A 72,089-nucleotide genomic window follows, 5' to 3' on the forward strand; every position below is an offset into this window, starting at 1 on the left:
GTCCTTTTTGGTGGTGCTTTGCCTAAAGTATTGTGATTTCATGAATGGTTATTATAGGCTTGGTTTCTTCATAGATTTCCTATCTCATGCTGCCATTGTGGGCTTCATGGCTGGAGCTACCATTACTACTGTACTGCAACAGCTTAAAGGTCTGCTTGGCATAAAAGACTTTATCACAAAAACTGATATTATTTCTGTAATGCATTCGGTTTGGAGTAATGAGCACCATGGAATAAATCTTTTCATCTTGCTTTATATTTTTATATGTTTTAGTATATTTAGATGATGAACAAGCTCATAAATAATAATTGTATATATATTAATACTTGTCCCTATAAGTTTGTTATTCTTAGTAAAAAAAGGTGAATGGAGATTCAACATAGATTATAGTGCATTAAAATAAGTTAGCAGTGACTAAAAATTCCGGTAATTATAGATTTTGTGTTGATACTTGCTAGATGAATCAAGCTGCTATTGCTATTGTATTATCTAATTTGGATCTTTAATAGGATCATTATTAAATTTGTTATTACTTGTGATATTTTAGCCATTTTTAGTCTGCTCTTATTTTTATGTTCGTCTATATGTAGAAGTAATATAATTGAGTAGTTTTATGAAGCCAACATTTTTTTTAATATAAATGTGAAAATTGTGGGGTTATAAACCTTTGCAATATACATTTTTTTTAAAATTGCCTTCAAAATTGCAGCGGTTTACAAATCACTGCAATTTTTTAAAAAACCTGTCAGCCAAATTGCGGTGGTTTTAATCCTATTTTGCAGAAGTTGTGCCTAGGGAGAATTGGTGTTTGTAATCAAGAATGATTATAGTGAAATTTCATCATCATTGTGATGGAGACTGGATGTAGGCTGCACCGCACTTAGCAGCTGAACCAAGATATATCTGGGTGTGATTTACTCTCTCTTCTACTCCATTTCTATTTCTGCTGCACAGGAGATAAAACTGAAAAATATCTCGTGTCGGGTCACGAGATAAAAAGAAAAAGTTTCGTGGCTGGGAACGAGACAAAAATCAAAAAGTCTCCAGAAGTTGTTTCAAAGACTAGCAAGTGTTATCAAGTAAAAAAGGGGCTACGATTCAACCCCCTTCTCTTAGCCACCGAAAATGATCAAATATATATCAAATTAACAACTATAATTAAAAAAACTAATACTACATGGCCAGCAAATATTATTATTTTTAACTTATAAATACTGAATTAATACAATTTGTACCTACGTTTTTTAGAATTTACACAATTAAAAAGATAATAATTTAGTGTTTGTGTTGGTTAAATAATAACCAAAAATACTAAAAATTGTTAACCTTCAAGAGTTTCTCTAATTTAAATTTAGTTGTTCGGTGTGATTTATAAAAATTACCTGATTAACGGCCATAATTTATGAAAATTATAAGTACAATAATATTAATAATAAAGAATAAAAAATAATTGAATGAATCATATATATATATATATATATATATATAAAGAAATAATTATAATAAAAAATAATTAATATATACGTATTTACGTATAATTAATATATAGTATACATAAATAAAAAATATTTAAAATTATATGAATAAAATAATATATCATGAGAATATAGAAATTATTAATTACACAATAAATATATACATATACATAAAAAATTATAATTAATTTTTTATTTTACAAATCAATCACATGAAATTAGAATAATTTGTTCTGAAAATAGATAATTACAAACTCAGATGTGAGGAATTGGATGGAGCAATTTGCATGGCATCTAATGAAGGGTGGTTACTTCTATTCAATAAGGGGTCCATGTTTTTCTTCTGTCCTTTCTCTAGAACAAGAATCAATCTTCCAAACTATCCTTTAATTTATTGGAGCTATCGGAATCATACGTGACAACTTTTTCTTCGGCTCCTACTCGCCACGATTGCGTTGTGGCTGTAGCCACCAAGAACAATGCTAAAAGTAGCAGCAAATTGGAGGTACGGTTGGAGTATAAACGTGAAGAGTGTTCTGGGTGAACCTGATATGGCTATTTATCACAATGGGATTTTTCATATTTTTCATAATTCATCTAAATTACTCGCATTTATTTTGATTGATAAACAGGTAACATGGAAATTATATCATTTGTTGATTGTTTCTAAGAGTACGAAATCTAAATCAATCATGTGTTAAATAAGTAATACATTCACAGTTCACTTAATTATGTCTCAAATAATTTATTATTGTTATTATATTAAAATATTAATATAATAAGATCTTTGACTAAATTTAGAGATTTATCATTATGATAGTGATCATAATACTAAGAGATGATTCTTTTATAATTTAATCTAAATTATTTTTGGTCATAGAATTATTAAAAATGACATTATAATCCGAAAAGATCAATATATTTGTCAATAAGATATTTTTAAAGTGAGTCAGTTCAATAGTCATATCTCTATATGCACCATCTATTTATATAATTTAATAAATAAAATCTATTATTAATGGATAATTTAAATATACATAGAAATATATCAAATATTTTCTATTTTAAAAGCATAATTTACGATCCTAACAAATTAGAATGCATAATTTTCTATCCTAATAAAGATATACATGAGAGTACTCTTGGAGTACCGTATATATACTTAAATTATAGAAATATTATTAATATAATATTTATATGTTTATCTAAATTATCTATTAATATTCATCCAATGAAGATCATTATATATATATTGATTTTTTCGGATATAATGTCTTTTAATAATCCTATGACCAAGAATAATTTAGATTAAATTATAAAAGATTCATCTCTTAATATTATGATCACTATCACAGTGATAAATCTCTAAATTTAATCGAAGATTCTATTATATTAACATTTTAATATAATTAGTGTATGTTCTCGTACCCTGTACGGGATAATACATAAAATTATATAAAAAATTCATTAAAGAATTATATAAAATATATAGTAATTATTATTATAAATATTTACAAAGTTGTAATTAAAATCAAACTCTCAGAATTTTTAATATTAAAAATAATTAGTATTTGTCTTAATCAATTTGAGTTTGTTGAGTGGTCATTTTACTCATCCGCTTAAACAACTATTAGGAGTTAGAATCTCGTCTTATGATAGCAATCTATTGGTTAGTGATAAACTCTTAATAAATGGAACATTAATATGTGGTTAGACTTGGCAGGAGTACCCAAATACGCGGATACCCGACCCGTCCATACCAAGGGAAATGGATCCTCTCAATTTTTTTAACAATTGAGAAAGTAAAATGTAATCTCTCACCATTAATTGTTATAAGTGGGACCAAGAGAAAACATGAGAGAGAGAGTGTATTGAAGAGTTATAAATCACACTTTACTCCCTCAATTTTTTTCAACAATTTAGAGAATTCATTCCCCATATCCAATTGGGAAGGATAATAACTTGACCCAAGTCGGGGCAGATTTTGCTCAACATGGTCGAATTTAGGGTGTATCTGCCCCGGATACATATAAACACTTTTTAGAAATTAAGATTTGCCTTACATCATGGATTTAGTTATTCATAGCTTCAGTCCACAGTTTATATAGCCATGCCAGAGAAACCTAGCCATCTTCACCTAGAATCTTCTTCTTCTCGCCTTTTTCATAAAAAACCTCATAGTTCCCGTTGACGTTGTTGTTGATCCCAAGTTCTTCTCTTCTTTTTCCACAAATCCATCACTTAGTCACCATCAGTCCGGGCATTGCCGTTACAGATTCATGTGAGTTTGTTACCGCATAAAATAGAATTTTTATTCAAGTTGGGCCAGTTGAAAATAGGCATGCATGAGATCATTTTTGCATATAATTTTTGAATTTTCTCGTCTAAATTTGATCTATGTGGTTGAGTATTTTAGTATGGTGATCATTGTGGTTTCGTTGCGACACTAATGTGATAAAAGTTGCGGTAATTTCATAACTAATATGAGACAGACCAGATTATTAAAGTAATAAGGGAAATAACATTCAGATGTGCGCATAAAGATTATAAGATGTGATTATTTCAGAAAAATATATATGTATAGCCCAAGTGAAAGGTTGTTAGGAAATTATTATTTCTTAATATATTTATGGACAATATATATATATATATATATATATATATATATATATATATATCAATTATAATTGAAAATTAAGTAATTTCACATTAAATGACTTATATAACAGTGATATCATTTATTGTCATAAATGTTAAATTAAATAAGTCATTATTAATTTTGATTTGGGTAAATGAGATTAAAATAAGAGATACTATTTTATTTAAGTTTTAGGATTTAATGAGTGTCACACTCAAATATAAGTAATGACTTCAGAATTTTTGTCCCCACACATCAAATCTGCCTCTGTAGCTCTTTTTCCACACTGGAGTTGCAATTCAACCCTATTAAGGATATAAAAGATTTTGGTTGACGAAGATCAAAGAACCATAAGAGCCAAGCCCTCTGATCTCAATCATGCTATCGAATGAAGGGATGCTTTCACGCTCTCAGTTATATTTCTTAATGATTTAACATGGATGATCTTGAGGTTAATAAATTCTAAATTTTTTAGATAAAATACAATTTTTAGGTAATCAAATTATGATAAATAAATTTATTGATTTAAATTATATTAATGTGATCATTGGATGATAAAGAATGTTAAAAAAATAAATAAATAATATTTTAAGAGTATAGAAATATTAAAACGTCATTTCAATTTACTTTTTAATCAACGACAATAAATATCTTGAATGAATTAAATTTTAAAAAAAATATTTACCTAAAATTATTTCATTTATTCAAAAATCTTTTGAACATACAATGATTCAATTAGAGGTTGACTATTGAAAATTGAATATAATCTTTTTAAACTCGTATTTTTAATAAAAAGATATACTTAGTTTTATCCATCCTAAATAATTCTATATTCACTGTTACTTATCCATCTAAATAATTCTAACATTGATATAATATTGTTTTTAGATGCAAAAAATTTAAAATATATTTATTCTATTTCAAAAATTAATATTCATATTTAACTTAGAATTTCAACAAATATGACAAAAAATATTTAACCTAAGATTTCAATAAATATGACAAAAAATAAGAACCAATAAAATATTAAAGAAAAGAAATATAAATAGAAGAAAAAAATTATTAGACAAAAGAGAAATAAATTAATAAATTTTATGTGTATATAAAAGAGGAATAAAAATAAGATATACATTACTTTATTTAATTCAGAAAGATTTATGAAAATAGAAACATAGAATAAGAAATAATAATAAAAAGAAACTAAATATCTGAATTAATATCAAAAATAAAAAGTAATAAAATAATGATAATCCATCATAATCTTAATCTTTTAATATAATTAATTAATAATAATATAATTAATCTACCATAATCTTAATCTAATCTTTTAATATAATTAATTTTAATTAAATAATTCAATAAATTAAGTATAAATATGTTTAATCTAATATAAAGAAATAGTAAATTTTCAATAACTAGACATATTATATATATATATATATATATATATATATATATATATATATATATATATATATATTAGGGATAAAAAGTTATTTTAAAATGAGATTATTATTAATAACATAAAAATATTAAAATTGTATTAATGTATTAATAAAAATATATTACTAGAATAAAAAATTACAAAAATTAAAATAACTAAAATTTATTAACTTTAATTGATTAAATTAGCATAAAATAAGAAAGAGATGATTAATCAGGTTAAATAAATTAGAAAATATTATTGAGCAAAGAAAATGTCACAATAACTATATTATATTACTAAATGAAAACAATCAATTCAAATTTTTATTTAAAAGAGATAATTAAAGACCACCAATGAATAAAAATAAATAGAATATAATAAAGAATAATTTGGTAGTATAAATAATTAAATTAAAGTATTATATACAATTTTTATTTTTTACTTTATTATAAGTTAAGTTAAAATTAATGATAAAAAAATTAATTTTAAATAGCTCGAATTTGTATTTTACAACATAATTAAAGCACAATTCATAAGTTTTATATTTTGTAATTAACCAACATTTTAAAATTGTTTGGTTAAGTCTTCTGTATTTTATGATTGACAAATTTTTTTTACAAAACACAAATTTGTGATAAATTATTACAATCATAATTAATTAAGAAAATTATGAAAAAAATCAAATAAAAGATAAAAAGTAGAGTAAAAATTTGTCAATTGTGATAAAAATTCTAAACATTTATATCTTATTATATAATCATTTTTTTTACTCACTTCAACTTTATTATCCCTTTGTATCCAAAAAAGTATATATATATATAATGTCGTACTTATTTCAAAAAAAAATATTCAAATACACGGTATAATGTATAATTTAAGAAAAATAAAATAAAGGTTTAATTACTCTGTTGGTCTCTATAGTTTCGCAAAATTTTTAGTTAGGTCCCTATACTTTTTTCCTTTTAATTGAGTCCTTGCACCAAATTTTTTTTTAATTGAGTCCCTACACTTTTTTCCTTTTATTTGAGCATCTGCACCAATTTTTTTTTTAGTTGGGTCCCTATACAATTAAGCCAATTACAACCAAGAGGGACCTAATTGAAAAAAAATTTGGTGCAAGGACCCAATTAAAAGAAAAAAGTATAGGAACCTAATTGAAAATTTGCAAAACTATAGGGACTAATAGAGTAATTAAACCTAAAATAAAAAATATCTAGAATTTTATTATAATATTTAAAATTTTCAATGATGATAATACAAAGAGTTTAAATCTACCCAATAAATTCTAGATCTCAATTCAATAGTTATCCTTTGCGCATCTTATTTAAATTTAAATTTTAAAATTTAATTTGTATCTTCTTTTTTCTTAATATATATTATTTTTGACAAAAAATAGAAAAAAAATCTATTAGTCCAAAACAATATTCTACCAAAGAATTATTATAAAGAGATTTATAGTTAGAGAAGAAAATAATAAAAACATTAATAATAATAAAGAATAAGAAATGAAGCTCAAATTAAAGAATGTTAGAAAAGAAATAATAAAGTTCATATTAATAATAATAATATTGAGGAAAGATGTTGCTGCTTTAGGCTTCTAACCTCTGTCTTTGGCTATCGTTTTTTTTTTCATTTTTTGCTTTTTTTTTTAATTATTAAGTCGTAAAAAAATAAAGAATAATTCAAGAAAACGAAAATAGCAAGATCAATAGTAATTATACAAATAAAAATACATAGAAAAAAATAGACTATTATATGATAGAATAAACAGGATATTTTGTTATTAAATAAACAAAGTTAAAGCAAAATAAAATTACACGTAAAGAGAAAAAGAAACAAAGAAAAAAGAGTTAAAATATCCAAAGTGATAAAAAAAATTATTTTTACAATTTTATTCTGTTAATATATATATAAAGACTATAAAACAATGAACTTCTAAATAAATTAATTTGTATTTATTATATTTAATTAATTGATATACATAATATTAAATTGTGTGATACTTAAATATCAAATCAAATTAATTAAATGATATAATTAAATCATTGTAATAAACTGTATTCAATGAGTTAAAATAATTAAATTAGGAAACACTCTCCGGAACATGCCATGTTAGCTTTGTAACACCCTACTACACAGAGTTTTACGCTTAAGTCATAAAATAGAGGTAATGTGGTGTTACGGACTTCTAAACAGTAAAATAAATACATAATAGAGAAGATGATAATATACTAGGAGCCTTGAAACAAAATGGGGAAACGAAAATTGCAAAATGAAAAGTGCAACCTCAAGGAAAGGATTATTTGCGTGCTAAGAAACCTAATTGGAAATGATAAAGATCAGCAGAAGAGTAAAGGAAAGCCAAGGAAATAGCATAACTAGCCCCTGACTCAGCCTGCGAAGCTAAGGCTGGCCGGAGGATATATATATACATATAAACATACATAAGTATCCCCAAAATACATCAAAATACCATAATAAACTCCTATCTCTCCCTCAACCTTGCTCTAAGAGGAGCGGCATACAGAAGTTACTTGGAGAGTAAGCTAAATACATATATACATATATACAAACAGAAATCCAAAATACACCCAAGAACTACTTCGCTTCAAGATCCAGACGCCTAGCTAGGAGCCTTTCAACCTGCATCTGAAAAATAGCAACACAGTATGGAATGAGAACCGGAAGTTCTCAACATGGTAAAAGTGCCACGCGTATAATAAATAAGGTCCTGAGAATATCATAGGCAATCCTAGAACTCTGTTATTCAATTATCCAACTTAATTACTAAACAGAAGCCATAAACAGGGGTGGGTATTCTAAATCTGCCTAACTTACTCAATTTCAAACCTAATCTAACACCAAACCATTTCACCTTTTCCTCCATCCCTCCATCATCCATAATGCCGCAAAGACAAGCAACCAACCAAGTTCACGCACAAATAATGAGCAGATAGTACAAGTAGTAAATATAACAGGTAGCAGGTGATATATATCAATTAGGCAAACCCAGAAAATGCATAGCAATCAAAACAAAAAAATGCATATAATGTATGCATGTCCTATGGCTGATGGGGCCCACTTATCGGTTATCCAGCCAACCCAACAAGTCCGAAAATCTTAGACTTTCCCCCGTCGCGCATCCCCAAGAGTCTATGCATAGAGTTCACATTCAATCATCATATAAATCACTCAATGGGGGCTATCCATACTCGGGAATTTATACGTGCCCAGTCACCCTTACGATGTAGAGTCAACAGAGTATCGAGATTCAACCTGGAACACGTGGTGGCAAGCCACGATTTTTACCCAAGGAAACTCGTATCTCAGATATCATTATTCATAAGCCATGGAAATTTCATTATCAATACATCATCACGTATCAATCCTTAGCGTTAAACTTCGTTAACATACTCTTTTCTTTCATAAAAGCCACCATTTACAACTTTCTTTACCCTCAAGATATCTTATTTTCATAGCTTCTCTTATTCACTGGACCTAAAATCATACTTTAAACCTTAAAGGAAGAAAATGGGGGTTTAGAAGTGAAAAATTGGTTTAAAAACAGTCAAAACCGAATTTTGCAGCATGCAGCATCCACGTGTACGCATAGAGCGTACATTGAGTCACGCGTACGCATGCTTCTCGTGCATGCGTCGCCAAAATTCCACGCCACGCATACGCGTGGATGGGCATTTTTTCAAAAATGGGCAGAATGCCCAGAAATCATACTGCAACCAGTTTTTGCCATTCCTACAACACAGCTTAACGCACCAAACTTGCAACATCCATAACTTTCTCTATAAAATTCTATTTTTTACAAAATTGGTATCAATCAAAAGCTCTTAAAACCATCTTTTATTTGCAACAAATCACAACTCAATCCAAAATTTGAGGAGAAAATTATGGACCTTCAAAGTTCTCCTAAAAATTACTTTTTACCAAAACACTTTCAAACTCCATTTTCACCACATTCATAAATCGTTACCTTTAAAACCTACATATTGCTAACATAACCAATCACAACTCATCAACAACCATTTCAAGCTACCATTGACCAATCTAATTAGCCATATCCATAACTTTATATTAACATATGTCATATATACATATATAAGCAACCCTTCACATAAACCATTCCATTAATGCATTTTATCAATCCTTCACACACATAATTCTACTGATACATTTATTAACTCTTCATACATTAATCCATCAACTCATATAACAATTCTTTATTAACAAACACCAACCATAATCCATCATAAATAAATACAAGAGCATACCATTAATAACTTCCACACCTCATAATTTCAATACATATCTACCAACAAATCTATTCCAATAATATTACAAGACTAATCATTAAATACAACAACCCATTTCAACTTATCCTATGGATCCTCTAACCTAAGTTTTCACAACATCTTAAATATTAAACGTGCGAAATTTAAACCATACCTTGGCTGATCACTTAGTTTCACCCAAGGCAGCCTCACAACACAAAATACAGCCCCTCCAAGCTCAATTAAAACAACCACAAACCAAGCTTTGATCACCAATAAGCCTCTGAATATTCCCAATTCAATTCCAAAGCATATATACCCACTTAATCTACACCTAATACATATACATGTTCTAATTTCAATTTTCCCATTATAAATACAAAATTGAGCTAGGGTTAGGGTGTCCTTACCATACCCATATGCTCAATAGCTTGAGCCCATAAATTCTGGAAGCTAACTTGAGCCTAAAACACAAAATTGGACAAGATTTCACTATAGGATTTCAATTTCACCAAAGAAAGGGGGTAGAGATTCTGAAATGAAAATGAAACTTACCGATAAAATTGATTCGACAGAAATGTAGAGCTCGACGCGCTGGACGCGTGGCCGCAAACGGTGCAACGATCGGAGCTCAAAGAGAAAGTTATGATGGTGAGAAGAAAATATGAGGGTTAGGGAAGCTCCTCCTCTTTCCCTTTCTGTTTCCTGTGTGGTGTATGAAGTGAGGAAGAAGAAGTTGATGCTTCTTTTATATTATGGGTCCGGTTGGATCCACAGGCTCGGTTTGGATTTCGGTTCAACCGGTTCAGCTCTTTCGGTCCGATTTTAGGCCAAATTTTCGAAATTGGTATCAAAATTCTTGTTTTGACGAGTTCTACCCTATTTTGATATTAGTTTTGCATTTTTAGCTTTCCTAATTAAAATGTAATTTATTAACTAATTATTTACCGATTTTAGCAGAGTTTACAAGTTTCATCATTAAATGCAGAAATCCGATTTTTATATAATAGAAGAGAATTGTAACTAACCAACATTTTTAAATTTTTTGGTTAAGTCTTTTGTATTTTATGATTGACAAATTTTCTCTACAAAACACAAATTTATGATGAATTATTACAATCATAATTAATTAAGAAAATAAAAAAATTATTAAAAAAATCAAATAAAAGATAAAAAGTACAGTAAAAATTTGTCAATTGTGATAAAAATTCTAAACATTTGTATCTTATTATATAATCAATTTTTTTACTCACTTTAACTTCATTATCTCTTTGTATCCAAAAAAGTATATAATGTCATACTTATTTCAAAAAAAAACTATTCAAATATACGGTATAATGTATAATTTAAGAAAAATAAAATAAAGGTTTAATTACTCTGTTGGTCCCTATAATTTCGCAAAATTTTTAGTTAGGTCCATATACTTTTTTTCCTTTTAATTGAGTCGTTGCACCAAATTTTTTTTAATTGAGTCCCTACACTTTTTTTTCCTTTTACTTGAGCCTTTGCACCAATTTTTTTTTTAGTTGGGTCCCTATACAATTAAGCTAATTACAACCAAGAGGGACGACCTAATTGAAAAAAAAATTGGTGCAAGGACCCAATTAAAAGAAAAAAAGTATAGGAACCTAATTGAAAATTTTGCGAAACTATAGAGACCAACAGACTAATTAAACCTAAAATAAAAAATATCTAGAATTTTATTATAGTATTTAAAATTTTCAATGACGATAATACAAAGAGTTTAAATCTACCAAATGAATTCTAGATCTCAATTCAATAGTTGTCCTTTGCACATCTTATTTAAATTTAAATTTTAAAATTTAATTTGTATCTTCTTTTTTCTTTTAATATATATTATTTTTGACAAAAAATAGAAAAAAATCTATTAAACCAAAATAATATTCTACTAAAGAATTATTATAAAGAGATTTATAGTTAAAGAAGAAAATAATAAACACATTAATAATAATAAAGAATAAGAAATGAATCTCATATTAAAAAATATTAGAAAAGAAATAATAAAGTTTATATTAATAATAATAATATTGAAGAATGATGTTGCTGCTTTAGGTTTCTAGCCTCTGTCTTTGGCCATAGATTTTTTTCATTCTTTGCACTTTTTTTTTTTAAATTATTAAGTCATAAAAAAATAAAGAATAATTTAAGAAACCGAAAATAGCAAGATCAATAGTAATTATACAAATCAAAATACATAGAAAAAAATAGACTATTATATGATAGAATTAATATGAGTATATTTTGTTATTAAATAAACAAAGTTAAAGCAAAACAAAATTACACGTAAAGAGAAAAAAAAAACAAAGAAAAAAGAGGTTAGTAACGCCTCACTTTGGTACGATCATGACGTGCTAAAAGTTAGGATGTTACATTATAGTATCAGAGCAGTTCGTTCCTGTTAGAGCCTTGAGAATGGACTGACTATACTTCACTACATACTCTGAGTGTCTGTCATGCAGTAGGACTTGTCCTAATGACAAGAGTTTCAGTTTTAGATGCATGACTGTCTATTGATTAATGCTGTTAGTCGACTGTTGCATTTCTCTTGGTATTAGGTCTGGCCAACTTAATACTGATGATTTGTATATACGAAAATGCTAATGGATTATCATAGACGAAATAGAAATAATAAGTTATGAGAATTACGGGGTTTGGGAGCATTATCAGTTATGGGGTTAATTTCGATTTGAAGTAATCGTACCACGCGAACTCGTGCCATCTCTTCTTTTGTTGTCTTTATTGAAATTTTTTGCTTTGGATTCTCTCCTTGAAATACGATTTGGTTACTTCTTCCAACAGACCTTATCGTTTAGGCATATCTTTGCCTGATTGTGAACCTATCTGTTCACTTAAGTCCTTTTGAATATTCATTTTTTACGCTGCTTGTATTATTCTTCGTGAATTCTATTTTCTTTTAATCGAGTCTGAACTTAGTTTATTATTATATCAATTTTCGAGGATAAAAATTTTTATAAATGGAATAAGATGTAAGACTCCAAATTTTTAAAATTTAAATAATTAGCTATTTATGAGCTAATATATTATATTGAGATGTAATTGTTAAGAAAACTATTTTTAACAAAAATAATTAAATAGAATTTTATGATTATTGAAGTTTAATTTAATTATTATTTATTCTATTAAATTTAAATTATTTATCCAAAATAATTTAATAAAACAAAAATTAAATTTATTATTATTATTATTATTATTATTATTATTATTATTATTATTATTATTATTATTATTATTATTATTATTATTAAAGAAAAAAAAAAGGGAAAGTGGCCGAATGGCTTAAGGAAATAAAGAAAGAAAGCTAAGGCTTGAATTCATAAACGTATATTATCACAACATGACACCTACCTTCCCTTTTTGCATTCATTAATGACACTAATTATTATCATTCAAAAAGAGAACCGTGGATCATAGAAAAAATGACACTTAAACTCGTCTAACGTGTAATATTTTTCCTAAAGCATGATCATTAGCTCCTAACCGGCTTTGCATGCTTCATTTTTGAATAAAGTAAGAAAGAACGAACCAAGAGGGAGAAACCGTGAACCTCCTTGAGCTTCCGACTTTGATTTTTTGAGATCTGTAATTCAATTCCAATAAAAAATCTAATCCAGTAAAAATATTCGTATCTTTTTCTTTTATATGTTGGCATCACTTTTATCCGGTAGAAGTTAATGGTGACATAACTTTTCTTTTTTTTGAGTTTGGTCAATCAGAGTTCTAGAAGGCACAGACGATTTCTAACACTTTTCTTTTTAGTAACTCGGTTAAAAATCTTCTCCAGAGCTTTCATTGATTTTGACTTTATACAGAGGTAGAAATTTTATTTTAAAATTAATCGTTTAAATTTATGAATGACATTGAAGTCTAGTGAGTAATTGTAAATAATTTATAAATGTCTTGCGTGATTAATTGATGAATTGGTTGAATTGTGGCTGTGAAAGGTGATTAAATTAGTGTTACTTGTTAAGTTGAAAGATGATGAGTTAGTTATTGAAGAAATTGTTGTATTGATAATTGTTGAATGGAGTTGGATTTGAGTTTGGTTTGGGAAGTTAGGAATCTGAGAGATCCCGCATGGGTGATAAAGTCCAATTTTAAGAAAAAATGTTGTCCCAATTTTTGTAAAAAATATACAAAAAAATGTTTTTGTTTTGAAAACCTGATTTAAGTATGTATTTACATTCAGAAGCAAACCTTATATTAAAAATCTTATTTATAGGCTTATTTTGAGAAATGATTTTGAAATTGAACCTAATTAGCCTTCAGATTTATAAAATGATTTGGCATTGGATTTGGATTGTCGGATTTATCAGGAATGATCTTTGAGGATCAAAAATGATTTGGTTAGGACCTTTAAAGGGTGGCAAAGCCCAAATTTTAGAGGAAATGCTACAGAAATTTTTATAAAACTGCGAGGCTTTGCTTAAAGCGTTAATCAAAAGAGAATTTGATTTAAAACTCATGCTATTTGGCTTTCAATTTATCAGAAAAAGAGTTATGTTTTAAGTTTATTCTATTGAGAAAAGTTTCTTGTTCAAGTAATAACTTGAGTCCGATTTATTAAGGAAAGGAATATTTATTAAACGTTAAAGACGTTTGGCTACCTAGAAACTAATGTTTTGAGGTATGATAAGTGAAGGAATATGTGGTGATACAGAGGTATGAATAATAATAAGGTGATGCGGAGGTATGTATAATTAAGCGGTGATGTGGAGGTATGAGTATGTAATTGGTGATGTAGAGGAATAATGAAAAGTCATGAATGAAATAAATAACTGAAGTAGATTATGATTCATGAAAATGAAATGTGAATGGGCTTTGTGCCAAATCGCTAATGCGAAAGGGCCCGCTGATAAACCACCATTTTATGGTTTATATTGTGTTTTATTGAGTGGTTTTATCAAGCTTTTCACCCATTTATTCATATGATTTGCATGTATTTACAATTCCTTCCTAAAAATATCCTATGATTAATAACTTGCTTCCTAAGAACCTTTTTGTTGTATATTTTTATCTTCCTTTGTACCATTCGATGTTGTGATCTGTATGTTAAGTGTTTCTGACTTCATAGGGCAGGAATGGCGTAAGGAATGAAAAGGAAGCATGCAAAAATGGAAGGAACACAAGAAAATTGAAGAGATGACCAGCGAGAAGTCACGCGGTCGCATGGCTCACCCGACCGCGCGAAATGGAAGAAATCAGAGTGACGCATTCGCGTGCCTGACGTGACCGCGCGGATTGGAAGCTGCACGAACGACGCGAATGTGTGGACGACGCGCACGCGTGATACGAAAAACGCTAAGTGACGCGATCGCGTGGACGACGCGGACGCGTGACGTGCGCGATCTGCAGAATTACAAAAGTTGCTGACAGAGATTCTGGGCCGCATTTTCAACCCAATTTTCGGCCCAGAAACACAGATTAAAGTCATGGAACATGCAGAGACTCAACATGCTTTCATAATTCACAATTATAGTTTAGATGTAGTTTTTAGTGAGGGAGGTTCTCTCCTCTCTCTTAGGTATTAGGATTAGGATTTTTAGAAATTAGGAATATTTTCATCTTCTTCAATTACAAGTTCAATGTTCCTTTTATTTGTTTTCTCAATTTAGTTTATGGATTTCTATGTTCAACTCAACTTCTTTATTTGGCTATAACTGCCCATGTTACATTTGATATCCTTATCAATTCATGATTTTGAGGTATTTCAGTTTATTATTACTCTCTTTTATTTATGTTACTGTTGCTCCCAATCCGAAGACATTTTTATTCCAGTAGATTTACTTTTCCCCTTTTGGTCTTGGTTAAGAAATCAGTAACTCAGGAGTTATTAGACTCAACGTGATCGATAATCGCTATCTTTGCCAATTAGCTTGAACTTCTATAATCCCAATCTTTTTCTAGGAATTAACTAGGATTGAAGATCAAACTAATTAGTCACTTGACCTTCCCTTGCACTAGCAAAGGTTAACTAAGTGGAATTAAGATTCAATTTTCATCATCATTGATAAGGATAACTAGGATAGGACTTCCAATTTCTCATACCTTGCCAAAAGTTTATTTTACAGTTATTTATTTATTTTACAGTCTTTTATTTATTTTAATTGCAATTTAAATGACTTGTTCCTCATCTTTTAAATCCCGATTTATAATCTTCATAACCAATAATAAGAACATACCTCCCTGCAATTCCTTGAGAAGACGACCGGAGGTTTAAATACTTCGGTTATCAATTTATTTAGGGATTTGTTACTTGTGACAACCAAAACGTTTGTACGAAGGGATTTTCTGTTGGTTTAGAATCTATACTCACAACGCGATTATATTTTTATAAAATTCTTTACTAGCAAAAATCCTAACGTCACCCGCCTAACGAATAGCCTGAGATTGCTAATGCGAGAATGTTCACCTAATTGATAGCACTGTTTCTTACTGTGATACACATTAAAATATTATTATAATGAGGCCTAATTGACACGGGTAACCGTGATACCAAGGTGTCTAATTGACACAGTAAAGGGGCCATATTCGGGGTTCACTCCGAGTAACGTCGGGTTGCGGGTAGACAACCGACGCATGAGCTCATGGCCTGCTTAGGACAGACATGCATCATGTTGATTGGGAATTTGTATTTGGTCTTGTTTTGCTTGTTATATTTTCTCTGTGATTGTGCTGCTTGACTTGTTTGTCTTATTACAATTTGTTTGTGTATTGATCTGTTTCTTGTGCTATTAGTTGGTGTATTAAGATGACTGAGAGCTAAGGTTGTGATTGAGATTTGTCTTAAGTTCGAAAATTTAAAGAAGGTAATTAATTATATATAATAATAGTAAAAAAATATTTTCAAATGGTTTGATAAAAAATAGTTTTATTAAGTAAAGTTAATTATTTGCATGTTAATCATTACTTTTACGGCATTTTTATTTTTTACTGAGAACTAGTGGTTTGTTCACACTCCAAAATCTTCCACCCTTTCAGTGATACAGGTTCGGAGACTCAGTTCGAAGTTGCGGACGATTATGATTTTTTGTGTTGAGTTGTTTTCATAGAATTCCCTCGCTTTTGTTATTTAAGATATTATTTTATATAGAGGGATAGGAATTGTAGCTGAGTTTCTTTTGAATTCTCTTGTATAATATTTATTATTATTAATAAATATATGATTATTATTATTTGGTGTCCTTTGGTGAATGAGTTTGATTAATAAAAAAAAATTTCTGGCATGTTCCGAAAATTGAAACGCGAAATCGATCTAAAGGCTCAATATTAAATAGTAAATAAGGAAAACATGTTAGTAACGCCTCACTTTGGTACGATCATGATATGCTAAAAGTTAGGATATTACAGTTTAAATATCCAAAGTGATAAAAAATTATTTTTATAATTTTATTCTGTCATATATATATATACAAAAATTTTAAAATAATGAACTTCTAACTAAATTAATTTGTATTTATTATATTCAATTAATTGATATACATAATATTAAATTGTGTGATACTTAAATATCTAATCAAATTAATTAACTGATATAATTAAATCACTGTAATAAACTGTATTCAATGAGTTAAAATAATTAAATCAGGAAATACTCTCCGGAGCATGTTATGTCAGCTTCATCGTTAAGTATAGAAATCCGATTTTTATATAATAAAATAGATAGATAAAATAGATAACAATAGCAAATTATTTGACACATGATTGATTGGACTGTGGTTATACTACTTATTCCCAATAATCTCTCACTTGCACGAGAGCCAATCATGATAGATTGGATCTTGGGCATACTATTATCTTAATAATCATACTATTATTATATTCTTGGTGCTAGCAAATAATATAATAATATTCCATTTGAATTAATATAATTATTTATTTGATAAAATCAAAATAATAATTAAATAATTCTAAACACTCGTTAGTGTGTGACCTCATAAGTTCAATACTAAGTGGGTAGTAAATTAGTCATACTAAATTTACTAATTAAGGTTGGCGTCTAGCAACAGTTCTTAACGACCCGATAGTATGAAGTAATATATTTTTACTAAGCACTCGAGAAGAACAAAGTATAGTTCCTTCCATCTTTTTAACTCTTGGTTAACCTTTAGAGTATGGTTTAATTGTCAAACTCTAACTTGTTACCATTATTATAATGATTGTGAATGACTTAAGAAACTCATTTCTTCATTTATTCAATCTCCTTGGCCAATGTTTTATTCATCTCAGTCATTATAATCATAGAGATCAAACTCTTTATCGAGAGTTGATGGATTCTTTATCGAGTAGTCATTAAATCTACAGGTATTTAAATCATAACCAATATCCATTCAACTAGTACCTTAGGGTATTAGGTGTCTGAAATCAAAGTATAATAAATACATTATCAATTACTACGATAGTCTCAAGTCAAAAATGAACTCAATTACTATGTTCATTTTGAAAATATCCTATTGACAAATATGCGGTAATTATAACCATTAGGAATTCTCAAAATGAGTCAGTTCAATGGTCATATCTCTATATGTACCATATATATATATATATATATATATATATATATATATATATATATATAATTTAATAAATGAGATCTATTAATCTTCATCCAATGAAGACTAGTATATATATATATATATAGATCTTTTCGGATTATAATGCCCTTTTTAATAACTCTATAACCAAGAACAATTTAGATTAAATTATAAAAGATCCATCTCTCAATATTATGATCATTATCACAATGATAAATAATGACAAAAAATACTAAAAATTGTTGGCCCTCAAAAGTTTCTTTAATTAAAATTTAGTTGTCCAATATGATTTATAAAAATTAGCGTGATTAACGGCCATAATTTATGAAAATTATAAGCACAATGATATTAATAATAAAAAATAAAAAATTATTGAATGAATCATATATATATATATATATATATATATATATATATATGGTAAATTCTAGCCTATCCTTCTTATAATAACATGTAATTTATCCTCTGTGACATGTCATCTTTTAATTGGTTGCTATGTTAACTATGGTTAAATTATTGGTAATTAAATTATAGCCCAAAATGGGTGATTATGTAATTAAATACTTCCAAATTTAATTTCAATGCCATCCAGAAATCCCATATCATCATCACCATCATCATCATCATCATCATTATCATCATTATTTTCATTTTCTTTTTCGTCTTCCCCTTCTACACTATCATCATAAAAAGCCATCATAATCGATTTCACGTTCTTAAATTTTAAGATTTTCTGAATTTCGCAAACGTAAACTTAGTCTCACTTGAACAGGATCAAAAAATAATTAATATATACGTAACTTAAATATATTTACGTATAATTAATATATAGTATACATAAATAAAAAATATTTAGAATTATTTGAACAAAATAATATATCATGCGAATATAAAAACTATTAATTACACAATAAATATATACGTATACATAAAAAAATTATAATAAATTTTTAATTTTACAAATCAATCACATATAATAAGAATAATTTGTTCTGAGAATAGATAACTAAATTAATTTAATATTAATTAAATATTATTATTTTTAATTTAAAATAGATCAATCTTATACTATATATATATATATATATATATATATATATATATATATATTAATTACGTAATTATAAATTTTTATATTTTTTTTAACAATTGTTATGTCTACTAGATTATATTCTAATATTTTTCTTAATTTTTTTGCAGGTACGATCTTATTAAGAATTGAGTAAAGTATTGTTTTTGTCCTCAATATTTAGAGTAATTTTTAAAGTTGTCTCTAACGTTTAAATAGTCATATCTAAGTCTCTAACGTTTCAAAATTAACTTAATGTTATCCTGCTGTTAAGGATCTGTTAACAGAATTGATGACAAGACAACATTTAGATGATTTTAAAACGTTAGAAATTTAAATAGGACGAAAATATTAGGGATAAAAACAATACATAAAACATAAAATTTAAAAATTGAAAGTTAAGATACTTCGATACAAAAACAAAGATACAGTCTATAAATATACAATGATCAATGTTAGAAATATAACCTAAAGTTTTGATTGTTTAAAAAAAATATGTACCACATTTTTTCATAAAAATTAAGATGTTTATTTATTTCATATTACGTCTTTTTCTTTGATTAAATTAATTATTTTATAAATTTTTTTGTTACGTATTTTTTCTTAATATTTATACCAATAAAAAATAATAAATTAAAATTAATTTAAAATTAAATATATTAAAAAATATTTTTTATTAAAAATATTTTAAATATAAATAAAAAAGTAAATATTTTTCAGACATCACACAGAGAGTACATACACTAATACACAAATACATACATTAATACACAGTTTATTCAAATGGAATAACATACATATATGATGATGATAAGGTTCTGATTCCTCAGTGCCAGCTTCGAACCAAGTACACTTGAGTTAAAAGTACATGCTTCTAACAAGAAGCTACTTGAGAAGCTAGCTTTTTATAGGGTGGTATATAGCATAAGCAATATGATTATCATCACATCACTGGCTTTTTATTAATTAAGCACATGAAGTAATTAAGTAGTAGCAATACTCTTTAATTAAAAATAACGCTACACATCCAAATTTTTTTATTAACCAAATCTAACTCAATTGATTTAACATAATAAAAATTAATTATGACTAACATAATTTTAAATTTTATTATTTAATCTAATTAAATTTAGTTTGTAAAAAAATTTGGATGCGTAACATTATTCTTAATAAATTGGATAAGAAGGACGCATGGCAATGCCACAAAGGCCCTGAGGGTAACTACCCTCTCTTAAAATCCTCATGTAACCATTCTCACCCCAAGTTGTTCCCCATGAGTTCCTTACCAACCAATATTTATTTCCATTTGTGTCCTGACCATACCCAATTATATTAACTGCATGGTTAAGAGTATACCCACATTCACCATTGAAAACACCCTGTTTGTAAAACTGAAATGCTTGTCCACTAGCTTCAATTGATACTGAGATAGGTTGGGTAGCCACTACCCTCAGCATTTCTTGCTCATTGTTTGGAGTTATATCGGAGTAACCACTGATCCTGGCCACAGGTTTCACATTTTGTGAGTCACACATCCCATCTGTGGCCATGTATGGGTAATCTGCTTCGCTGCGAAGACCTTGGTTTGCTATATATTCAAATGCTTTGTCCTTGTCGTATCCGCCGCAACCATTGTTGGTGACGGTGGCGCAGTCTACCAATTGTTGCTCAGACAATGAAAGCAAGTTTCCCGTTTTGATTTTGATAATTCCTTCAACTGATGCCACTGCAGAAAAAGCCCAACAACTCCCTGCAGTTATAACGCTAAATACGAGTTAATTATTCACTCCAATTATATTAAGTGTATATCAAAATTATTCATAGAATAGAATATTCGTATTAAAGTACAAAATAACTATATATATATATATATATATATATATAATCTAAATAAAATTTTCGTTATTCACCAATAAAAGCTTTCAATAAGATTGTCCAAGTATACATGCATGCATGATGCATGGATTCAAACGTTGCAAGCATGCATTATTTGTACGTTAGAGACAATTATTATATGAGAGTCACTCACACAAAGACATTTAAAACGTTTTAAAAAAATATTTTTTAATAATTAAAATTCAACCTATATAATCGATCAAATTATGTTATTTTTGTCATCAAAATTAGACCAAACAAACCAATTTGACCAAAAAATCAATAAATCAAATCTTAAATTAATCTAAATTAATATTTTTTTATAAAAAATGACTATAATATTTTTATTATAAAAAAATTAACTAAAATTTTCTTATTATATATATATATATATATTAATTTTAAAATCTTAAATTTTAATCCTATAACTAGAGAGAAGAAAAGAGTTAGGATTTAAAATTTTAAATATATATATATATATTTAAATTATTTTCTCTAACAATGGTATTGTAATTATCTTTATAAAAGATATTAATTTAAATCAGTTTAAGATTTAGTTTATTAATTTTTTGGTCAAATTAATTTATTTAGTCTAATTTTAACAAAAATAACATAATTTAAAAAAAAAAGGTTTTAAAGGAGTGGCTCCTTATTACATACCGCAACGCCCCTGGTACTTTATGTCATTGACAGCTCCTTTCTCTCTCCAATCCATGCTAGGCGGCTCAATGTTATCAGCACTCATCATGTTGCTGACGTTCCGATGAGGTTGTTTGTTGTGGTGGTGGATAGCTCCGGTGTGAGAGGCGAAAAATTCTTCTTCGCTTAAGTCAGCAAAAGGGTTTAGGCTCAACTTGAAACTTTTGTTTCCTTCTTTATTGAACCTCTCTATAAACTCTAAGTTATGCTTGAATATCTCTTGTCGTTTGGTTTTTTCTTCATTGTCTTTGTAGGTCCGGCCGTACAAGGTCATCCATTGTTCATGTTTCTGGACAATGGATGACTCATCGTAGACCGGACGAAAGGACTTAGCACGAAATGTGCAAGTCCACAGGAAGAGGAAGATGGCAACAAGTGATTTCATGACTAAAGGCATTATTGCTGGAAACTAAGAACACAATGCAAGCAATGTCTTAAAATGGTTTGAGGGATGGGTGTGTGAAGAATTTAGCTTGCATTGCGGGTTTATATAGACAAGTTCATTACAGTATCCTGTTAGTTTCTCTGATAGGGTTTATATGGCTGAAAAATATCACGATTTTCTAGCGTGGAAACTGTGTTACCAGTCAATCTCCTCGTAAATTTTACGAAATGATGTTGTTTGGTTTCACATGATATTTTCCTGTGCATAGAAAACTACTCTCTTGTTTTGTATTGCACATCTTCTTTTGACAATTCTTTATTTATTATTTTTTATTATATTTTCTTTTAATTTAATTACATTTTGTGATAAAATAATATAATATTGGTCTATATAAGAATTACACGATATTACGTATAAGCCGATAAAAGATACACGATAACAATAATATATGTATTATTATTTTAAAAATATTATTTTTACACTAAAATCAATTATTAAAATCAGTCATTAATGTATTTGTATATAAATATATATATATATATATAGTTTAATTTATTTTTAATATATATTTATATTCTAATATATATTTTAATATTTATAATTAATTTTAATGACTAATTTTAATATTTATGTTGTAACATAATCATTATTATTACGGTCATATAGTTTATCTAGTCAAATTGTTGTTCATAACTAAAAATTTACGCATTGTTTTTTGGAACCACCAAAATCTTGAATTTAGACCTAAAAGTATCTTTGTTGTGTTTCATTTTGAGAAGATTATGATTTTACATCAAGAATTACATGTACTTAGTAATTCGTCGTTTCATTTTAAATTACAGTTTATAAGGACACATATGTAAGTTTTTTGTTTTTTCAAAAATCACATTTTTAAAAAAAATAAATTTATTCATGTAGAAAGTCTTAATTATTATATGGAGAGCACTAGATAAACAATAAATAATAAATAAAACCACAATTTAAATCTATCAATTATCAAATAGAGTTTATATATTTAATTATAATGTTTTTAAAATTAAGAAATAAATTATTAATTAATGATATCATATAGTAATTTAATTCTCTAATTTAAGAATAAATAGTTCTATATAATTGTAGTATAATTTATATAATTTACGTTTAGTATCCTAGTAATAAATAAGAATACTATCTTTTTTTGATAATATAATCATATAGATTATTGTTACTATTAATTAATTTAAAATATTAATACACATATTTTAATTTTAATAATATATAAAATTATAAATATTATATTTTTTTATAATCATATATTAATATACACATTTCTTCCATAAATATCATGCTTTTAAGATTAGAAATAAAGTTATTAATTAATGACATAATAAAGAGCACAAAAATAACATTATATACAATAAATCAAAAAATAAAATCTCAAAATAACTACTTAAAACAAATTGATTACCAAATTTTTAACAATGAAAATTTTAAATTACTGTTTTATTCTAAAAATTCAATTTAAAAATTATGCTTAATAGACTAATGTATTTACCTCTTAATTAGAATATATATTTAATTATAAATTCTTAAATTAAAAAATAAATTATTAATTAATAATATAATAATTTAATTCTCTAATTTAAGAACAAATAAATATGTACAATTATAGTATATGGTTCTCGTATATATATATGGTTCTCATGTACAATTATAGTATAATTTGTGTAATTTATATTTAATATAACTAATATTAACTTAGTATAATTAGTATTAACTGATAAAATGAGATCAATTTTTAAATTTCTTTAACACTAAACTAATCAAATGATCAAATCCTAATATTAAAATTAAGTTATTTAAATAATATTTAAGGCGATCATTTTTAGATTTTAGACGTATATATACATTAAAATCATTGGTAATGACAATTAATTAAATAATTTAATCAGATTGAATATGCAAAAAAATTTTATTAAATAAATTTTATCATCTGTTATCTATATAATACAGCAAGATAAAAATAATTATATTTAGTTTAATAATAAATTTAGCTCCCTTATAAAATATAATTTGACTCACATTTTATTAGATTTATTATAAAAAAATATTCATTTTTTTTGTAAAATAAAGTTTATTGCCTCTATATTGTGTTGAACTCTACACATCTATATAATTAACATCCGAACTAACAAAAATAATTCCAAATTGAAATAATAGAAGTAATGCATTGTAAATTATTGTAGTAACAAATAATTTAACTACAAAAACAAACAAAAAATTGAGTAATTAAAAACACTTATCATACCATTAAAAAAATAAAAGTAAAATTATAATGAAATGACAAAATTTTTATTTATATCTTAAAATGATCAATTTTGATAGAAACAAAATAGTACATTATATTATTTATTGTATGAAATAATTAAGAAAAAAATAAAAAATAAAAAATAAGACAATTTTGACACTAAAATTTATATTCATGAGTGATAAATGAAGCAATAAATATATATATATATATAAAATAAAATATAAGAATCATTGTAATTATTAAAAAGATATGATACAAGATATTATAATTATTAATAAATTTTACTATAATTAATTATTAAAGGTTAATAAATATAATTGTTTGAAATTGATACCATAATTTTCAAAAATAAGAAATAAAATAGTGAAGTAAGCATATTGGCACTAGAATGCGCCGTATTAGTATGTTTAGTGCTAGAATGCAATCTATTGTAGAATAATATAATAATGATAATGTATAACGTATGGACACTTTTTTGATTTGTCATATTCGCGTGTTGAACACATTTTAGACATGACACTCATCGACACTCGTCTGATATGCGTGTCTTCTGTGTCTAACAATGTCTTAATAAAAGATAAAAAAAATCTCCAGACACACTTGAAAACACCTAAATATATACCATCACGTGTCAGAGTGTCCAACCTTATTCTTAATATGTATTCTTGAAATGACTTTAGAAATAGTATATATTTTTAATTATTAAAACAAAACATATTTCAAATACTTTATATAATGAAAAAAACATTAAAGATAATTAAAAAAATTATATTTTAATATCAATAAAATATCAAAATATCATTATAATTTATCTAAAAAATACTTTATATTTTATGTATATGTTGTGTCTCCTTATCTTATAAGAGTTTTAAATCCATGTGTTCGCGTGTCCCTTATTGTGTCGTGTCCCGTATTCGTGTCTATACATGCATCATAGATGATAATAAATATGCATTCATCTTATCTTTAACCATTTTTGTAAGTGTTTAAACTAATAAAAAAATAAAACAATTTTTAGATATAAATACAAAAGACAAATATGTCAATAAATTTTAACGTAATAATATTGGTCATATTACTTTGATTTAAATAATGAATATGATACTAGAATATAAAATAGTAATTTAGATAAACTTTAACAAAAATAGTTTTTGATAATATTTTTTTGTTATGATAATAAAAAGTATAATTTAAGGATAAATTTTATCTCATGTTATATTATACTTGACCAAATCAATTTTAACATACGAATAAAAGAATTTAAAAATTTTATTCATAAATGAGAAAAAAATGTCTAAAAATTCAACGACTAATGTTTTTTTAAAAAAATTTAATATAAATATTTTAATTTAATCACAAACTAAATATTACTATTAATGAATAATTATTATACTTCAAAAATAAATAAAATAATTATTTATTAATTTTATTATTTTCAGTACTAAAAATAGTTAAATTTTAATTTTAATTAATTTTATAAAATTTTTATAACAAAAATTAATATGTATATTTTTTTAAAAAATTCATAAAAAATATTTATATATTTTTGTATATTATCTCGTGCTAGAACCAGATACATACATATAATAATATCAAATATAATCTCAAAATATCTCAAGACTGGTTAAATATCTCACACAATAAGACGCAAGAACCCTAACAGGTCAATGTCGTTTTTCTTTCTGAAACTCCTAAGCTATCAGTACAGTCAGAAAGAAAATTCAAATGAAGGAGATGAGCATATGCATGTGATATCTTTCTTTTTTAATTTTAACATCGTTTTTTAAGAACAAATTAAGAATACTTCTATCACTAGTTAACAGTTTCGGATTTAATAAGATAGAGAAATGCATGCATAAGCAATCATATAATCTAACTTTGTTGATTCTTTTTTATTAAGAGTTCGTAAAATAGTACTATTTGAAAGGAAAAAAAAAAAGTGATATGATTGTTATTTCCTTACAAATCGTTAAGGAATTATTTTTTCACTTTTTAATTTTGGTATGATTATGAATTATGTGTTTTACTATAGTAGTGCTTAGAATTCGTCTCTATTCACCTTTTATCATTCATCTCGATAAAATTTATATTTATTTTTTTAATATTTTTTCAGGAATGGATTATTTTTTGTCAAAAATTAAAAAAAGGTGTTTGCCTCATAATAATAAAAAGTACAATTCATTCTATAAAAATCCACTTTTTAGAAATTAAAAGAAATACAATTCACCTCTTACATTTTCTTACTTTTTATATTTGAAAGAAAACACGAAAAAACTCAATTCTTTAAATTATCACTTGATTTTTTAGAAATATCACTTGAATTTCTCAATATAATTATTTTTGTAAGAAAAAACTTTAAATGGCCGCTAACAATTATTTCGAAAGACAATGAGACTTTCAACAAAAAAGAAATATCCTTTTTAACTCCTGATATTTATTTTTATAAGACTGATTAACTTCTCTATCAAAATTTTTTCTTTGTATTGACAGAATAAGTCTACATGTTAAACTATTGATTAATCTATTAAGAGCCAAAAGATTTACAAATTCTTTTTTTTTTAGCCTCCTTGTCTTTTAATAATATTTGTCAAGATAGGTTTTTTTTTATAACTTTTTTTAAATACATTAGCTAAATTTATGGTGTAAAACTAAAAAATATGAGTGATTTTTAAATTGTTTTTATTTATAAAAATTAAATAGATAATATATTAGTGATTAACATGTCATATAAGTATATTTAAAGAGAAATCATTGACAAAGAAATTAATCAATCTTATAAAATTAAATATCAAAAATGAAAAAGAATATTTTTTGTTGGAAGTTTCAAAATCCTTCAAGAGACTGAGATGGGAATTCACCCTTATTTTTGCCGGTTTTGGTCTGTATCTCAACAAGAGACCAAAAGAATAAAAGGCCAAAAGCCCAAAAGGGGATTTTTTTTCCGGTAATACAACAGGACTAAACAACTGGAAAGGAATTTTGTTTTCTAATAATGTGTTTTTATATGGAAATGCCAAAGGCCTATCAAAGTAGCATGCATGGGAAAACAACACTAACCGAAGGAAACATCAATTTTGAAAATAAAAAATATAATCCTGTCCAAAAAAAAAAGATAAAAAAATAAGAAAAGAGGCTTCTGATCTTACTATTTTTTTTGTCCTGAAGTATCTGGTCTTACTGTAACAAACAGGTCCTTAGCATAAAGCGTGATAATTTTTCGTTTTTTCTTTTTCCTAAAGCCCATTTGATTTAAAGTACGAATTTATAAAATGGCATTGGTGGCTGAGGCTTGCCCAATTGGCAATCACATTTGCCTCCTAGAATTGCCACATAGATTCGAATCTCTGGGTGAAAAAGAGTAAAAGATGTGTGTGGGTAGATGCGTGTGCGGGGTATTTTTATTAAAATAAATAAAAAAAACACATTAATTCCTTAAATACGCATCTATATAATACACATCTCTATTTCAAGAGAATCACCCAAGAAATGGGTTTGACCACCAACTCATAGGAACCGCTCATGAAATGGATCAGAATCCACCTCAAGGACTGCAACTACGAAATGGATAAATCAAGTCCAGCGTCCACGAATTAAATCAACACCATGGCGGTATACGCGAATTAGAAACAAATGGACAAATTTAGCGGGCTAAACACAAAAGGTATAACAGAAAAATTTTTCATTGAGACTGTTGCTAGCAAACACAATAATGATATTGCCTTGGCTCTCTTTTCTGGTGATCTTGAACAAGGCTTAAAACTTGTAGATGACAAGGAAGACATGTTTTGGAAGTATATACTTTTCTAATCTAATTTTTCTTCTCATTGTTGTTTGTTTTAAAATTTATAGTATAATTCACTTGATGGACTGTACAGATTGGCAAAAGAGCAAGTAAAGCCATTGAATGGCTTTGATAAAGTGAGGGAATGGATTGAAAGTTGTGGGCTGAAACGAGCGACAGTGACCAATGCTCCAAGAGCTAATGCAGAATACATGATCTCATTGCTTGGTCTCTTAAACTTTTTTCAAGCTGTCATTATTGGTGGAGAATGTAAATATGCCAAGCCAATGCATGCATGTACGGGACCGACGCACTAAAAACTTGCCGCCTTCATCAAAAGCCCAAACTATTTCGTTGCTGCTGCCATTGTTGTGCGTATTTCGTGGGTGCCGCAATGAAAATGTACTATTTCGCGTGGGCCAGCCACGCCTTAGCCCAATTCGTGGACGCTTCACCAAATATGCTTGACTTGGAGTTTCACGCAAATTTTGTTAAACAATCTCCCCATTTCGTTGGTGCCTTTCCAGAGTTGATAGCGAAACTCAATTCGTGAGTGACTCCCTTAAAATAGAATTGCGTATTGTGGGAATTAATTTCATGCATGCATATTTAAGGAATTAATATTTTTTTTTTTTTATTTTAATAAAAAAGCCGCGTGTACGGTGTGTTGTATTGACAAAAAAAAAATGGCATTTTTATTAATGCATGGAATAAGAGACTGTCTAAGAACCGCAACAATGATGTTCTTTGGAACTGAGCTGAATCAATGGCTAGAATTGAATTTATACAACAAGATATAGGAAGGTCCTCTGAATATCATTGGAAGGATTAATTCATCATGACATGTTGGTGGGTGTGGAATTGGAGGTTTTTCAAGAAGCTTATGAGAAGAGAAAAAGCGGGATGTTGGGGCCTACTAAGTACTAAGAACACATGAACGGTTATGGATTTCTGGACTTATGGCCAAGCCAGACGGATTTTCAAAGCTTAATCCTAATTCTAAAGTAAGAGACATTACGGAGTTCACTAATAGGCTTCGGAAACTCTTGCGTTGACTGAATGCCTAAGAATATTTTGTGTATATTACTCTATTTTTTTAATATCTAAAATTATAATAAATATGACATGAATTACGATGATAAGTATTTTATATTTTTATTAAGGGTTTGTTTTGGGTGCTTTTAAGATTTTTTTTTAGTTATTTTTTTTTAAAGATTTTATGAAAAAATAAAAGTAATTTTATATTTAGATATTTAATATAAATTTTTTTATTTTTTAATTATGTTTGAATATAATAATATAAAAATATTTATTTATTTATTTATTATGTAAAAAATATTTTTTAAAAAAAATATCTTTTAAAAAAGATGTAAATTGTAGCTTTTCAATTTTTTTTTAATTTTTCTAATACTTTTACTTTTATTACTAGAAATTTGTCAAATAAATTAAAAAAAATTTATTAAAAAAATATTTTTTATTAAAATAATGACACCCAAACAAACACTAAGAGATATTAGATTTGATATTATGTGGTTGTTTGGGCGCTATTATCTTGATAAAAAAGATATTTTTTTTAGTGAAAAAAATCTTTTTTTTTATTTTTTAGCGTGTTTGACAAATTTCTAGTAATAAAAGTAAAAGCACTAGAAAAATAAAAAATATCTTTTTTTAGAAGCTGTAATTTATATCTATATTTTTTTAAAAGATCATTTTTTCTTAAAACAAATATTTTTCATATAATAAATAAATAAATAAATACTTTTATATTGTTATACCCAAACATAATTGATAAATAAAAAAATCTTCTTATATGAAATATCCAAACATAAAATTACTTTTATTTTTTTATAAAATTTTTTTAAAAAAAATAACTAAAAAAAAAAGATATCTTTTAAAAGCTAACCCAAATAATAAAAGGTATTTTAGAAAAAAAAAATTGTTAACCAAACTTTTTTAATTCCAAATAAAAAAATACCCTTATTATTTTGAGGACAAAAAAAATATACTTATTATTATTATACATGAAAAATACTAAAAAACAAGGGAAGAGTAGAATAGAATCCAATAAAGATGAGTTGCATATTAAATAAATAAATATATTTGCTTTAGATTCTCTTGTAACTTGCCAAACCACAAAAATAAGCAGTTATTTCTTTTGTTTTTAAAAACTTTAAATAAATAAATAAATAGTGTAACCGATGAAATAAAAGAGAAGCCAAGTGCGTAACCCTTTTGCAGGGTTTCTATCTATCTCGCTATCCTGCCTCTCGTGCTTCTGTCTTTCTACCAGCCTCGCAGCTTACACTTCCAATATCTGAAATCCCTAGTTCCCAAATACCCTCGCCATGGATCTCTCCAAGAAGCGTAAAACGGACCAGAACGGCGACGCTGATTCCTCGCCTTCACAACAACCTCCCCCTTCCACCTCCCTCTCCGCAGACGACATCCGCAAGATCCTGCAACCCTTCACGCACGAGCAGCTCATCGACCTCCTCCAGTCAGCGTCCCTCCGCCACCCCGACGTCTTCGACTCTGTCCGCTCCGTCGCCGACCGCGACTCCACACTCCGAAAGCTATTCGTCCGCGGCCTCGCCGCCGACACCACCACGGACACTATCCGCGCCATCTTCTCTGCCTACGGCGACCTAGACGAAGCCATCGTCATCTTCGACAAGAACACCGGAAAATCCAAGGGCTACGGCTTCGTCACTTTCTCCCACGTCGACGGCGCTGTCCTCGCCCTCAAGGATCCCAGCAAGAAAATCGACGGCCGCATGACCGTCACGCAGCTTGCCGCCTCCGGCGGACCCGGAGCCGCCTCAGCTACCGACGTAGCCGCACGGAAGGTGTTTGTAGGTAACGTCCCATTCGAAATCCCATCGGAGAGGCTCTTGAGCCACTTTCTTGCATACGGTGAGGTAGAAGAAGGTCCTTTAGGGTTTGATAAGAGTAGCGGTAAAACAAGAGGGTTTGCGTTCTTCGTGTACAAGACTGAAGAAGGTGCTAGGGCTTGTTTGGCAGAGCCAACGAAGACAATTGATGGCCACCAAGTGTTCTGCAAGTTGGCTGTGGATAACAAGAAAGCGAAGCCGCAGAATCCTGCTTCTGGTTTCCCAGGGGATGGTATGCATGCTCAGCAGCAACAGCAACAGCAACCTCAACCTTCTTACAATGCTCCTATGCTGATTTCTCAGTACGGTGGATATGCTGGCGGTGGTGGGCATGGCAACGGATATGGGATGCAGCCTTCGGTGCCGTCGTATGGGAACCCTGTTCCAGCTGCTGCTGCTGGTGTTGGTGGGTATGGGGCTACGGTTGGTGGGGGCGGTTATGGGAATTCGCAGTATGGCGGGCCGGTTTCCGGCGAGTATGGTGCGAGGTTGCCTCCTACGTCCGGTGGAGTACCCTCTGGTGGGTTTATGGATGGCTCCCATTATGGTGGTTTACCTTCGTCTGCAATTCCGTCACAACAGCCGCAGCCTGTTCCGATGCCAAGACCTGCCCCTCCTGGAGGAATGTACCAAGGCGTGCCGCCCTATTACTGAGTGAGGTAAATTGTGGTGTTTGGTTTTAATTTATAGTTGTAGGTGGTGTGTATTTGCTTCTGCTTACTTTTCTTGGCTGGTTGGTTCTCTGTGCGTGTAGTTGTAGTGGTTCAAAAATGTGATTTATGTCTTTATTTTGATTCAGTGCTCTTCTGAAAAAGTCTTGGGTCTCGGTTATTTGCTAATCATTCGTTTGCGAGTTTTGCTGCAATCTTCATTTTCTTGCTGTCTGACCCTTTTTTCCCCCTCTAAACAAAGAATATATGTTTTGAGTTTGTAATCGGAATGACAATTCCCTCCCTGCTGTTTTGCATTTTTACATTTTTTTAATATCTATGTATTATTCAATCTTTGAGTGGCTTTTGCCATGTTACCGATTTGCATTTCTTTGGGTGTAATATCCTGTCATAGTTGATGTTGAATCAAGTTTGTTTATCTGTTGGTTCTGTTTTACGTTTCAGTTATGACAATGACTTAAGTTAAAATTTTCCAAACATGTTAATCATTGATTTGAGTTTTGAATAGGTGTTTCATTCAGGTTTGTGATGGCTTCTTGGGCGCTAATGCTTTAAATGGTTGTGCTGATTTCGTGCATGCAGACACTAATACTTGGTTTTGGTTACATGGACTGCTGTAAATTTGTTGCTGCTTCACTACATCTGCTTCTATGTGTTATGGTTCCATATGTGATGAATGTTAGTGAAAGCTTACGTGATCTGGCGTAGAATTTGAATGTAGTACTTATGTGGTTTTTCTGTAGAACTATTTATTCAAATTTTCCTTAGTTTTTAGTAAATGACAAGGTGTTTACCTTACAATTTGAGGTATCTTATTTCATTCTATGTTCCTATGTGCATAATACTCTGCGTGGTTGCTGTGGTGAGACAGTTCATTTGAAGTGCTTTCTCTTTTTTCTGCTCAGTTAGCTTCTGTTCCTTTGGAAAGTATTTGATTTTGATGATGGACTCGTAATCTTTATGTTTTTCTTTGTAACACCTTGCAAATTTGTTTGTAGGAAAATTAAAACATATCTTTAGAAGATTTAGAAACAATGGAAGGAATATGAGTAGTGATGAAATAGGACTGAAAGATAAGGATAATAAGAGATATTTGCAACCTTCTTGTTTGATTGTTTACTGAAGGAAGGGAAGGGATTTTTCCAGAAGCTATTTCATATTCCTTTTTAACCCCCCATATTGGGTGGACAAAAAATTGAGAGCTTTGATTAAGTCAGGGACCTCTTCATATTCTTTTGTTATTCCACCACCCAAAGAACACTTCAAAACATACTATATATATATATATATATATATATATATATATATGACAGATTATTTGTTGTTGATCCTTTCATTCCTTTGGAACATAGCCTAAATACATATCCCTCCCTCTTCCATGCATACCTTTTGGATAGGTGAGAGGTAAGATGGTGGCGTGGAATTAGATTCAAAAGGAGTGAAATGGAGTCCAAGTGGGTGGGTTCATTACCCCATTGTTGAATAAAATAAGGTTTCCATAAAAATCTACAAATTTGGAAGGAACAGAAAAGGTAGGTGTTAACAAAAACAGGATAGGAAGGAAATTATTTGACTAACCATTACACTCCATTTAAAGACCCCCCAAAAAAAATCCACTTCATTACGTTGTTATCAATCCATTAGATTCTCTTGCTATAACCCTCAAACCTCTTATCCCAACAGACCTTTTTTTTATGTATGTTTTGAATGACATCAAATGTAAAACATAATAATGCGGTAATGCTAGGGAGATGAAAAACACAATCCAAATTTGTCTTATTTGGCATTTATTAATTGTCGCAACCTGGGGCTGTTTCGGCTGATTTTTTATGGTCTCCCAAACGTTGTTGTATTTTTGCCTCATCTTTTGCTCTGCTACCCGTGAATATTTTTAGTATCTTGTCTATGGTTGGCTCTGGGATACTTAGTCTTATGTGAATAAGCAACTTGTTTCGCTATGGTTGAGTGCTTCTATTTATTTGCTTGTTTTTGGGAATCATCTTTTTCGGCCGTCTAATTGTTCTTGTTGGTTGCAAGTTACTTGGACAAAGTTCTTGTTTGTTTGCTTTTACTGAACGGTTCTACATTATTTTGTTGACTTTGGAATCAAACCTTTTGATTATTCATGTGCTACTATCTAATGATTTTTGAGGTGGTTTTCTTGTTTGGTTCCGAATTGATGTAGCTTGTCCAACAGAAAGTCACATGTAGTAGTAATTTGAGCGTAGGACTTGGGACATTCTAGTGATGTTGGGTGAAAGGGGTCAAGCTATCTTTTGTACTATCATTCACAAAAGGGGGACAATTGCTTTGTAATATAATAATTTTGTAATAGTGAAAAGAGAAGTATGAGATTAATGGGTTGGAATGCGTTGCGGTTGCGCTTGTCTCATGATTTATTTTGACAGTATTGTTTTATACTTTTTTTTTCTCCATTTCGTTTCAATTAGAAATGGTCAGAAAACATAATGTTGGTTAGATGATTCGAAGTGATAAGATTTATTTTTTCATACAAAAGCTAAAACAATATTACGTTATATTTACAGCAACATTCTAGTTGTTTATTATTATTCAAATTATTTTCAGTGTAAATGAATGATATACAATTAATCAAAATCTTAATTTAGTGAGGGTGGGTCAAGTAAAGTTGATAAATGAGACTTGAAATTGGGTTCATATTCCACCAGCAAATGACTCAATCCTATCAACTTCTTCTCTTGCCGAATGCCATGTTGGTATTGGCAGATTTTGAGAACGAAGAAGTGCCGATTTTACATGGCGCCTAATCAGTAATAAAGATAGAATGGAACAAATGCCATTTCATTGTGCATATATGAGTATGACCGCAGAACCTCCTTTTCGCATTCTGAGTTAAGTGGGATTCTATTCTCTTCTATCCTTTTGTTTTGTTTTGTTTTGTTGCTGATGATTGAAAGTCAGCTTCAAAATTGTAAAATCGTTCTAGATTCACATACCAAAGTGAAGCTTCTTCATGCACGGGCTCCTTCTCTACTACTTCAAGCTATTCAACCTTGCTCTTGATGAGAGGATTAGCTGTATTTGGAGGTGAAGATGAAGAGGAAGAAATTTCGTTAGACAACTAATTCCATATCAGATTTTGATAAAAAAAAAAAATAGATAATTTAGTTTTTATCGTTAAGTCTATGAAATAAAGTTTAAGTCTCGTTTTTATTAGTATACAACTATGCAAGGCTTCAATTTATTTCTAAATTAAAAATTCCATTACACACCAAACAGCTATAATTAAACACCAAAGACCAAACACTTATTTATACGTAGGGCATTAAATCCAAATAACATGCAAGCATCAACAGAGGCCGTGTTTGGAGTAAGCTCAGCAACATTACAAGTTTACCCAAAAAAGAAATTAATATGATATAATACAGCATGCTAATCAACACGAAAAGATTCATGGTTGGATGGTGAAATGAAGTGAATGATTCAATTCTCGAGCAAGCAGATTCTTCTCCTCTTACATGGAAGTGAAGCTCTGAGTGAGTACTCAAGTGCATTAGAAGCCTTATCTATTACACGACTCAGTGCCTTTTGAACATTTCTTGCAAGAGCTTGACATGCCCCGGTGTTATTATTGTCACCTTTCCCTTTGCAACATCTATACACAAACACATTTTTCATTCTTCCTTCTAAGGTTGATGTCTCTGCCCTCACCAGTTGCAGTTCAAGGGCATCAAGTGTGTGTCGCAGGTCGAAGAGAATCTCCGGCCGGTAATCGCAGCAGATGGATGCCTTGTATGACATGGATCTATGATCTTCATATGGTTCAACTTCAACTTCATCAAAATCTGTTGGGATTAGAAGACCTTTACTTGCTTCCATTGCATTCCTCTGCAATTCCTTCACTTGGCTAACGACTTTTGCTAATATTGTTGCTTTGTCCATCTAACATTAACAATTGAAACCCAAATCAAATAAATAAATACTCAAGTCTTTTTTTTATCCCTCTCTCTTACAAATCTTTTATCAATTGAAAATCCAAATCATGCCCACCCCTAGGTTGGATAACATAAATAAGAAATTGCATTGCATCACTTTTGTTGTCACCAACCAATATATATATATATATGCTTTTAACTACTCAACACTAGTCTGACACATCTACAACAACACTTGATAGCAATGTCTTAATTGATCCAGTTCTACTTAATAGTTAATACATTTCTAATTTTCTCTTAGATACGACCATGAAATTAAAATATATAATCAAGATTGACATTCTATAGTTCTTTATGTCTTGTACTTGATTTCATATGATTTAATCAATAAAAAAACTAAAAAGCAAAATCATTGGCTGCTAACTTGATTTCATATTCTTGACTTCTTCCTAGAATGCAACTTGGTCAAATAAATGAATAATGGAAGCAGCTATTTGGATACCATTCAGAGTTAAATAAATAATATATAAGTGGATAGTAATATTCAGCTAGTGCAGTGGGGGCCAAGGAAAAAACAATTGGTGTATGTACATTCATCTAACATATTGAATATAATTTGTAAATGAACTATTTTTATTTTCAGTGTCCATCATGGAAGATGAAGCCAAAAACTAGAACTTAATGATTATGAAATGGTTTGTGACGTTGTGTCACGTATTAATAAACAAAGCCACCCTATGATAAAGGTATACAACTTAGTGTGTGTTTGGATTACAGTTTGTAAACGAGAGTTTGAATAAAATTGATTTTGCAAACTTGATTTTGATGAAAAGTAAGTTTGTGTTAAGTGATTTATGTTTGGCAATATTTATATCAAAATGGATTATAGTAAAATAAATGTTGTTTGGATTATACTATTCAAAATCACTTTTAGATACAAAATTATTAAAATAGACATCAACTTAAATAATTTTTATATATTATTTTAATTTAGATATTTAAATAGATCTTATTAATTAATTCTATAATAAAATTAATATTTATACACTAAAATAAAAATAATATATAAAAATTGGCAAAATATACTTTTAATTAAAACTAACAAAATATAAATTTTAGAGAGTACTAAAAATAATAAAAAATTAAATATTTATTTTGGTAGTAATTAAAATAAATCAAAAAATTTTTTATGATATTTTTTATATAGTATATTTTTAGTACTCTTAGTACTCTTTTTTAGTATGTTATAATTTTTTATTATTATTATTTAGAATTCATTTTTTGTTTAATTTATTTTCTTAATAGGATCAATATATTATATTAAAAAAATAAAAATAATACAAAAAAATTATAATTATAAAAGTGTATAATATCAAATAAATAATTAATAAAAAATAGTAAATAATAGAAAAAGATAGTTCATATAAACAAAAATAATATAAATAATACAATAGTATACATAAAAGATAAAATTGGTAAAAGATAAATAAAGATTGAGTATTGATGGCTAAAAGCCCGTTGGTGAAACGCAGAAGCTTAAAATTGTTGCTTCTTGAAAACGTGGTTTTGAATGCAAAATCACTTCTGCGTTCATGATCCAAAAATTTGCCAAACCAAAAATTACAGCTTTCAAGATATCTAAACGTACTTTTTCTCTTTGAACGTGGTTGCCAAACACACCCTAGTAGTTGACTTCTAGCAACTCCCATACCCAGCTGACCAAACAAGGACAAACAATGATGCAATCAAAATTAAACCCCTTATTTTAATAATAATTAGGTTCAATTATCAAAATGTTGTGGCTGTTATCAACTTATCATACACCATGAAAGGGCAACATACACACATAGTCATAAGCATTAAGACATAACTGCAAAAAAAATAGTGTTACATTATACCAGTAAATGATTAAATTAATTTTTGAAAAATCACTTATTCTTTAAATTAGTATTTGAAAGATATTTTTAATCATATTCGTTCTTTAAATATTTTAAATTAATTATTTTAGTCTTTCTGTTGCTTTCGTTATTAACGGTGTCAAAATTTATTGATGTGATACGTTAAATGACACCACAATACACATTTAATAGTCTTAATTAGCGGTTAGTATGATAAATTTATAAAATTAGATCAAATAAATCTCAAATTGAGGGATTTCAATGCCTCAAGTTCTCCTTTCAATTAGGTTTTAATTTGATCTAATTCTATAAATTTATTATGTTAATAGTCATTTATGACTCTTATGTATGTATTGTAGTATCACTTAACGTGCCACATTAACAAATTTTAGCATTATCAACAAAGAAAATAATAGAAAGACTAACACGATTAATTTAAAATCCTTCAAATACGAATTTGAATAAAAAAAACATTCAAAACCAATTTGGAGAACAAATAATTTTTCAAATTTGACAATTTGCCCTAAATTGGACATATCAGATACTTCTGTGTCAAAATAGACTCATGGTTATTCATTTATACATAAGTGGGGAATTCACTTACATAAATTTCCCTACTTATATGTATACATTGGATGCTAACTAAAAATATAAACAAGTGTTTCTAAAAGAAAAATTTATATTCACAATGTTGGTTTATCTTCCTTTAAAGTTATGCATACTGGACTGAAGACTATTAAATCCACTCTTCTCATTTCTTAACACCGATAACAGAATATGCACTTTATTGAAACATCAGCTTGGTTCTTATGTACGAATTGGCTATCTACACGAATTAGAAATGTGAGTTTAGCAAATCCATGTTCGTCATACTCTTGATGAACAAGCTTATTAGACCCAATTATACAACATAAGCAAAATCATAAAATTCAAGAGGCCAAAAGAACTCAACGCTGTTACAAACAACGAAAACATAAATAACAAAATAACTTTTGTTTCAAAAATAATTGTCATTTTGATCGAACAATGATCTCTCAATATATCGCTTTGTTCAAACTAATTGTGAAAACTCAGCTTGAGTTAATTTCATATGACGTTGATAGTTAAGAATTGTTAAATAATTTGATAAATTTGACTAAATTATCATCTAACCACTTTAAACTATAACTATCGATATCAAATAAAGTTAATTGCATCTGAATTATTTCTAAACGAAAGTAATAAGTTGCATTAGGAAAAGAATAGAAACATACCTTGTCAGTGGAGGAAACAAGACCTCGTAGAGTTGCAAGATGACCATTGATTCTCTCCCTCCTCCTCCTCTCAGCTTCACTGTGATTCTTCAAAGCCGCTAAGGCTTTTGCATCAGAGTTCTCATAATTCTTTCCTACCCTTGCATCTTCTGATCCATTATTCACTTGCTCTATCTTTTCACTCTCCAAAATCAATGCATGTGATGGTTCCAAAACACCATAGGAAGCTCCATAGTCATGCAAAGAAGGACTAATCAACCTCGAAACATCGTAGCCGGGGGAAGAAAAATCATTGGAGTTATAAAAGGAGTAAACCATTGACTTGAATCTTTGTAGAGAAGACTAGTTTAGTTGTTGTCACTTGAGGAAACCAGGTGGACGAGTGGTTGGTGCAAACCAAAAAGAGAGTTTGTGGAGATGGAACCTTTCTGAAGAACCTGCTATGTTGCTTTGTTTGTTGATTATGATGATGATGAACATACCTTCCATTACGCAAAAGGAGAAAAATTTGAAGGGATTGAAGAAAGGAAAGATCAGAGATTAAACATCCACATTCTCTTCATGATGTTCTTGAACTCCACCATTTCTAGTGTGTGCCAAAAAGATCAAAATTAAAAGAGAAAGAACTCTGGCTTGGAATTCAATAAAAAGGAGATGATGGAATTCAATTCACACAAGATTTTTTCAGGAAGAGTTGAAGATTGATGATAGAAATTATTGTAGGGAACTATTTTTCTTGATACATATGTATCTGGTGTAATGTTGACTATATTTATAGTGTCAATAATTTATGAAGAAAATAATATAATTGTATTTTTATCAAAACATAGTAATATAATATCATCTATACTACTGAATTATTCATAGGTTGAAGTAAACCGACCACATGATTTTTTAACATATATTTTTGCTTTTCTTCTTGGTTTGGGTATTATTGACGTGCAAGGCTTAAATTAGCACTCTGATTATTATTATTATAGATGAATTATTGGAGCAATAATGATTGAAAATTTGGAAATAATATAATTTAATATGGTTTTTCTTTTTATAAAATTGTGATTGGGTAGTTGAAGCGCCGTATCTTTGCCGCATTTCTTTCTGAAGGGTAATAGAAGACACTATTTGCTCTACACAACTTTTGCAAGTTTTCTTTTCTATTCCAAAAGGTTGCAAGGAAAAAAGAAAAGATTATTACTGTATTACTGTAGTCTGTAGAGTATGTTTGTAGACAAATTTTGTGTATGAAAGTAAAAAAAGAAAAATAATAGAAGAATGTTAGATAGTCAGTAAAATTTATTTTTTGATCTGTAGTTAATTAATAATATTTAAAAGTAAGTTAGCAGTATATTATTAGATTGTTAAACTAAAAAAAATTTAAATTAATGATTGGCTAAAAATAATAAATTCATCGCTTTTTAGCTTTTCTCAAAAAATTATTTATAAATATTTTCATCTCATTTTCATAATAAAAGAATAGCTGGACAGAATGAGATTGGAATAAAATAAATGTGTTTTTTTTTTGTTTTATTATTATTATTATTATTATTATTATTATTATTATTATTATTATTATTTAATCTGTTAGGTTTTTATCAACGCAACAACATACACATTAAACACCAGAGAAATAAATATTATTGGTATCATAATATGTAATAATGTAGCACAACTTTTTCCAATATTATGATTATTGATAATTTTACAGGGTTAGATCATCAACCTAAACAATTTCTTAGGGATTCCTGTTTTTTATAATTATAATACAAAAATATTATTTGTACACTAAAATCAGTTACTAAAATATTTATATATATGTATTTATAATTTAATTTATTTTTAGTATATATTTTATATTTTAATATATATATATATATATTATATTGATAGTTTATTTTAATAGTTAATTTTTTTATATATTTAATATGATTTATAATAATACACTTAAATTTTTTTATTAACTAAATCTAATTAAATTAGTCTAATATAATAAAAATTAGTTATAATTAGTATTATTTTAAATTTTATTATTTAATTTGGTTAAACTTAATTATTTTTTTGGTGACGGTTAAACTTAATTATTGAATGTGTAGTATTACTCATTTATAATTATAATAATAATATCATTCTAATGAGACAAAGAGATTAAAGTAGTAGAGGAAAATGACACACACCTAATCGTATGTCGGGGAGACTTTCTTGAAATAGTAATGGAAACTTAACTCCTCATTTGGGTTACATGGACACTTCAAAAGGTCCCTCCTTTCTAAAACTACCTTTTGCAAGCTAATATACACTTTCTTTATTCTATCAAGGTATATAATAATAATAATAATAATAATAATAATAATAATAATAATAATAATAAAATTCATGCACATCATATACTATATATATAGATATATTTTATTATCTACGGTATTTTCTAATCCATCAAATCAAAGAATAATTTATCATAGATCTGAACTTTATTTAAGGGTCTGTTTAAGCAGACGAGTGAGGTAGTCACTCGACCAACGGGTTAGTTATCATATACTATATATATAGCATTGCTTTGCTTGAAAATAGCGAGAAAATGTTTTCTTTTCCTGAACAAAAAAATAAAAATAAAAATAAAAAGGAAAGGGTCCCTCTGTGTTAGTCACATGGCGAAATTTTCATGCCCTAAAGTTCATAATAAATATATAAATGGAGTCAAAATATGTGAAGTTGGTGTGTGGTGCTTTAGTAGTGGCAGGGCACTTTCTAATTAATCAACATTATGTGTTTAGTAGAATTACAAAATTATATTCAGCTAAGGATCTAAAAGAGAGATATACAAGTCATTTAGATACAATAAGAAATTCAGCAGATGCCTATACAATAGCTATTACTCCAAATATCTTGGTGTCTAAGAATTATACTGAATTACTCATGTAAAAGATGTGACATACAAGTCCAAACTAATATCATAATTTGTAGGAATTATGCAAAATGAAGTGTTGTCTTTGGTATGAATAGGTAGTTTCTTTTTATTTTTGTTTATTTTTTGCCTGGTCAGTATAGTAGTCTAATTATCTTGGGTTTGAAAAATAAATACTCATACAATGAATGCTATGTGAATTACCCTCGCCCCCAATAATAGAGCGCATTTTAGATAAACAAATATATTTGATAATAAAAATAAAAAACTCTCAAAACGTATTATTTTTTACTTTATTTAATGCATCATATAATAAATAAATTTTAAATAAGATAAGTTTAAATTTTTTTCCCCCTAACATTCCCGTTAGATAAAATTTACCTCTAATTCTAAGCCATATTTTTCTTAAGCTCACTTGACTACACACTCACTATAACCCATACCTAAGTGTCCTTTTATAAATCGAGAAGTTGATATAAAATTAAAGGGCATTTTATTAATATTTTCCACTAATACACAAAGGAATATATATCTATGAATAATGTTAGAAGATTAAGTTCTGAATAACAATATATACGTATTTGAAAGCAAGTGCTAAATAAATTACATGTGATTTAGCAAAGTCGGCTGGGAAATTCAACAGTATGGCAGATAAATTTCTTTAACCCATGTTGCAACACACCACTGATTTGGACCTTCCACCTAAACCCTTATAATGTGCCAATTTTATTTGGTTCCATTCTAATCTGTAACTAACAGAACAGGTCAACTGACGCAAATAAACAACTCTGACATGACAGATTAGTTCAATTGCAAGAAAGAACGATAAGTCAATTAGTTTAGCATTTTTATGTGTTGTAACTTGTAACTAGTTTTGTTTCAACAACAAGTGGAGGTGCTACTTGATGACTTGAAATACAGATCATTGGCTAATCCTTCATTTTACTAATTAATTTCCATAATAATGCAAATCACACAGCACACATATCACCTCACATTTCCACAATTTTTAATAAGACCTGATTACTCAGACTTTGCTAGAAAAATCTGATGAATTAGGTGATGTGTATCTCAAACATTATATTTACACCTAATATAGTTGTTATTTTTATATGACATATTATGCTGATGCTTCAAATTGACTTTAAAATTTTATAAGTTCTACAAATGAAGTTTAAATGAAATCTGGAGTCTGATGAACAATAGCTTCTCCTTCAAGCATCTTTCTTGCTTCTTTCATTGAAGGCCACGCCAATAGCAATGTTATATATGAATTTTCTCATAGCTTATTGAAGCATTCCCTTGTTCTTGCTTAAGTATGTACTTGTCAAGAGAACCATTAGGCATGTACTCATAAACCAGAGCGAGCTTAGTTCTTTCCAGTGGTGGCAACTTCATTGATGAACTGTTGTTGATTTGGCTTAGAGAATTTGCACAACATAGCGTTTGCTTTGGAGTTTTCCTTTGTAGACAGAGCCATAACCTCCTTCACCTAACTTGTGCTTGAAATTATGTTTTGTCAATTATTTTAATTTTTGAAGTTAAATTTTACAAGTCATTTTAAGGATCAAAATAGTATATAAAAATATAATTTCAAAGACTAAATTAATACTGGTTAAACTTTAGAAATTAAAACAAAACACGCTTATAATTTCAAAGAACAAATTGAACTCTTATTCTTTTCTCTCACTCATACTCTTACTTTATATTTGTAGCCTTAGTCAACCAAGATGTTAAAATTGCGTAGCTAAATAAGAAAAATTGAAATTCATTGGTCAATTTAAGTAAACTAAAACTCAATTAAGGGGAGTTAGAGATCTTACCGCTATAAATTGGGATAACCATAACCCCTGCTGAAATTATAAGAGAGGGAAAAAGGATTAGAAAATGGAAATAGTTAAAAATAATGTCCACCACATATTAGAAGATTGAAATACTTTTGTTCAGGCGTTCACAACAAAATAAGAATTTAGCTGAAGCTGTATACTTGTGCACGAACGAACGTAGATTAAACTATTAAATTAATTACTATATATTCTTGTATAAATATATATTAATTAAATTATTTATATATTAATTAAATTAAATTACGCTATAGGTTCACACGTACACTCACTCTAATACTGCATATGTATCAAGCCTCCTTGTCCTCTGCAAATTAAACTCAAATTGAACGTAATTTTGTCAGTGTTCGGGGCTAGCTATGAAGGCATTGGTTATAGTCTAAAACGGTGAGATTTTCTTTTTTTGGTTTAGTCTGAAAATAAAAAAAAGTTAGCGTCCCAACCAAACAATAAAAGAGTTAGGTGGAGGTTGACCCCAAAATAGAATTATCAAAGGGTACCCAGAAAAATAGAAAAGAGGTGAGCCCAAATCTATTCGAAGTTGACGAAAACATTCAAGGGTATTTTTATCAGATGTCCCCGAAGGGTATTACAGTAATTCCATATTCGCCCACCTGCCACATTACCTCCAAACTCCAAAGTAAAGTACAAATTCGAGGGAATAGATTCCAATTTCGTTGGAACATTTCATCAAACACCATAGCTTCCATCCTTTTTCCATGCAAATGCAATGCAGCCACTCAGAAACCCGAATCTATCTTCACCACTACGTCACTTTCTCTTCAGATTCAGAGTCAAACCCAATCCTCATGATTCACCATCACTGTCACTGAAGAATCTCAATCCGTATCTTCACAGAACTCTCTGCGCTTCTTCTTATACGACATCATCATCTTCTCCTACGCCTTGTGAATCCGATTCCAACGATGTAAAACCCTCCGTTCACATCGATGCAGGATCGTCAAACCGCAAACCAATTAGTCGATGGCCTGGGATGTTCCATTCCCCTGCTACACACGCTCTCTGGGAGGCCAGATCCAAGATCCACGAGTGCCCCATCCTTCCCAATGGCAAAAGCTTAGAAACCGTTGCGAAATCGCCGTCAAGAAGCAGGACTAGCATATACTACAACTTCTCTTCGGATCACATACTTCGCGAGCAGTATAGGAACCCATGGAACCATATCAGGATGGGGAAGCTCGTCGAGGATTTCGACGCTCTTGCTGGAACAATTGCATTCAAGGTCTGCACTACACTCTCAAAATTAAAGTTCTTTCTTTTCTTGTTGTGTGGTAAAGCCTTTTTTTTGTGGTGTAGCATTGCAGCAACGAAGATGGAGCTACGAGGCCTCTATTATTGGTGACTGCTTCTGTTGACAAAATGGTTCTGAAGAAACCGATCCATATTGATGAAGATTTGACTATCGCTGGTGCGGTTACTTGGGTTGGAAGGTCATCCATGGAGATTCAACTCGAACTCACTCAGTTTACAAAAGGTAACGTATCATCATTACCATTTACCGCTACTAATCGATTATGAGGGCTCAATAATCAACGCTTTCAATGCATATATCAGTATTAGGTTTCTAAAAGTCTGCTGCTTTTATTGTTAGTACTTGTTGGCTACTTGGCTGTGCTGTGCTTATTTAATGCAGTATATGAAGTGATTGTCAAAGTGTATTTAGAGTGTGACAATTTCTTAACTTAGCTTCATTTTATACGTCACCAAGCATGCATTTGTCACTGTCAATACGTCCAAAACAACCGACTTTATTTATTCAATATTATTACTTAGTTGGATGAATTCGTGGCGTTAGTAATTAGTAATTACTAGTTATTGTACAATGCATGCAGTAGTGTTTGAGTGTTTGGTTATTATTTTCTCTAAATTTGCGATACAAGCCATGCAGGGTCAAACAGTAACTGCATCTTATTATTAACTTATGCATCATATTGTGCGATAATATGTCCCTTCAGAAAAGGAAAAAAAAAAGTAGAAGAAAGGAAACTTCCAGTTGCTGTTATAGAGAGCCCCTTTCGAATTTTTATGATGACATAGTTTTATACTCCCAAACCTGTCTTTGAAGTGTTGCATAAATAGGATTGCTCGCGAATTTTAAATACAATAAAGTATATACATAAATATGAAAATTTTATATAAAGAACTAGTCACAAATTTATGTTTTAAAAAAAGTATTTGTGTATCATAGTCATAGCCATTAGCCACTGATACTGCCCTCTTGATACTTCACTTGTTGCTAACAGGGAATGAGAAAATCCAAGAATCACCTAAACTTGTGGCCAACTTCACATTTGTGGCTCGGGACTCTGTCACAGGAAAGGCAGTCCCAATTAACCAGGTCTTACCTGAAACTGAGAAAGAAAAATTGCTATGGGAAGAAGCAGAGAAGAGTAGCAAGTTAAGGAAACAAAGGAAAACTGAAGAGAAACATGGAAATGATGGAGACACTGGAAATAGGCTCAGTGCACTATTGGCAGAAGGGCGTATATTCAGTGACATGCCAGCATTGGCCAACAGAGACAGCATCCTCATGAAGGATACTTGTCTCCAAAATTCTTTTATCTGCCAGCCACAGCAGAGGAACATCCATGGCCGAATCTTTGGGGGTTTCTTGATGAGAAGAGCCTTTGAATTAGCCTTCTCAACAGCTTATGCCTTTGCTGGTGTGGCACCTCATTTCTTGGAAGTTGATCATGTTGATTTTGTTAAGCCTGTGAGTAGCATACAGGGGGCGATTATAATGAACTGAACATACATAATCATAATTAACCTCATTTATGTTAATATTTCGAGAAGGTGTTGAACTGAAAACAAGCTTGATGATGCAGGTGGATGTTGGAAATTTTCTTCGTCTCAAGACTTGTGTTCTGTACACTGAACTAGACAATCCAACAAAGCCTCTGGTGAATGTTGAAGTTGTTGCACACGTTACCAAGCCTGAACTACGGTCCAGTGAGGTGAGTTTGGAATTTCATATTTTAAAATGTCAATATCAAATATTCCCCACTATGGAATAATTAAAAGATATCCTCTGGTGAAAAAAGACACATTCTTTGCTGTTATATATCTCATAAAATTGTAGAGTATTTTTTTTATTTCTACAATATTCTTATGAAGAGGCGGCAAAGATTCCCTGCCATTGTTTTCTTCAAATATCTGTTCAATTCTCTTTTAAAATTCGTATGGATAATAAACTAGTACTACTATCGAAATATAAAAATCGATGCTTTATTTTTAACCATTTCACTTAATTCCATGTTTGTCTTCAAACAGGTATCCAACAGATTCTACTTCACATTCGGTGTTGATTCTGAGGCCATTAGAAATGGATTGAGGATTAGAACCGTTGTTCCTGCTACAGAAGAGGAAGCACGAAAGGTACTTGAACGCATGGATGCCGAGTGTGAGGACTCCTAGTTTTAGTTAATCAGGACATGAACCTGCTTGTCATTAAAGAGAACAAGGGTATACAGAAAAAAAGAGAACCTGTTTAATTGTTTCTTGAAGAATTTTATTATGTCCGAAATGTCCGCTGTGTATTGGATCTACAACACCAATATTTATTAATTCTTAATTCTGTGGAACATAAAGCTACTTCTCCATTCAGGTTCTGATATTCATAATGAAGTCGAAGGGAATGTGATGGAACTGCTAAAGAAGTTAAAGAGTGCTTCATAATTCACAATGATCAAATTGCTATGGCCTATCATTTAATATCATCATTAGCACCAAACATATTAAACTTGGTTATGAGGGGCCCAAGTAATGTCATTTATCTCCAAAGTTGTGGATTTTAGGGATCCACATTGATATTCCCTCAGGCGCAAATGCCAGAAAGGAAAAACCAGGACCTTTTTCCACAAAATAGCTTTCAAGTTCGGATGATTCTTAACCTTAGTGCCCCCACCACTGCTACATTAGAAATAACTTGATTGTACTCGGAAATAATTCTCTACTTACATGGATGATAAAAACAAGGAAAATCCAAAATTTCTATCTATCATATCATTTATAACTACAACACTGTAACGCTAAAAAAGAAATGTACTCAAATTTATTATATGGTCTAGGCAGTAAACATATACAGAGTAATCTAGGCACGAGAAAAAGTGTCATCCATGATAGCATGGGATTTGTCATCATTCAAAGAAGGGATATGCTTGTCTTCAGTTGAGAAATGTCGTAATGTTTGGATGGTAAAAATCTAGCGCATCAATGACCAAAACCAAACATGTATAGAACTTACTCAAACAGTTGCAGTTGGGTTAATCAGATTCAGATGAATCACATGGCTGCTTACCAGTAATAATAGGAAAAATTGCTGGCGTTACAGGGTTTGCAGGCATTACAGATTGTCTAGAACCAACTAGAGTCCTCTCATTCGCTTTCCCAACTTCCTTGCACACACCATCTAATATCGAAAGGAAATCCCTCACTACCATAAAAATTCTAAACGGATGAGCTTCTTCCTTTGCTGAATTCCCATGGAAATACTCAGTTATCTCCTTTACTGAAGAGAGAGCCCTTTTCTCTTGGTTCTGGATTCTTAAAATTTCTTCTCCTCCTTTCTCCAAGAAACATTTCATTGCCTCAGAAAACTTTTGGCTAGTGTCTTTCAAGGGTGACATTTCATTCAGTTTGACAACTTCCACAACTTTCTCGATCCCCTTAGCAAGTTTAGCAACATCGCTGCTAAGCATGTCTGAGTCCATGGTAGCTGTTTTTTTCACATTGGTGAGCTCACCACTCAAGCCCGAAACAACTTGCAGTCCAAGCTTCCGGAATTCAACCTCATCTTGAAGAGTATATTGCTGGTTGTTCTCGGAGGCCGGATGATTGTTAGAACCGGAAATATGAGATCCCTCGGTTCTGACAATTTCCTGTACAACAAAATGCAATAGAGTGGTCTTTCCATCGGTTCCTTTAATATCAACGAGCTTCAGAAGTGTGTCCAGCTTGAATGCATGCGCATCGCCCCGATCAGTGCCAACATTCATTCGGTTTCCAGTTCTGAGAACAGCTTCAAGTAACTTCAAAAACATTCTGCTGTTCCTCAATTCCTCACAAGCCACCTGCGGAAGAGATTGAAATATGAGAATTTATTGCAGTCTTCGTATAAAAAATCAGTCATGGTTGCAATTAGATTAGTAAGTTTAAGGTAATAGTTAAGTGTTTTCGCCTTTTTGGGCTTGATTGATACTGAAAGGTCAGAGATTCATAATATCATATCAAACAATAAGCACACAATATGATATATTGCATAATACCTCCAGAGTCTCAAAGGACTTTTTAAGGTATTCTAATTCAGAATCAAAATTAGCAATGTAGAGCATAGCTTCCACTCTCTTAAATGCAAAAGGTATATCAAGCATGATCTTCAGAAATTTCTCAGCAGGGCCAAGCTTGAAGGGCGATTCGTCTTGGAACTCCCTCAGCTTAGTTTCTTCTTCTTTGGTTGGAGCCATCTTCAACAAACTCTCCAGAAGTTCTGTTCCCAGTGTATCACAGTTGCCTATTCCCAAAAAAGGAATAAAAAATAAGTATTTCAAAATCTCACTGAAAAATAAAGGCCCTTAAATAGTAGTTTCCATCTTATTCAGTTTTAGTTTCACCTTCCCTGAGAGCTTCACAAACTTCATCAATAGTTACATTGAGCGCCCTAAGCAAAATAGCAATGTTCTGAGACTTCTTGGGGTCAAGCACCCTATTCTCCGGTGGCACCGGTGAAGAATGAACCGTTTGACCACGGCGGCCATTATTATCTCTAAAAGCCAATGTAGGATTTTCCTTTGAGTTATTAACCATGAACAGCGTCTCAATCATGTCCTCGTTCAATCTGGATAGCACAGATCCATCAAATCATTATATAATTGAAATAACACAAACATATAATATAAAATATAGAATCGCACTAAGATGTTGACTGATATTAATCAACATTGGAAAAAGCTAACTTAATTAATTAATAATAAAGAAGAGGACGTGAGTTTAATGTGTCATACTGGAAAGAACTTGGTCTCAAGCGATCCCACACCGTTGCCCTATCAGAACTAGCTTTCACTTTATCCCAATGCAAAGCTTTTAACTTTGGCTTCGGAGTTTCCTCACTCTCATTCTTATCAACATTTGGCGCCAATTTATTCATCACCGGAGTCTCCCAGAACCGCGGCGGAGGCGGCGGTGGTGGTGGCGGAGGAGGAGGAGGAGGCAGTTCGGTGGCCGGAACATCCCAACTGGATCTCAACTCCTCTCTAGGCTTAGGAGAAGAAGAAGAAGAACACAAAGAAGACGGCGACTGCAACGCAGAAACTGGGTTCTGATTAGGTGGTGGCAGTGATTTGGTGCTTTCAGGGCTGAGAGGGGAACAAGAAAGAGAATGAGATGGGGTTCTTGAGTTTAAGCTTCTGCATCCGAGTTTCTCCAAAGGAAAAGCCTTCGGTGAACGAGAACTTGAATCTTCGACTCCAAGAACCGCAACAGGGGAAGGAGGACTCTCTTGTCTGTTACCGGAAGAGCCTCTCGGAGAAAAGAACTGTTCCTCTTCTTCATCTTGATTCTCCTTGTGCTTTTCGTCCTTGTCTTCTTCACTCAGCCATGGCTGGAAATTGTGGCGGGGAAGGGGAGGCAGTGGTTTTAGTTCCGGCGAATCATTCAGTTTCCGGTACGGCGGCACCATTAAGGTTCCGGTGGTGCTGCTGGAGCTTGAATCCGGTGGCTCTGAACTAGCCACCGTGCCGAGGTAGAGGTAATCTGTGCGCGGGCTTGAGGCGGCGCCGGGGCCGCCGCGGGGCTTGGGGTGGGTGCCGTCGGAGGTAGCAGCGTTGCGTGGGAACAGGCGGAGGCTATCTTGCCTGGAGGCCTTGTCGTCGTCTTCGTCATCGTCGGCGTGGAAGGATGACGAGGTGCGGGAGCGGCGGTGGAGTGCGAATGCGGCAGCGGCGGAGAGGAGGGCGAGGGAAAGAAGAGAGAGGGTGAGAGCAAGTGCGAGTGCGGGACGGTGGTGGGTGGAGGTAGGGTGTGGGAGGAGGAGGGAGGAGATGTTAGCCGGGAATGTGGCGACGACGGAGGGTGATGGAGGAGGTGGAGAGGGGCGGTAAGTAGGGAAGAAAGGGTTGTTTGGTGAGGAAGAAGAAGACGGTGAGGAAGGTGATGAAATAGAAGAGAATGGAAGCTTGGGTTGTTGGTGTTGTGGTTGTGGTTGTGGTTGAGGAGAGGGAGATGGTGGTTGTGTAGGGGGAATGGGGATGGGGAGTGAAGGCGCCGGGAAGAGCGGGTGGTGGAGAAGGTGGCGGTGATGAGCGGCGAAGGAAGAAGAGAAGAGGAGTGATAAGAAGCAGAAGAGGAAGGTAAATGTAGTGTGGGACATGATGCAGAAGAAAAAAGGAGAAGGTTTGGGAGTTAGGAGTGATGAGTAAATAATGTTATTTGGAGAGAATGGTAGGAATGTAGCTCAAGACTTGTAGTTGTAGGTTAGGAAGCCATGAGTGGCTGGTCATTTTGGTACAAAGTACTTACTATATGGTATTCATGGTTAAGAGAACAGCGTTGAAGGGTTGTTGAGGTGGTGTATGCAGTGTGCAGGAAGTTGGCAGCAGTAGAGACTAGAGAGAGGTAAAAAGGTAAAACCAGAGCCCCATGCCACCCGCGCTTTCTCTCTTTCTCTCCATTCTCAAAAGTTGTGATCTTATACTGTTCACACTCATGCTTCATAACCCCAAATTTCCATCTTTCCATTCTCTCTTTTACCATCACTTACCCTTTTATTATCCATTTCTTCATTCTTCAACATTTTTTTTTTTCACAACCAAGTTATTTATTTTAAATATGATAACTTTTTAGAATTTTACTAGGTATGCTACACATACAAGCCTTTTTGTCTTACAAATTTTACAAGTTAGCACAAGTCCAACAAAATACACGCGCATTACACTCCCACATTCAAGAGTAAATACACCCACGTTACTCAACCACTTCCTATTTCCAAAGCGCGCTACTCACCATTATAAACAACTCTTCTTTTTCCTCGATGAAAACCACAACTGTCATTTTTCTTTGCGTTTCTCCTCCTCCTCCTCTTCTTTCTTCTTCTCCTCCTTCTTTGTGTTTCTCTTCCTTTTTCTTCGCGTATTTCATCTTCATCGTCGTGTTTCTCCTTCTTCTTCTTTTGATTTTGCAATATTATGTATTTTTTTATTGATTTTTTCCTCCCAAAAAGTATTATGAGAATATGAAATAAGAAGATGAAGAAGGTGAAGAAGATGAGAGGAGGAAGAATAAGAGTTTTGAATTATGCAAAACTCATGAGAATAAAAATATACCTAAATATCTTCGTTTTGCACCCAAATATCTTCGTATTACACCTAAATATTTTCGTTTTACACCCAAATTTGCTGCAGATACAAAAATGAGTTATATTACGTGTACACTAAAATCAGCCACCCAAAGTCAGCAAGAACTGCAAAATACACCACAGAAGGGATGCAAAATACACCAAAAATACACCATATTAAAACAAGCATAAACTATAGAATGCAAATACAACTATAAAACCATCATAAAAAATAACAAAAACCAGATTCAAGAATCATAACTAAACAGAAACTAAAATAATTCAACTAAAAGAATAAGACAATCCACCCTCCGTCAGATGAAAAGTCATAAACTATAAATACACCCAAACTTTTATAAAAATACACTCAAATATTCCTGATCTATATCCGAAGGTCTGATATAAAATGGACAAGATTATATTAATTCTAATCAGAACTAGTACATTAGATTCAATTCAAACAAGGAAGAATTAACAGCAAATTTCACAGGCAAGGTTCACGCACTGGTTCATCTGACAATCTGAAGTTGAATTATTCATTATCTTCAAAAATGATTTTAGAGCTTGATGTCAAAAAACAATGGAAATCGAAAATAACGAAGAAAGATAACAGAGAAAGAAAAATACGTAAATGAAAAAGGAGAAAGAGAAAGCAAGAAATTCAAAAAAAAAACGGAATCTTTTTTAAAATTAAAAATCTGTTAGAGACGCGTAAAATATATGTGCATAACAAATACGTTTGAACGTATTATCAATTAGAGAACTTATAAGACTTGTATAAAAAAATCAATCGTATGTAAATAGAGAATTAATCCTTTTACAAACATGTAACGTAGATTTTAAAATTTTCATCCTATGAATATATTACCATTCTATCTAGTAATGATGAATATCCACCGAACCAAAATCTATAAATATATAATGAACCAATTACTATTTTTTCCCAATAAAAATGATCAACATCTAATAATAATAAAAATCATTATTTAAACAACTTAAAGTAATTGTACGGCAAGTTTAAATAGAAAAGACAGTAATAGAGGTAATAATTTGGACATTTTTTTCTCTTACATTTTTATTATAGCTATTGATTGTAATTTGTAGGTTTGTTTTAACTGTGTATTTGTTTAAATAGCAATTTCTAATAATAAAAGAGTGGATTACCACATATCTTTTTAAGAATAAAAATACAAAAATAATGAGAAAATTCTTCTACCTTATATTGAAACTATATATATACTTTTTGTCTTTATTATTTGAAGAAAGAATTAAATATTTTTAATGTTTAATTTATATTATTTTTATATTCTAAGGGTTGTCATGGTTTATAAAGCTTGGAATTATGACGGGTAAAACTAGTTTAGTTCTTTTTTTATTTTGTCTTGATTTTTTAATTGATGTTTGTAATTTTAGTGATTTGATATAGTAAAATTTTGCTGTTATTATAATAGAGACTAGATGTATATTTTATTACACTTCAAAATTATATTATGATACATATTAGTATAATTTTTTCTATTATTTTGTCTTTAATCTTTTGCAAAACTAAAGAAACCTGTTACCAACTAATAACTCGCTTTAATTTAAAAAGAATGCCTTACTTCAAACTTTCTTTTTCTCAAAACCTATAAAATCTATACTCTTAAAATTATATGCATAATTTATGGGGCAATTTACCAATTTAAAACAATTGGTTAAATCCTTTACCATATTACAACATTTGGAAATTGCATACCATTTTGTCTTGTTTAATTTTATATAGAAACTGTGGGAGGCAACCACGGTTTCAAAATCAACATAAACCGTGGCTGGTAGCCAGATTTTATGAGAAAAGCATGTTGAGTGTAAACCGTGGTAGGCAGCCACGGTTTACGTGAAGAAAGAGATAAGCATAAACCGTGGTAGGCAGCCACGGTTTATGAAGAAATGGTTTCGTACATAAAACCCTAGAGGCAGCCACGGTTTATGAGTGTGTAGTATAAATAGGAAAGCCGTGGCTGGTGAGGGCGGATCATTTGTGAGATTTGAAAGTAAGGAGAAGGTTGGTGGGTGAGAGAGAAAAAAAGTTTTGTTGGTTAAGTTAATTGTTTGAGAAGTTGAACCGGCTTAGTGGAGAACCAATGGAAGAAGAAGACCGGATGTACCGATTAAATGGCGTTGCGCATGTGGCTGGATTTATCGACCAAGAGGTTGGTTAAACCGGCTTTTTATTATTAATTTTTGTTTAATGTTGTTATTATTAATGGTAAATGTTAAATTAATATTTTAACAGTTATAAAAGAATTTTTTGCTGTTATCATGATAGTGAGTTTTTTATATTTATTAAATTTGTAATTTTTATTATTGGTAGAATTAACTTTTTAGTTTTAGGTGTTAGTAATATTGTTAGTGTTATTTTTGCTGTTCTTGTTATGCTTAGGGTTTTTTATTGATATTACTGTAAGTTGTTACTATTGTTGTCTGTTGAGAGTTCGCTATCCATCTTTTTATAGCCTACTAGGGTTATTAGTGGTGTGAGAAGACAACAGAATATGCCTTTACACGAGCGTATCATACCGTATCTAGAGACGGCGGGCTTATATCACTTGGCTAGGCTGAACAGTCAGTGATTCTGGGTTGATGAGCCTCTACTTAGCGCATTCATTGAGAGGTGGCGTCCTGAGACCCACACATTTCACATGCCCTTTGGGGAGTGTACGGTCACCTTGGAGGACGTGGCCTATCAGCTGGGTTTACCGATTGATGGTGAGCCTGTGAGTGGGTGCCTTAGTGAGTTTGAGAATTTCATGGAAAATGGAAGACCGGCATGGGTGTGGTTCCGCGAGCTGTTTGGGGAGTTACCTCCGCAGAATAAAGTGAAGCAGATGACAGTGTGCTACACATGGTTCCATGAGCGGTTTCGGGTTTTGCCAGCAGATGCTACTGACGACATCGTGCGTATATACGCGAGGGCCTATATTATGATGCTGTTGTCATCTCAGCTGTTTGCGGACAAGAATGCCAACCGTGTCCGCCTTCGCTGGTTGCCTTATGTGGCATCGTTGGATGACTTGGGTAGATATAGCTGGGGCTCGGCCGCTCTGGCGTGGTTGTACAGATGTCTTTGTCGTGGAACAAACAGAAACGTTGTCAACTTGGCTGGGCCACTACAGCTTCTACAGTCTTGGATCTTCTGGAGATTTCCTTGTCTGAGGCCTAGTGATTTCAACAGATTCGGGTTTTCACTTGCATCTAGGTAAAGAAATACGATTTTAGAGTTAGAAATTGTTCATTTACATCTCCCATTACATGTTATGACATTCTTTAAATTGAACTTGTAGGTGGGCTGAGTATCTACCGAGGAACGATGCAGTAGATCAAAGAGTGGTGGCTGCACGCCTTTGTTTGGATAGATTGCGTGTGCATGATGTGAGTAATTTAGTTATAGTTGATACAGTTATGTTTTCCTTGTTATAAAATTTGTTTTACGTAACATTTCATTATGTGATGTAGATCGTGTGGGAGCCCTATTCCTCTCCGGATGTCGCAGCTGTTGTTCATCCGGAGATACTACTTGACGAGCACCGCAGCCTATGGACGGCAGTTACCAGTCTCATTTATTTTGCTGCAATTGAGTGGCACCAGGTGGATAGGGTTATGCCTCAGTTCGGCGGGGTTCAGCATCTCCCTCATTTGGCTCTTAACATAGATTGGCTTCATGCGAAGGACGGCAGGGGTGGAGATAGGTGGTTCCCCTCCTATTATCGGGAGTGGCATGAGCATTGGCAGGATCGGCATGCCACAGTTTTACCGGTTGACCGAGTCGTTGATCCTGGGCCATCAGCTGAGTACCTGGACTGGTGGTGTCGTGTGGAGTCACATGCGTTCTTAAGTTGGACAAGAAAAAAGCCCATGACTCGGCATTTTCCCCCTCCACAAGGGCGAATGCTATCGGGAGGATGTTTGAGTTCCCATCCTGTGCAATCGCCAACAGTAAGGTGCCTCCATATTTGCCGTACAAGTGGGTACCATCAATACTCACAAGCGGCTTGCAATGTTGGAAGGCCTCAACGCAAGGTGGAAATGTCCAGAACAGACGATGAAAGTACACTGTTGACTCATCAATCTGGTCCACAACTCTAACAGGAGACGTCTGCAACACAGTAACTGTCCCGGGCATCGTCAACTCCACTCCTAGCATCCAACGTGGCAACTCGGCATAAAACTCTTCCCAATCTCCATATATTTGTGCAACTGCCTTCTGTTTTGCTTTCCAAACCTTCCGGTAACTGGGCTTGAAGCCGTAATCAGCTTCAGTTGCTTGTTGCAACACCTTGATCGGTACTGCAGCATCCGCACTAACCAACGGAAAAATCCTCGCACAGATAACGTGGTAATCAAGCTGACGGTGATCACTGGAAATAGATGTAGCTAAGCAAGTGTGGGGACCATTGTACCTCCTAACCTCCCAAGTGCCCTTCCGTGCACGGAGCGAAATCCGAATCAGCCAACTACAACTTTTGCCGAAATTCTTGCACTTTCCATGATACTTCAAATGGTCCGATTCCAACACTCGGTACTCAACACCTCGACGGATGCTATAGTCCTTCACACTAAGAACAGCTTCATCTTTACTCTGGAAGGATTGCCCAATCTGAAATTTGGTTGACGATCCACCAACTGTAGCAATTCCCGCCGGGTGTTCACCCAGAGCCTCCAAGTTTAGTGTCAAGAAGTGTGGAGGGTAATGCTGTGTGCCGGAACTTGAAGGACCTTGTTGTGCATGTGGATTAGCACCAATGTCATCATTGCTGTCCCCAAAGACATTTACAGGCTCCTGGTCAGAGTCATCGTCCCGCATTGCATTCTCTACTTAATCAGGTTCCCCGAATCCTTGAAGTTCATCATCTGTGGCACGACCTGATTCCCCCAGAAATGCCTGCTGCAGAACCCCTTCATTAGGGGAACGTACAGTACGAACTGCCACCGTTGGTACCAGATCAGCCGCAAAGGAAGGTGAGGCAACCTGCGGAACAGATGGCCGGATCGCTGGCACCGAGCAAGACGCACCGCCTGCGGCAGTCGAGCTATGAACAGGAGCCGATGCCCCAGAACTATCCAGAGTTACCTCCAACTTCGCATACAACTCGTATATTCTGACCTCAGGAAAACTCCTTACGCAATGAAACAGAACCCTAATATCTTCGTCAGCCGCTAACACGAATGTATCATACATCACACCGCTGGAAACTACAGCGATGGAAATCTTGTAGAAGATCTTCTTCACAAACTTGCTCCCAAAAACCCCAAGCTTCTGCAAGATGCTGCTCTTCAAATCTGACAAACTGTTTGACGAAGTAACAAATACACTCAACGGTTCTCTATCAGTGAACTTCACACCATATTTTTTGCTTTTTTTTTATTTTTCCAGAGCAATGGACTAAGACAAGAACACACTCTTCCTCACTTGACATTGTGATAATGATCTCCTCAGCAGCTACATTCTCACTCGAATATATATAGATTTTCATTATACATAAACCATTCTAGGTTACAGGGTTTTATGCCCATTGGATGGCCTTCATAAACCGTGGTTGCCAGCCACGTTTCATGCTTTTCCTTCTTCATAAACCGTGGCTACTTCCAGCGGTTTCTGAGTTTCACTAATAAAGAATAAACCGTGGCTGCCTACCACAGTTTACGTTGTGCATTTCCAACATGTAAAACCTCCCTGCCAGCCACGGTTTATGTGTATCTAGAAACCGTGGTTGACTCCCACGGTTTACATGGAAAACAAATCAAGACATTCAGGTATCAATATCTCTATTGTTGTAATCTGGTAAACAAATCTCTTCTTTATTTTAATTTGGTCATTTGCCCTAATTTATGGGAATATTATTTGTAAAACTTACCTATAATTAAAAAAAAAAAATCTTGTTCTAATCCATATGTATACACGTAACTTTGACACACTTATCAGAGCAGTTAACCTCAAATCTCAACCTCAAGTAAATGTTAGTACGTGCTAAGTAATGCAGGTGCCACCCAGGTGATCACTACTCAAGGCAATGCCAAAACATGCCGCCAGATGTTGACAAATCTGATAGCATGCAATCATATATATTTAATAATCTTTTGATAATGTCGCGTATTCTATATGTGCTAAATCTCTTTTACAGTAATAATTAATCACTACTTTGTCTTTCAGTTATATAGGTTTGAATATAATTATTCATACATGACTTTATAGTTATAGAGGGGATCATGTGCCCGATTTCCCCTTCAAGAATATGCTCCACTTTCTGCACTTTTATTGTATACGATGACAACAAAGAATGAATGAAATCCCAACCTAAGCTTTTTGATCAAACTTTTTCTCTCTCTCTTTTTTTTTCCTTTTCTTTTTTGGTAAAATCCTTTTTGTTTCGTGGCTATCTAGTCTACTTCAATTCATTCGTCTACTACGACTGTTCCCAGCTTTGTGCATCCGACATTATTGAAGTTGGATTCTCAATCATTTTGTTGATTCAATCAATACAAACCATGAAACTAAGTAAAAAATAATTGTATTCCACTCATGATGAAGGCATGAATTATTAATTTTCCTCTTAAGGCCCCACCACCCTTTATTATCGTTGGTGCTGCTGCTAGCTAGGTGCCACCACTTTCATCCAAATCAAATTGAACCAATTATCAGAACAAGAAGGGTTTCAATTTCATGTATATGCTACTCAAGGTTGACATGGTGTTAGCTACTCTTTAAACTTGGATCAAAATAATAAGCTCCTGTTATTATGTATAAGTATCTAATTTTTACACGAAAATTTTTATATCGTTTTAATATTAGTATCTTTAACAATTTATTCGCATTTTTTGTGTAATTTTTGAATTAAAAAATTTATTAAAATATACAACTAAATTGATATATAACAAGGATATTGTTATTATAGTGACAAAACTATTTGATGTACTAATATCTTTTTAAGAACTGGCACAATATTTGTTATTGTTAACTAGAATATCAATCATTCAATATATAAGTTAAAAGACAATCACGGAGATTAACTATGAAATCACAAAACAAACCGCATAAGTGAATGAAATTACTAGTTATCATTAATTTTGTCCAAGTTATCATAGGACTAGCTGGACACGTTGAATTGGACTAGACATTTTAGTTTGTAACTAAAATTAATTAGTTTGTTAGTCTCTAATATTTAATTCTCATATTAGTCCTTGGTTCATTTCGTTTCGTTAATTTCTAACGAAATTGTCTTACATTTTATGTTAAGTTACATATTAAGTGTCACGCTATAAATAAGACAAATTAATTTCTGAACAAATTATTACCATTAATTTAGTTTTTAAAATATTTTTTGTTAGACAAATTAATTTTTAAAATTATTTATTATAAGACAAATCAGTCCCTAAAAATTTTTAGTATCAATATATCTATTGGGCCTTTTGATAATAAATATTTTTGAAGAGCAATGTATTTTATAATGAATAATTTTAAAACTAATTTGTCAGATAATGAATATTTTAGAGGATCAAATTAATTGTAATTTGTCTAACGATCAATTTGTTTTTTTATATGCGTGGTACTTAACATCTGACGGGATAATATAATATAATACCTAGAATAATTCTATTAAAAATTGACAAAACAGTGAATCAAGATTAATATAATTTACGGAATTAAATGTTACAGAGCAAAATTGATAAATACTCTCTACTTTTTCAAAAAACGTAAACATATATAGGGTGTGTTTATCTTGCTCAGCATTGAGAACTTTGTCCATTATAATTAATTCATGGAAATGCAGGGTCTTGCGACTTGATCCTACTTGCACCCTCTATTGCTATTTGTGTCTCTGTATATATGTCACCACATCAAATTTTATAGACTACAAATTATGGTCAAGATGCTACGTCAGGAATCCGTTAGCCAAATATAGCACTTGTGAATTGTGATGGATTTTTTTAATATAAAAATATAGTCTCTCAAAATAATAAGAAGATATTAAATAACCTATTTTACATTGGATTCTTTATTTTTATAAATAAAATAAATATTAAATTTACCGAAATAAATATTTTTATAAGTATTTACCGTTTTAAATAACCATATCATATCACATTTACACTGTAAATGATATATATATATATATATATATATATATATATAAAAGACGTTAATCAGCATATATAAAAGGATGTGTAACTTTTGGTATTTTTCACACACATTTTATATCCTTTAACTTTCTCCTTTCTCTAGAAAACAAGGTTGAATGACCAGTAACAATCCATTCATAGTTGTAGAGCTTTATTCGAATTGTCGTATGAGAAATGGCAACAACGGGGTGACATTTGAGTGTCAAGATCCGATATTATTTTGCACTTAGCGTGTGGAGACGTTGTCGGATTTGAAGAGTTTGATATTGAGCAAGCTTGGGGGGACACAAGCGAGGGAAATCGGAAGGGTGGCGTATAGGTTGCTGGCACCCATGGAAAATGGAGTATTCCGGTTTTGGCTATTTCGACTTCACGGGGACGAGCATGTGCGATTGATGTTCGATATTCACGGGAGGATCATGTGTGAACAGGTAATGGAGCTGTCCGCCGAGGTGGGTCACAGTGATAGTGGAAGTTCCACACATGACACGTATGTGCAGGATGACCGTCCTCTCGCACCACCGCCCATTCATGTCTCGATTCTAGAGAATGAGGCAGAGGAGGGTGAGGAGGAGTCGGACGAGGACTACGTGGCGGACAGTGGAGACAGTGAGTCTTCTGATGGCGGCGATGAGGATGGATTTGTGCCAGAGACACCTGCAGGGGCTGTGCCGCGCCATGTGCTACCTCCACCTCACCCGATTCCGGCACTATTGGCTGTGCCAAGTCACTATCACAGTCTAGATATGGACACCATGCATGGGAGGATCCCAGTTTCTGACACCTGTGGAGTGGATTATAACCTGGACGGCGGTGTGGAGTTTCGGGTCGGACACAGGTGTCACATGGTAGAGGCTGAGTCTGGCACTGAGGTCGAGATGGCCTAGGGTCGGCGGCTGGCAGCGCTGGTGTAGCCGGCTGCAGAGGGCGGTGGGGCATGGTATGGCTAAGCCCCCCTGATGGTGGACCAGTGGCGTACTAATGGAAGTGTAGCTGAGGATGCATAGGTGGCCCTGATGGATGGGTGACTAGTGGTTGGGATCAGGTCAGGTACATACCGTAGTCATGCGAGGGAGGCGTCGCATACTGGCTACCAGGCCGCACACCTGCCCCGAATGATGACGCAGAAGCAGGTGATATCTGAGGAATCCAGGTGGATGTCTGTGCGGTACATGATGCATGCTGGTCATCCCCGATCACAACCTCCCAAACTGTGCGAAAATGCTCGGCTAACCGATCCATAGCCGGTGGGGCAGCGGTGTGAATATGGAAGGCGTCGTCAAGGAAGTTCTCATCAAGCATCTCATCCTCCTCCTGATGGGTACTGGAATGCCCACCCTCATGCCAACCAGGAGGTGGTATATCCCAATCTCTTAGTGGTTGTGCACCGCCGCTCCCATATGAATGCCAAGCTCTATGTGATGGGGGAAGGGGAGGTGGTGGAGGTGAGGCCTCTCTGTCCTGTAGGATGTCTCCATGCTCCTCCTGGTGGGCGTACTCGGCCTCCTCATCAGGCCCAACTCTGACCCCTACCAGTCTTGGGCAGGCCCTCTCCCTCCTGATCGGCTCGCCAGGCTGACGCTCTATGTGGCCCCTTTCTCTCCGAGCAGGTCATCGAGTATCATCCCTACCCTCTTTCGCACGTCGACGTCGATCTGGCACGCCGCGATGAAGGGAGAGATCATCCTTGGGCTAGCTGGCAGTGGGCTGTACGTCAGGGGGCAACTTCGCTAGCCTCGAGTCCTCCAGTACCTCCTGCCCCGATAGATGTCTAACCCGGCAAGCCCCACGCCACCAGTTATAGTACTTCAGGGTCGGCCTCATGTCGAACGTGTGCTGCACAGTGATTCGGCGACCGAGCTCAAACCTCTGGTGCTACATATCGTACCACTCTTTCAATTTGAGCGGCCACCATACATCCTCACCTCGACCAGTAGTAGTCAGGTACCTGTCAATGAAGATCGTGTGTTAGATACTTCCTTAAGTCATAGTAATTGAAATCTTTTAACGAATAAGTAAATAGAAATATAGCATCAATCTCACCTATTAAGATTCACCAGGGTGCCTGGTACCTGCTGCTCTCCATTGAACTGCTGTTTCACCCGATCAACATGGTGAAAATCGATGATATTAAAGCACAATAGTGAGACGGCTGACAACCATGTCCCCCACTCTTTCTCCTCACAAAACCATGGGGGACACAAAGCCTATAGGGTGGGGGTCATTATAGACTCTCCATGCAAACTGAAGAAAGAAAGTTTTCAGTGTAACACAAATACAATTATTAGAGGAAAGGTTTCGAATTATCCATATAACAATCATACTAAAGCATACAATTTATATCTAATTATCCAAAATAAAAAACATGCGTATTTTACAACTAACCTCGTCGAAATATAGCTGATCAAGAGAAACCCTCCAACGCAGGACCCTGGCCTCATGCTGATCCCTACTCTGCTGCGGCAATCCAACCAACCTAACACATCGAAGGATAGCATATACAGTTCGTTAAGTAACATTTCAAAAGTTTTGACAAAATTATTTAACTCAAGTACATAAAAAGAAATTTCTCACCTCGTAGCCAGCAGATACTGGTAGACGCCTCTATCTGGTGGACACCACTGGGAGAATCTCTGATGGATCTAGGACATCAACAACGAAGTGCAGCCAGCGATGTCCGTGACGCCCTGCTGAGCCGTCAAAGATAGGGACTGATATGTCCAGGCAAGAACAGCCGAGCCCCACAAAAATGTTCTACACTCTGTAAAGTCCCGGAGCAGCGGTAGCCAACGAAGGGACATCAGATTGTTGGACTTATCGGTCATCAGATACCCTCCAATCAGTAACATGATATAACACTTGGCGTACTGTCAGAAGGTCTCGGGATCGTCTGTTTGGGGCATCCGGCGAACACGATCCCGTAGCCACACAAGATTTAGCGTGAACGACTCCTTCCTCTGAGCCACCTGCTATGCTGCCACGGGAGGCCTGGCACCGAGGAGTTGCTCCACCAACGCCCACGTCTCCTTATGGTACCACCTACCAAAGTCATGGAGGCACCCCCTCACGGGGTTACCGTGTGCGCGTAGGCCCAGGTGGTACGCCACGTCCTGCAGGGTGATGGTGACCTCACCCCACGGGAGATAAAACGTGTGCGTTTCTGGACGCCATAGCTCCACCAGTGCCGAAATCAGGGAGTTGTCAAAAGTAAAATCCCTGAGTGGCACGGTGTCGCCAAATCTGGCCTCGGCCAAATATGGGACGATGGCGTCTGGTGGAGGCAAAGTGTGGCTCACTCGCCGGGGCAGTAGGAGGCGAGGCCTCTAATTAATGACAAACAAAAATAATATTTAAATTATATACAATCAATTATAACTTATAATTTTTTAAACATTTTAACAACTTAATTTTACTTTTGATAATATTTATCTCCCACAAGTCTCAAGATTAATTATTTTTATTATTACTTTTATTACAAATTAAATAACATAATACAACCAAACAAAGTCCTAAATTTCTTATAAAATAAAAATAGAAAACCTTAATATCATAAACAGTGTTATACTATCATGGCATTACATTTATAAACACTAACAACATAGCACTGGAATAACAGAGTTTCAAACTGATAACATTTATGTCATACGAACCTAGCACAAGCGGATAGAGTTCTAAATTAAGCCTACAGACCTAACTCATAACTCATATATCAACGTTCCTAGACATGACTACCATAACAATGCCAAAATCATTAAATTTAACAACCATAACAAAACTAACCTCGAAGTCGGCCGCTCCGACGTAATGTGTCGTCTCATTTAGCCTGTTTATGTCCTAGTCATTCCCCACTTAGCGCGCCATCATCGCTCGGGTCACAGGTATAGTCAGAAAGGGTTAAAAGAGAGGAGAAAGATGTCGAGAAAGTGAAAATGGAGCTGCCGTCGCGAGCCAAGGAGAGAGCTTCTGCTTCTGCACCGCTGCTCCTCACCGCCACGTTCTCGCCACTATTCTTTGTCGCCTCGCCGCTTCTGCTTCTTGCTTCAGTCTCTGTTTCTACTTCATTTTCTGCTTCTTGATTCTGCCTCTGCTTTCTGCTTCTATTTGAGCTTCTGCTTCTTCTTCTTCTAGGTCTGTTTCTGCTTCTACTTCTAATCTGATTTTGATTTGTTATTTTTTGATTTCATCGTTGTTGTGTATTGATTTAGTTGTTGAATTTGATGTTGTTATTTATGGATTTGAATAATGTTTAAGTTGTTGGTGTTGTTGAATCTAATTATTAATTGTTGTTGAATCTGATCATCATAATCCCTAATTTCCTAATTTTATTGTTGGTTTTATTCTTGTTCTTATTTCTGAATTTTTGAATTGCTGTTGCTTGTTTGTAGATTTCTGAATTTCTAAATTTCTATTCTTGTTCTTATTGTTAGTTTTGTTCTTGTTCTGAATTTCCCTAATCTGTTTTTATTTCTTGTTCTTGTTCTTGTTTTTTATTTTCCTAATAGAAGAGTAGCTCGGAAAATTATAGTGACAGGTTTTCCCTCTATGGGATGCTTGCCACTAATGGTGACAATAAACAGCTTCTTACCATGCCCAAATTGGTTAAAACGTTTGTGTAATCTAAAAGAGAATCAACAATGTGAAGCCTACAACACCAAGCTTAGCTCCAAAGTTCACTCACTTGAAGCCACACTCAAGGGTTCTAAGATTGCCTTCTTTGACATTTACTCACTCCTTTTGGATAAGGTGCAAAGTCCTTATTTCTTATTCTTGTTCTTGTTTTTTATTTCCCTAAATTTATAGATTTTTATTTTTGTAATTGAAGATGAATTTAAATAATTTTAATTCTTGTAATTAAATTTTGTTAATTATATTTAAAAAATTAAAATTTTGAGTTTTGTTAATGGAAGAAGAATTCTTCTTCTGGAAGAAAAAGAATAAGAAAATTTGTTCTCCTAGAAGAAGAAGAACAAGAATGAAATGGTGAGAAAAGAGTATTTTTGTCATTTAAAAAAAATTATGAGAAAAGACGGTTTTAAAATGAAATGTAACATTAAAGACGAGTCTAAATAAAAAATTCCATCAGGAACGGTTTCGATTCCGACCCTCAACGTTAGGAACCAAAACAATACTTATTCCTTTACGAAAAAATTAACTAATTTTTAGAAAATAACAACAATTCAAATAACTAGAAGCTGCATTATAATCTCTTCTTTCCTATAAATTTTAAATTTAAATAAATTCATCCAATCATAATAAATTAAATTATACCAAATTTTAAAATAAATTTAAATTGATCTTTTTGAATAAAATTTAATTAAATTAATAAATAAAAATTAAATAAATACTATTTAAATCATAATAAATAATACCAATCCTACGAAAATCTATTCAATTTGATTTAAATAGTACAGTCAAGAATGGATCCAAAATTTAAATAATACAGTCAAAAGTAGATCCAAAAATCTAAAAGTAAAGGAATCTAAAATTAAAATATTATATAATTAAATATAATGTCATATATTTGATAATAATATAATTATAATTAGTTTTTTTAATTAAAAAAATTAATAAATATTTATCAAATAAAAAAATTATCTCAATTTTTATAATTTTTAATAATTTTAAATTTAATAAAAAAATAAAATTATTTATTTTTAAATATTTTATTAATTAATTTATTTTATTAAGTATTCATGTAACAATAGATTATATTTTTATATTTTATATTATTAAAAAATATGACACAAAATAATATAAATTAATTGTGCTAATAATTTTTTTATATAAATTTAAAATATATTAAAATATTTTTATATAATAATAGGGGTAAAAATTAATAAAAAAATAATAAAAAAATAACTAAATAAAATTAAAAAAATAATATTATTATAAATAATATTAAAATACTTTTTATATGATTATAGATGTTAAAATTAATTTAAAAATATATAAAAAAAACTTTAAAGCAAATAAAAAATACAAATAATATAAATGTATGCAAAAAAATTTGAATCTTAATATATAAAAAATATTAATTTTTTATTATCACTACACTATTAAATTTTATTCTATATAATGCATCTTTTAGTATATGAGTTTAAAATTTGTTGTGGGAGGAAAGTCATTATTTAATCCTCTTTGAGTTTGTCCTTGAATACAGTATACCATTTTATTATTTGATTCAAATTATACTATAAATATTTTTTTATTATTTTGAAAAAATTATATTTTTATATTTATAAATATCCATAGTTCGTTTATAAATATGGTCTTCAAAATTTTAAATATATATCATTTGCACCCCAAATACGTTTTAAAAAATATAACTTTTATTTTTATTTTTCAGTGTAAATAAAAAATATGTATATTATACTCGTTTATACCATAAATAAAATATGCAACATGATTTAAAAATATAAATATTCCTCAAATGATATATATTGATAAATAAAATATTTAATTTGTTTATTTATTAAAAAAATCCCACTTGTTTTTGTAACAGAGTCTCAGATATGGGACATTGGCATGTTTGATATGTGTTTAATTTAAAATGAACTTTACTGACCCATCATCCAAGTATAGCAATATGTTGCTTCTGGATTTGCACATTTTTTGAAACGAAGGTTTCTATTGGCTCTATTTGGTTAATTAATCACAGTAATTTAGTGTCACTGATTTCCGTCACAATTATTCTTAAACTTTAAACCTAGTCGGCGTAAAAATGGCAATATTTTTATCGCATCAGTTTACGCGTTAGAATTAGGATATAAGTTTACAGTTTATACAATGCAAAGGAAAAAGAATAATATAGTGACGAACGCATAGTAAAATTAAATAATAAAAATATAACAAATATAAATAATACCCTAAATATTTTCATAATGTAAGAATAAGAACTATGCTTCAAACATTATTCTGTGAGAAAAAATAAAGCTTTCAAACCATCACACTCATGTTATGCTTGTAACTATCTGAATAGAAAAAGAAATGGATTTTGTCGATTTTATTTTAATTAAGAGTATAAAGTATATTTTTTAACTAATATTTTTTTCTATACTTTTTTGTCGTTCTATTTATGAAATGTATAATAAAAAAAAATCATATTTTACACTTTGAAGTGAAAAAAAAAAGATTTAAGAGAATGCACTTTAAATAAAAAAAACTATTTTAGTCCTTCATAATTGTTAGTTACTACCTTCTCTTGATTGTAACTATTTTAGTAGAAAACTACCATTTTACGTACCCGTAGTATTGTTATAAGAATATAAATCTTTTAAAATTATATCGGTCCTAATATTATAGATTATGACACGAAAAATTTATAACATTAAATTACTTTTATAAAATGATCATAAGAGACAAAAGTTTTCATCGGTTATGAAGGTCAGAGTCTTAAACAAAATTAAATAGTAAGTTTTTTAGTTATTATTTTCAAATGAAAGAGTTTAAATTTTCTTACTTAATTTTAGCATTTGTTATTTAAAATGTGAAGAATTTAATGTGTATATTTTATATTTGATTATGTATTAAATTTGTTACACAAATAAAAATAATTAATTTTTATACTTGTTATTTAAAAATAATATTTTTTATATACATAAAAATATAATTAGATATTAACATAAAAAAGTTTATATTGATAGTTATAAAATTAACTCATTTTTTTTAAATAATTGAATCTTGATTCTAGCTTTTAATCACAATATTAGTATTTTTTAAAATTATATGTAATAAATATTTAAAAGAAAAGAAGTGAAAATATATATTAAAAAGATAAATAGTAAAAATTTAAAATTAAATAAAAAATATGTATATAATAATTTTTTTTATTTAAATTATATTATGTTGTTAATTTTATTTTTTGTAGAACATAAAGATAAAAAAATAGAGAACGAGAGAAAAGAGAGAGAAAGATAAAGAAGAAGAATGAGAGAGGGAGTTTGTTAATTTTGAAAGCTAAGAAAAAAATTTATTTTAATTATAATGAAAATATCTGGTGACACATTTTGATTTGTCAAATTACTAATATAAAATATGAATTATAAACTATATATAGAGTGAGAAGGATAGAGAGAAATAAAAAAAAAGAGAGAGGTAGATAAGAAAATATAAGAAGGATGTTCACTAATTTTAGAGAAAAATATTTTTTCTAAATTTTAATAAGAGAGTGTCATATGACACATTTTAGTTATTAAATTAATTAGTAATATATAAATATAATATATAATATAGCTATATTCCAATTTTAGTATTTTAATTTTAATTTTAATTTAATTTAAATACAATTAGAGAATGTTATGTTGTATATTTTGATTGTCAAATTCGTAATTAGTTATTGATAATAATATATAAGAGAGATATAGTAAGAAAGAAACGAGAGAGATAAAAAAAAAAGAAAAGAGTTCTTTAATTAAAAAAAAAGATTTAATTTCAATCATAATAAAAAAAGATATGTGATGCATTTTAACTTTAAAATTAGTAATATATAATATACTACAATATCATAGTTATAGAAACTGAAAAGTAATTCTTAGAAGTAAGATAGATATACCAAACTAACATATAATACATTATATAACATTAAATATAATGATTCATGAAAATAAGTCTGGGAGCTCAAAATTACATAAATCAGCTAAATACAAAAATGATTCATGAATCAACTAAAAATACTTATCTATATAGTTCGAATCAATCTAATTCGAACTTTATTTTCATGTAATTCAAATCACCCTGATTCGAACTACACATGCACACATTCACTAATTCGAATCAACCTGATTTAAATTATACCATAGTAATTCGAATCAGCAACCTGATTCAAATTATACCACAGTAATTCGAATCAGGATGATTCGAATTACACACGTGCATATAGTAATTCGAATTGGTCAAATTCAAATTACTCACGAGTTAATTTTGGCCATTTTTTATTAAAAAATTAATATTTTATTAAAAATTAATAATTTAAAAATTAAAAAATATATATTTTATTTCATGCATTAAAAAGAAGCTAACAAAATATTTAATTACGAGACTTCTTTAAAATATTAATGAGCTATCAATTCGAATTTCATACAATGCTCTTTTGCCCATTTTTAATAACTCATGAATATTTTTTAATAAATTTATTTAAATTATACCACAAAAAATATTTTATTCTATATAAAATAATTAAAAAATGGCTTAAAAAATATTAGGAATACTATAAAAATTTGTAATGTTCTAATGACTTAGGATATTAAAGAAATACTCTACATAGATAATAATAATTTAGAAATTAAAGAAAATATATTTTTATCATGTATTTACCTAAATTACTAGAATATTACAAACTTTTATAGTACTCATAACATCTTTTAAGCCATTTTTTTAAATTGTTTTGCATAGAAAATGGCTTAAAATGACTTTTATCCTATGCAAAATAATTTTTAAAAAAATGACATAAAAAATGTTAAGAGTACTATAAAAGTTTGTAATATTCTAGTAATTTAAATAAATACATGATAAAAATATATTTTCTTTCATTCCTAAATTATTATTGACTATGTAGAGTATTTCTTTAATGTCCTAAGTCATTAGGACATTACAAATTTTTATAATACTCCTAACATCTTTTAAGCCATTTTTTAAATTATTTTGTATAGAATAAAATATTTTTTGTGGTATAATTTAAATAAATTTATTTAAAAAATTTATCAAAAAATATTCATGAGCTATTAAAAATGGACAAAAGAATATTGTATAAAATTCGAATTGATAGCTCATTAATATTTTAAAAAAGTCTCGTAATTTTTTGTTAGCTTTTTTTTAATGCATGAAATAAAAAATATATTTTTTAAATTTTAAATTATTAATTTTTTAATAAAAGAATGGACAAAATTAACTCATAAGTAATTTGAATCTGACCAATTTAAATTACTATGTGTACGTAAGTATAATTCAAATCACTCTGATTCAAGTTGATTCGAATTAGTAGACGTGTATAATTTAAATCAGGATAATTCGAATTATATAAAAATAAAGTTTGAATTAAGTGATTTGAACTATATAAATATGTATCTTTAATTAATTCATAAATATTTTTGTATTTAGCTGATTTGTGTAATTTTAAACTTCTATCGACTTATTTCAATGATGTACCCTAAATAAAAGCCTTCATTTGTATAACATTAAATATAAATATAGTACGACATATGTATATAATGACGTGGATATTGAAAGTGTCGTTTTCGTGCATGAGAGAAACTCTATTTTCATGCATCGAATTGAGGAAATATTGAGCAGAAATTATTTCTCGTGTTCAGTTCGGTCCTTGTCGTTGAGAGCGCTCAGCTCTGTACATAGCCCAGAGTTTCCTCCATAATTTATATAATATTACTATTATTTATTTTTGGACTTATCTAGTACCATTTTTTCTGTCTAATAACTAGATGTTACTTTCTCCTTTCATTTGCAAAATATCCCTTTCTTACAGTCATTTAGAAATAGAATAGTTCATATTTGAGAATATTCCTTGCAATTTAACTCATGAGTGAATATAAACTAGTAATACAATGGCTTGACGCCTATCATCATACATAGTAATACTAGTATAGTTTGGTACAATAATGATTTATTTATTTATAGGTGCTTCACGTGGTGTTACTATTGGGGGGTAAAATGGAGACAAAACTATCATTTCATATTAATCACGAATGCCCCCACCACTATAACACAAGTAAACCCCACTTCTGTCTTCTTTTTGTTGGGCCTCTGATTCTCATTAACATCAACATATATAAATAATATAATATGTAGATTTTTCTTTTATTTCTCATGCAAATTTGAAAACTTTACACACAATACTCATGTCATGAGATTTCATTTTTTTTTCTTAATGATTTTGGTCGAATATAGTAGTTATTGGGCTTCGAGGTATACTTAGGCCCATAAAATCATTGGGCCGGATCTGACGAATATGTGAGAACCCGACCCGATCATGTGGGTAATGTGATTATGTGAATCTGGAGATGAAGGACAAACGAGAAAAGGAACAAAACAAAAGCCAGCTTAGCTGCGTTGCAATTTGCAAGCCATTCAGATTGGGAAGGAAGAAGAAACTGTGTCGATTCAAATCAAATTGAATCGAATCGAATCCCTATTTGTTGTTGCTGCTGGAATCGGAATCGGTTTGAAAGTGACAAGCAACGCACATCACATGATCATACAACAGAAACAGTAGTAACAACAACAGAAATCTAAAGGGAAAACAATGGGGAAGAATCAAGCCTACAAAGCTATGCAGAGGGCCAGGCTCGGCGGCGCCTCCGCCGGCCCCGACGAGATTGAAGACGGCATGGTTTGTACCCTTCCATACCACCCATCTATTTAATTTTTCTCATTCCATTTAACCTAATCTTGCTTTTTGTGGATTTAGGGTTCTATTTTTTTTTTAAAAAAAATTCAGCATGTGCTTTTGTTCCTTTTATTTACTATATGCTTTTCTGATTGTTTTTGGTGTATTCCCTAACAAAATCCTTTTCCTTATTCAAGACATTGAGTCATTTTGACCTTCATAGTTTATGCTTGGTTCTACACTCTCTAGACTCAGTTTGGTATGGTCTTATAATTAGGGAAAACATAAATAATAGGTGTGATTTTTCGTGAAAATTTCATTTTGGGATTTAGTTACTTCGGGAGGCCGCCAAACTGGTCATTAGTGCCATCAGTTTAACG

At 31.1% G+C, this 72,089-nt stretch overlaps 7 protein-coding genes across 11 annotated transcripts in view; 4 read left to right on the forward strand and 3 right to left on the reverse strand.

The window, feature by feature from the left end:
* Positions 1 to 20,226: 20,226 nt before the first annotated feature.
* On the reverse strand, positions 20,227 to 22,543 carry LOC112771387 (ananain). Its single transcript, XM_025816119.2, has 2 exons — positions 22,003 to 22,543; positions 20,227 to 21,217 (listed from the first exon to the last, which is right to left on the reverse strand). The coding sequence occupies exons 1-2, from the start codon at positions 22,436 to 22,438 to the stop codon at positions 20,634 to 20,636; spliced, it is 1,020 nt and encodes a 339-aa protein (XP_025671904.2). The 5' UTR covers positions 22,439 to 22,543; the 3' UTR covers positions 20,227 to 20,633.
* Positions 22,544 to 30,632: 8,089 nt separating this feature from the next.
* On the forward strand, positions 30,633 to 34,427 carry LOC112791553 (UBP1-associated protein 2C). 4 transcript variants are annotated; one of them, XM_025834426.2, is made up of 2 exons: positions 30,633 to 32,047; positions 32,568 to 32,860. In XM_025834426.2, the coding sequence occupies exon 1, from the start codon at positions 30,843 to 30,845 to the stop codon at positions 32,040 to 32,042; it is 1,200 nt and encodes a 399-aa protein (XP_025690211.1). In that variant the 5' UTR covers positions 30,633 to 30,842; the 3' UTR covers positions 32,043 to 32,047; positions 32,568 to 32,860. The 4 variants fall into 4 exon arrangements, with proteins under 4 accessions (XP_025690211.1, XP_025690214.1, XP_025690212.1 ...); XM_025834429.2 differs by lacking the exon at positions 32,568 to 32,860 and adding an exon at positions 34,245 to 34,427 and having other exon boundaries at positions 30,694 to 32,047; XM_025834427.3 differs by having other exon boundaries at positions 30,694 to 32,047; positions 32,581 to 32,860.
* An 896-nt stretch (positions 34,428 to 35,323) lies between these two features.
* Positions 35,324 to 39,930, reverse strand: LOC112791554 (putative transcription factor bHLH107). The gene is made up of 2 exons (XM_025834430.3): positions 39,125 to 39,930; positions 35,324 to 35,980 (listed from the first exon to the last, which is right to left on the reverse strand). The coding sequence occupies exons 1-2, from the start codon at positions 39,440 to 39,442 to the stop codon at positions 35,522 to 35,524; spliced, it is 777 nt and encodes a 258-aa protein (XP_025690215.1). The 5' UTR covers positions 39,443 to 39,930; the 3' UTR covers positions 35,324 to 35,521.
* A 4,326-nt stretch (positions 39,931 to 44,256) lies between these two features.
* Positions 44,257 to 47,478, forward strand: LOC112791556 (acyl-coenzyme A thioesterase 2, chloroplastic). Of its 2 annotated transcripts, none has more exons than XR_011880356.1 (5): positions 44,257 to 45,110; positions 45,185 to 45,362; positions 46,132 to 46,551; positions 46,717 to 46,845; positions 47,162 to 47,478. XR_011880356.1 is itself a non-coding variant. In XM_025834432.3 (5 exons), exons 1-5 carry the CDS (start codon positions 44,598 to 44,600, stop codon positions 47,303 to 47,305), a joined length of 1,434 nt encoding a protein of 477 aa, XP_025690217.1. In that variant the 5' UTR covers positions 44,261 to 44,597; the 3' UTR covers positions 47,306 to 47,478. The 2 variants fall into 2 exon arrangements, 1 of the variants encoding a protein (XP_025690217.1); XM_025834432.3 differs by having other exon boundaries at positions 44,261 to 45,110; positions 46,132 to 46,601.
* Positions 47,479 to 47,801: 323 nt separating this feature from the next.
* On the reverse strand, positions 47,802 to 51,544 carry LOC112791555 (formin-like protein 2). Its single transcript, XM_025834431.3, has 4 exons — positions 49,891 to 51,544; positions 49,501 to 49,724; positions 49,156 to 49,400; positions 47,802 to 48,960 (listed from the first exon to the last, which is right to left on the reverse strand). The coding sequence occupies exons 1-4, from the start codon at positions 51,252 to 51,254 to the stop codon at positions 48,154 to 48,156; spliced, it is 2,640 nt and encodes an 879-aa protein (XP_025690216.1). The 5' UTR covers positions 51,255 to 51,544; the 3' UTR covers positions 47,802 to 48,153.
* A 3,351-nt stretch (positions 51,545 to 54,895) lies between these two features.
* Positions 54,896 to 55,849, forward strand: LOC112782498 (protein MAIN-LIKE 1-like). The gene is made up of 4 exons (XM_025824908.1): positions 54,896 to 55,452; positions 55,538 to 55,625; positions 55,710 to 55,806; positions 55,842 to 55,849. The coding sequence occupies exons 1-4, from the start codon at positions 54,896 to 54,898 to the stop codon at positions 55,847 to 55,849; spliced, it is 750 nt and encodes a 249-aa protein (XP_025680693.1).
* A 15,539-nt stretch (positions 55,850 to 71,388) lies between these two features.
* The window catches only part of LOC112791558 (uncharacterized), a 3,209-nt gene continuing 2,508 nt past the window's right edge, over positions 71,389 to 72,089 (forward strand). The window contains exon 1 of the mRNA XM_025834436.3: positions 71,389 to 71,712. Within this exon, the coding sequence (XP_025690221.1) occupies positions 71,626 to 71,712 (87 nt within the window). The 5' untranslated portion in view covers positions 71,389 to 71,625. The remainder of the gene's footprint in view (positions 71,713 to 72,089) is intronic.

Source organism: Arachis hypogaea, chromosome 3 (assembly GCF_003086295.3).
Source record: "Arachis hypogaea cultivar Tifrunner chromosome 3, arahy.Tifrunner.gnm2.J5K5, whole genome shotgun sequence".
In the NCBI taxonomy this organism is placed as follows: Eukaryota; Viridiplantae; Streptophyta; class Magnoliopsida; order Fabales; family Fabaceae; genus Arachis; species Arachis hypogaea.

Excerpts from the sequence above, each read along its gene's own strand:
- LOC112782498 (XM_025824908.1), top strand. The coding sequence starts at position 54,896 with ATGCCCTTTGGGGAGTGTACGGTCACCTTGGAGGACGTGGCCTATCAG. Across the intron at positions 55,453-55,537 it reads GGGTTTTCACTTGCATCTAG|GTGGGCTGAGTATCTACCGA; the intron begins GTAAAGAAATAC and ends TTGAACTTGTAG. Across the intron at positions 55,626-55,709 it reads ATAGATTGCGTGTGCATGAT|ATCGTGTGGGAGCCCTATTC; the intron begins GTGAGTAATTTA and ends TATGTGATGTAG.
- LOC112791554 (XM_025834430.3), bottom strand. The coding sequence starts at position 39,442 with ATGGTTTACTCCTTTTATAACTCCAATGATTTTTCTTCCCCCGGCTAC. Across the intron at positions 35,981-39,124 it reads TTGTTTCCTCCACTGACAAG|ATGGACAAAGCAACAATATT; the intron begins GTATGTTTCTAT and ends TGTTAATGTTAG.
- LOC112791556 (XM_025834432.3), top strand. The coding sequence starts at position 44,598 with ATGCAGCCACTCAGAAACCCGAATCTATCTTCACCACTACGTCACTTT. Across the intron at positions 45,363-46,131 it reads ACTCACTCAGTTTACAAAAG|GGAATGAGAAAATCCAAGAA; the intron begins GTAACGTATCAT and ends TGTTGCTAACAG. Across the intron at positions 46,846-47,161 it reads CTGAACTACGGTCCAGTGAG|GTATCCAACAGATTCTACTT; the intron begins GTGAGTTTGGAA and ends GTCTTCAAACAG.
- LOC112791553 (XM_025834426.2), top strand. The coding sequence starts at position 30,843 with ATGGATCTCTCCAAGAAGCGTAAAACGGACCAGAACGGCGACGCTGAT.
- LOC112791555 (XM_025834431.3), bottom strand. The coding sequence starts at position 51,254 with ATGTCCCACACTACATTTACCTTCCTCTTCTGCTTCTTATCACTCCTC. Across the intron at positions 49,725-49,890 it reads TTGAGACCAAGTTCTTTCCA|ATTGAACGAGGACATGATTG; the intron begins GTATGACACATT and ends TGTGCTATCCAG. Across the intron at positions 49,401-49,500 it reads TTGTGAAGCTCTCAGGGAAG|GCAACTGTGATACACTGGGA; the intron begins GTGAAACTAAAA and ends TTTTGGGAATAG.
- LOC112771387 (XM_025816119.2), bottom strand. The coding sequence starts at position 22,438 with ATGCCTTTAGTCATGAAATCACTTGTTGCCATCTTCCTCTTCCTGTGG. Across the intron at positions 21,218-22,002 it reads AAAGTACCAGGGGCGTTGCG|GGAGTTGTTGGGCTTTTTCT; the intron begins GTATGTAATAAG and ends TTATAACTGCAG.